The 72,089-nt window shown below is 35.9% G+C and overlaps 2 protein-coding genes across 3 annotated transcripts; both read left to right on the forward strand.

Moving 5' to 3' along the window:
* Positions 1-29,395: 29,395 nt before the first annotated feature.
* Positions 29,396-33,041, forward strand: LOC130629973 (acid-sensing ion channel 4-A-like). Of its 2 annotated transcripts, none has more exons than XM_057443365.1 (2): positions 29,396-31,093; positions 31,428-33,041. In XM_057443365.1, exon 2 carries the CDS (start codon positions 31,470-31,472, stop codon positions 32,922-32,924), a length of 1,455 nt encoding a protein of 484 aa, XP_057299348.1. In that variant the 5' UTR covers positions 29,396-31,093; positions 31,428-31,469; the 3' UTR covers positions 32,925-33,041. The 2 variants fall into 2 exon arrangements, with proteins under 2 accessions (XP_057299348.1, XP_057299349.1); XM_057443366.1 differs by lacking the exon at positions 29,396-31,093 and adding an exon at positions 31,100-31,244.
* Positions 33,042-39,013: 5,972 nt separating this feature from the next.
* Positions 39,014-49,433, forward strand: LOC130629974 (adhesion G protein-coupled receptor L2-like). Its single transcript, XM_057443367.1, has 15 exons — positions 39,014-39,592; positions 40,350-41,198; positions 41,837-41,875; positions 41,964-42,028; positions 42,634-42,690; positions 42,794-42,896; positions 43,254-43,376; positions 43,679-43,736; positions 44,045-44,147; positions 44,997-45,037; positions 45,250-45,367; positions 45,615-45,718; positions 46,014-46,119; positions 46,613-46,763; positions 47,197-49,433. Exons 1-15 carry the CDS (start codon positions 39,514-39,516, stop codon positions 47,952-47,954), a joined length of 2,754 nt encoding a protein of 917 aa, XP_057299350.1. The 5' UTR covers positions 39,014-39,513; the 3' UTR covers positions 47,955-49,433.
* Positions 49,434-72,089: the final 22,656 nt, after the last annotated feature.

The raw sequence follows: 72,089 nt of genomic DNA on the forward strand, positions 1-72,089 counted from the left end.
AACTGTTGAAAACCATTCAAGAAAATTCATCTGGGTGTGTGATGAAAAAAAATTAAATTTTCCAATAAAGATATTATATTCTTGTAACAGACTATTTATCTGTGAGAAAAGCTGAACTAAAGTTTGACAAAACAAGTCTTGAATATACCTTTAAATCCATTATTGATATTCTTAACGAATGCGCTCTCTATGAAAGAGTTCATTTGAAAGGAGTTGTTGCAAACATTTCCGAAATAGAAAGTGCTAAAACTGTTATGTATGATAATACTGGATCTATCCATGTTACGTTTTACGGAGATTTAACCAACGAAGTGGAGGAGGATATGTGCTATGAAATAAAAAATGCTATGGTTCATAAGTTCAAATAACGACGATTCTTAGAGACAACTGAACAGACAGAGATAACAGTTTGTGAAAACGAAGACATTGGATATCAGTACTAAGATTGTTGACAATGATGTGCAGATAGAAATATTAGGAAAAGTGTCCTCTATCGATATGAAGTTGTTTAGCACAAAATTATTATGCACTAATTGTAAGGGTGTAGTGTCTTCTACTGATACTGAAGACATAATTGAATGTACTAAGTGTGACCATGTCATGTCGTCAGAGGAATGTGTGTCTACTTGGAAGTTGTCATTTTCATTTAAAGACAACGCAACAAAAAAGAAATTCCCATGTAACACTAAATTTGAAACCATTGAAAAGCTTTACAATGTTCCATCCTCAAAAAAATTGAAACTTGTGAAAGCGATGTTAAGCACTCTTGTGAAAATAAAGTGATGTTGATGAAGAAAGAGTTGTTTCCATTCATCAACCCAATGAGAAGATCAAAACCTCCGTCTGATGTTGTTTTAAAGGGGCTACGGAATGGCTGTTGGTTTTCGACTTTAGTGACTTACACGAAAGTCGAGCTGATGGTGGTGAAAAACAAAAATGGCTAATTTTGCAGCATGTATGTAATTTACAGACTTGGACATATATATATATATCTAGAATTTTTATCTTCTCCAGTCTTGGTCATGCTTTCATCAAGAATGAGTCTTGCTGAAATATTTCTTTGTAATATACTTTTCGAAAAAAAATATTAAACCAGTGAGCAAAGTGCGCTGGTCCGTTTATTGCTCAAAACGCGTTTGCCGGATTTTTAATATGTGCGCGGGATATACGCAATGTGAGCATTTTAACTGGTTCGTAGCCCCTGTAAACAACAAAGAGAATATTGATGTTGAAATGGACAAAAATGATCAGTGACCTAGATCCAACCTAATAGTAATTCATATATTGATTCTGTTAACATTTTTAAAATTTTTTTATATAGATATACAGGTGTATATCTTTGCTGTTGTAATTTATACAACAACGCATGATACTTTATGACTATATTTTATTGTACTTGTACCACGCTGTGTCAGATCCTTTGATAGTATCAAGAGTTTTGTTTTTACTGTGTAGTGTTTTGATAATGACTACTTCTTTTGTTCACATTTTTTTGCTAAACGAAAACGGTGTATCCGTCTTTGCATGACTCGTGTGTTAAACATTTATGGATGCCATAATTTTGTAATGGCACCTTTCTATTTGAAATTTGAAGCTGAGATTTTATATTAGGTTTTTATAGTTATATTTGAAGTGAAACTATTTTCCACGTAAAAAAAACTGTTACTCACAGTGATAATATGTGTATTAAAATACTTCACCTGTCAATTTTTCGTGTTAGTAATTTTTTCCCAAGAAAAGGTTGCAAAGTAAATTATGGTAATTTCGCTATAATTTTACTAAGTTCGACTTTTTTGGCAGCCGCTCGCCGTTGGACCAATCAGATTGCTAGGAAATGTAAATAACGTAATCCCTTTCCCCCAATTAGATTCCCACGTGATATTTGTTGAATGATTGAACGCAGCCATATTTGTTTACATTCTGTTTTTCTTTTGTGCGCGCCAAAAGACTGGGGTAGAATTGACGATGTACGCGCGCACGTAAAAAGTTTCTGCGCTTGCGTACGCGCGTGAAAGTGGAGGTCGGCCTTTACTAGCATTTAAAGCGCTATTCCTTTAATCAATTTTTGCGGTAGTTTCCACAGTTCTTTAGCCGCCCGGCTTTCTTGTTATAAGTAATACATAGCAACAGGTAATGTCTTAAATCTAAACCGTAGAAAATAGGGCGCGAATGTTTTACTTTTATTTGTTTATAGTCATTTGTGACACCTTTTTCTGCTTTTAAGCAAACTATTTTTTGGCCTATGGGTCTTATATAAGACTAGTTGTGGAACCTGGCGTAGGTATGCTGGGTTAAGCGGAAATAAATGATCGAAACGATGAAGCCAAAATAAATAATTTAATTTATTTAAGCTTGACTGATGCTATCCTTTAAGCTATAGCTTATCCGTGTGCACCTGTTGCAAACTGCACTATAAGGGTTTTTCTCTCTGGCGCGCGTGTTACGACGAAATGCGTTATGGGATACTATGAAAATCTCGGCCAAGCCAGAGTGAAACGATTTTCAATTAAAATTAAATTCAAAATAAAATAAAAAGAACAGTCGCATTTATTTTAAAAGTAAAATAAATTAAAATACAAAAAGCCAATTGAAAGTGAAGTAAAATGAATCTAAACAAAAAAATTTGTAACTACTTGTGTTCTTAGTTAAACACAATCCTAGTATTCTGTAAATTCCAATGCACAGTTATTTTGTTGTATTTCAAGCGTATTAAACGATGGAATTTTTCCTCACCCAGTATTAAATTTTGTTTTACATTGTTCTTTACTTAAGTTAAAATTATGCCGCTCAGAAAAGCTTCCGTCACAAGCATTATTATTATTATTATTATAATTATTAATTTATTTATAGTTGACAAGTTTACAAGAAAATGTAGCTCTGAGGCTAATTAAAGTCAACTATAAAAACATTAAAAACAATAAATAACTAAATATAAAAATCTAAACCGTAAAACCGTATATACAATTTTTTTAAATATTTTAAATAATATGTCAAAGAATAAACTATGTAGTGGTGGTTCCAGGAACTCAGTCAAACCTCCCAGGCAGGGGGCGAGAGAAAATAATATGCAACCAGATAACAAGACTAGAATATCCTTATATGATAGCACCCCACTTAAACCGTCGAACCGCAAGACATGTTTAAGTGAGTTCCCGCTCCACAACTGACAAAGAAAGACAACGGGGAAACTAAAGAAAACCTAATTCAGGTATAAAAGTTTTGCATATTCTGCAAGGACAATGATTTGGAATCCAGTTTCTTATTTTGCTTCTAAACTCAATTAAAGTACCAGCGTTCCAATACTCATTTGGCAAAGAGTTCCAAAGCTTTAACCCAAGATTAGACAGTGTTTCGATCCCATATCTCACTGAAAATATTTTTTTACTCTTGAGTTTGTCCTTCCTCAAATTATACACTGGTTCAGGAAAGATAAAAAGTTCATCCAACATTTCTGGACCTGTTTTTGTTTTAGCTTTATACAGCTCAGTAACAAGGATGCGTAAGTTCGTTTGGTGAATGGTAACCCTCCCATTTTTTGATAAAAGCTCTTCAAATGAGGATTAATAGTCTTGATAGATACTTCTTAGTGCTCTTTCATGTATATGGTTTATCCTATTGTTTAATTTACGACTGTGAAACATCCATACTAATGGACAGTACGAAAAATGACTAGTGACGAAAGCATTAATAATCAGATTTAATCAGATTCGCTGATCTAATGTCATTAAGGAAGATAACCTTGCAAGCGCACTAACTTTCTGGCATGCCTTGTTACAGAGCTGATTAACATGTTCCTCGAAAGAAAGTTTGTGGTCTATGGTTATACCAAGCAGTTTCTCAGTTTGAGAATTGTTTAGAGCCTGTGTCACACCTATGAAGCAGATGCTGATGCTGATGCTGAAGCAGATGCAGAAGCAAGTTAATGTGAGCATGACTGAAGCAAGTGAAGCAAGCATGAAGCATGAAGCAAACGTTGAAGCAAGAATATCAAAAAAATTTGATATTCTTGCTTCATTGTCGCATCTGCTTCACGCTTGCTTCACGATTTTTGTAGTGTGAGCAGGTAATGCAAGGTGTGCAAGTGAAGCAAATAGTAAAAAACAAAAAACAAAAAAGCAGAACTTTCATAACAACAAATATGACAGATGAAAAACTTGTCGAAGTTGTCAGGAAATGTACAATTTTGTATGATAAATCTGATAAAGACCCCAAAGATAAAAACAAAAGATTTCGAGCTTGATAATGAATTGTTAAAGATAATTGTTCAGCAGGAGAAATAGCTTTTCTAAATCGAGTATCATTCTTTGCTATCGATGGACCAATAACATTTAAGAGGTACTGGAAAGACTCAGGCTTCAGTTATTACTCAGTTATTATATAAAAAAAATTCTTTCCACAAACTTAAACTAAAAAATTATATAAAATTCTAACTTGAAATAAGATTCTCTGTCCCCAAGCAGCACTTCTTGAACCAGCGTATGGTAAACACCACGTTGTTTACGATGCTTAAAAATTTTGCGAACCCATACTTTTCTTGAAATATTTAGAGTTTTTTCTCGTCGCTTGTGCCGTCGTTTTTTCAACAACAAATATCCCAAAATCATAACTAAATACTCCTCTTCATCCTTGTTTAACAAAAGAATGCAAGTGATCTTTTTGCGCTAGTGTGAGCTACTTGCTTCGCATCTTGCTTCACTTCTTGCTTCGCACTAACTGCGCATGCTTACTTCACTTGCTCCTGCATCTGCTTCATAAGTATGACACAGACTTAGAAGTTCATCACAAACTTTTAATCGTACATCAGTTTTGTTAGTAAAAAATGTGATTTTTCTGGGCTGGCTTTCATACCGTTATTTTCAAACCAAGTAAATATTATAATTGCTGCATATTCAATCTTTTCAATAACTTCGTTGATATTCTTTCCTATTGAAAATGGGGTTGTATCATCAGCATCAGCATAGTTAACAATGTCCATATATGGGACAAAAAGGAAAAATATATTAAAAAGCAAAGGACCCAAAATTGATCCTTGCGGTATGCCGTATTTTATTTTTGTCCATGCACTATAATTGTTATTTATACGTACTCGCTGTTTCCTGTTCATATCAAAGCCATATGCATGAAGTTTTGCTAGTAAGAGCTCGTGTGGTATGCAGTCAAATGGGTTAGACAAATCACTGTTTTCTTTGATGATGTTAGTAGGAATATCATCTTTCTGCTGCGCCTTTTTTGGATCAAGTTTTCGAATGTATTTTTCAACATTTTCAAATGCAATTTGTTTAAAAGAAAATTTTGTGCTGCTTTTTCCGCTTTTTCTTATCTTTTCTACACTAGGATGAGATTTATATTAACATATTATCGAATTCATTTGATCTTTGGGTCTGTTTTCATTACTTGACATATTTGATGACTTTATGCCTAAACTTTCAACAACACTGCCGAAATAATTGTTGAATATTTCAGTAATATCTTTATCATCAGATATTGCAGTCCCATTTTCAACTAAGGTAATATTTTCACTTGTAACTGTTTTGTTAGAGAAACATGGTTTTACTGTTTTCCAGAATAACCTATTGTTAGTTATATTTTTAACATTAAGGTTGTTGAAGAATTTGTATTTACTTTTTCTTATTAGTGAAACACAAATATTCCTTTGTTTATTGTATGCTAATTTACTCTCTGGAGTTTTATCCTTTCTATGCTTATTTAAATGTTTTGATCTGTTCATAATTGCCTTGTTTATTTCTTTACTCATAAAAAGTGCCTGGTTATAACGTACATACCTTTTCGTTCGAGGAGCATGATTATCTAAAATGCTTAAAACATTGTTTTTGAAATTTTCAAACATTTCAAAATCATTGAGATTGTTGTCATCATTTAGAGCATCCATTATATCATGGCGGAAATTTACATTTTTGAAATTTTGATATGCTCTATAATTTATAATTTTTGGTTTTCGTTTAGCAAAGTTGGCCTTTAAAACAGTCATTGTCAATTTATGAAAATCAGACAAGCCTGTTTCAATAGCCCTGGAGTGACAAAAAGATCTTGGGTGGTTTGTCAAGATGAGATCTATGTTTGTAGGGTTATCTATGTTTTTGAAGCATGTAGGCTCTTTTATTAAAGAGTTAAGTTTATGTTGTTAAAAATTCATTTACATGTAGGTTGCTAATTTCAGCGTTAAAATCAGTATTACATAGTTCTCATATTTGCATCAAACGGTAAGAATATTTCTAACAAAATGTTTAATGCTAGTGATGTTGTTTTAGGGTAAAATCTTACGTAGGCTGTCATTTTTGTTTTAGCAGAACCGACCTTAAGCCACCCAACACCAAACTGAACCTACCCAAACTGAGCAAAACGCGGGATGTACATATTTACTAGAAGCAATTTTACCATCAGTGTCAAATTCTACTATAAAATACTTTAAAGAAGTTCCTGTATTAAGATAAGCTCCGTAATCATCAAATAGGCAGCTGGTAATAGGCCACATACATAGTCTTTCCTAATTTCCGAGGTGATTTGTACTTTCAATTCTTCAGGAACGTGCAACAAAATATTAAGACGTGACGCACTTTTACAATCATTGACTTGAGCTATTTCCCTCCGGAAGTGTTTATATCCTCCCCATGATCCCCATCGCCGCTAATCCAAATGGCTACGCTACAAAAGAAAAAAAAATCATCGCGATTAAAATTTTGGTCAATGACTTATTTTCCTCAATTGATGAAGGTGATAAAAGTGCATGTTTTTATTTTCTGCAATTTGGCCGCCGCCATGTTTGAACTCGCTTAAAATGTAAATAAGTAATGTGAGTTTTGCAGATGGTTTTGATTGGATGGAGATGATTATAATATTGGCTTATATCAAAGTCCTTGGAGTTTTTAAGTCTATTTTTTTATTCTGATATCAAAAATATAAAAATAAAGAAAACAACAAGTCCCTGATTTCTCACAACTATTAAAACATATCTAATTTGCAAAAATCATGATAAAAAATCAATTTCAAAGAGTCCGCTTTCTGCACGGTTTTATAGGGGTTGAACCGGAATCGTGGAAGTTTCAATAATGGCAGCTGTCTACAACAATTTCATTCAGTTTTTGACGTTAAGTGCATGCTGATGGGAAGAATAACTTTTACAACTAATCATCGATGCTTTTTTCAAGTTTCTTTTTTAGTTTTTTTTTAAAAAAAAAGATAACGCCATGAGCACATTGTGAAACGAAAGAAACAACGATGATTGGGTCATATTAAAATAATAAAAAAGAGAGAGAAAAGGCCTACATATACAACATATAAAAATATGAAAGAAATAACTAATAACTTTTTTTCGGATTAACATACCCTTCAAAAATTCAAAGAAATGGTTTAAATATCAATATTTTAGCTTAACCAATATCCTTTTTAATTTTCCGACCCATCGTTTCGGGTCGTGCATCTTCGTATGTTAGTTATCAGCTGAAGCTAGTGGAGGAGGGAGGTGATGGAATTGCCCTTTCTTAAAATAATTTTTTTATAGATATTGGAACTGTGCGACGGGAGGAACTAGATGAAGATTTTTTGAGTTCGACTTGACACTACAAAACTTTATTATTGTTTTGATAACATGTCACGTTCAATTTTATTACAAAATGCATAATCACATTGAGTGCCTACATAAATACACGCACATAATACATGAACACCTTAAGTGCATACAAGAACGCACATAATACATGAACACCTAAGTGCATACAAGAACGCACAAATACATGAACACCTAAGTGCATACAAGAACCCACATAATACATGAACACCTAAGTGCATACAAGAACGCACAAATACATGAACACCTATGTGCATACAAGAACCCACACAATACATGAACACCTTGAGTGCATACAAGAACGCACAAATACATCAGCCTGACTGTATACAAAAAAATACAACATAGAAATGCAACAATAAAATGATTAAAATAAACGTAGCTTGAGCAATAAATAAACTAATGGCGTCACACACTAAAGGTAATACATAGAAACGCAATCAAATCTAATGCATGTAAGCACAAACATCATAAAGAGGAACGTCTTTCTGTAGGCTGCGATCATGTGCATATTCATTACAACATTTTGTTTTAGCATATGAAACTACACTATATACCCCACTAAGAAACAAATTTTTGAGATATTTACATTGGCCCAAATAATTTTTCGGCCTTAAATTTTTTGCTTAAATGTTCTACACTTTGTAGAAATGCCGCCACCTTTAATCTGGCCATATCTGCTAAGGATTCTGTTTCTGAATAATCCTTCGTCTTTCATTCTATGACTTCATTATTAATTCCTTTTAGCCGTGTTGGTATAACGAGAAGAACAGAGAGTATAATAACATATACTATGTTGCTTGTGTTGGTACTTGCCATCGGTGGTTTGTATAATCGAGTAAAGAAGTTAGAAAGTGCTACCATTGGCATGGCAACAGTGTGAAGATACGAATTACGCAGAAGTGGAAAAAAGTTCAATTGGACGGATAATGTTGTCAGAAAGGTTCGAAAGGAATTAAGTCCGGGTTTATACTACGATGTGAAAAATCTGTTATCGGCCAGATTCGAAGGTGGCAAGAGACAACACAGCCAAATGAAATTTGAGCTTAAAACAAACCTCAGTAGTGATCTTTTTCCTGACATTTATACACATTTAGAGAAAATGCTACAAAGAGAAAAAAGTGGTATACTCAAAGAAGTAGTCTCTGCTGGTTATATTGTTGAATAGAAATAGAGTAACCTTCGCAATACAGCTGCAAAGATGCCTCGTGGACAGAAAGTAATTTCATATTCCTTGTATGGCAGTTGCTTGTATTATACCAATGCTTTGAGAGAATTAATCCCTGAGTTTTTAGCTAGCGACTTATACCATAATTGGACCATGCGTCTACATTTTGATAAACATTTCGGGAGTTTGGAGCCGTATCGCAATATTAGAAATGTTTACTTCTGTGATATCAATGCGATAACAAAGTTTGGAAATCTTGCTGACATTTTAGGAAAGTTTTGGCGATTAATACCTTTAGCCGACACAACTGTTGATACATTTTGTTCACTGGATATAGATAAAGCGATTTTAAAAATGGAAGAAGACGCTGTCAGAGAATGGTTAATTTCAAGTAAACTCGTTCACGTCACTAGAGACTCGCCAAAGCAGACCACAGGTATAATCGCAGGACTGTGGTGTTTTAAAGTATCAATGGACAGACTTACAGCTGAGCAATATTTTTCTCCCCTATTTAAAGCAGCTATCCTGAATAAATCAGGGCGTGATTGGGAACTATTAAATAACGTGGTATGGCGTAACATGTCAAACACTAACCAACTTGTCATACAGCACGATTCATATGACTGTACCCGGCATCCTGGTTCCATACCTTTTCCCACGAGAAGAGAAGACAATACTGAGTATGTAGGGTACCCTGGAAGACCTTGTGCGTGGGAATACATAAAGAAATGCCCATTAGAATGCCGAACAAAGATACACGAGGATTGGGAGTATTGTTAGGGAAATGTATTTGCAAATAAACTGTTTTTACTTAAATGAATTAAAGAAAAATTATATGATAATCTTGAGATGAAACAAACGGCCAATGCCACACACCTCAATGCATAAGTGAAATCATACCATTTACTGTATCTGAATTGCTATCAGTTTGTAAACTACTTATTGCCAGTTTTAAAAATCAACAATTCAATCCACTAAAACACTTCCGTGCCCCATTGCCACAATGTTACAATGATTTTTGCAGAGCTAGGCCAGCGAGCGAAGCCCATTTACCATTTAAGCGAGAGAAAATATTTCTTACTAAGGAACGTTTTAAAAAAGTTAGTCAGGTGTGCACTTATGACCTTTAGTCCAGTTTCGCCTATGACCTCCAGATTAAAAACAAATCCAGATTTTACCTATTGGCGTATTTCAAAAAAAGATATTTTTTGATAAATTGAATCTATTTTGATTTGATGTACTGGGGCATGAATTGGCTTTTCGGCGTGAAGTAGGAGAATAAAATTATGAAATCGAACGACGTTCAAACATTCTTCGTAAGAAAAAGAATAGGAAAAAAGGGAAAAGAAAACCGCGGAGGAAAGTTTAAAGTTTTGTCATTTGAGCAGAGGGAAATAAAGGAATATTATTAAAGTTTGACATTTTTACGTGTTTTTGAAATGGTTCTTGAATTAAGTTTATTTTTTCAAGAGGAAAAAAAAGAAATGAACCCAGGTTTGTTACGATATTACTTTAACATTCTTAGATAAAGAACTAATCCTCTGTTAATATATCTTTTATATAGCTAGCTAACAAGAGTTTTCAACAAACTTCGAACCTCCTTTTTATTTATTTATTTTTACTAAAATAAAACCGTATTTTATTTTTTAGATTACGCAACCAGTACTTACAAAACGACGTCGCTTGTAACAGATAGTTTTAGTATAAAAATATTCTTTACCAACAATGTAAAGAACTTTAAACTTGCATACTGATTGGAAAGAACATGTTTAAAACTCCCTTTTCTTGTACCTTTCTTTGATTTGTAATTTAACGTATCTGTTATGTTGTAACGTTAAATGTTTAATTTATCAAATTTGAAGACGCTAAATTGCGGGTCAGGTAGGATGCTTCGTGTGTACTGTGCGCTGGTTTTGTTGTTGTTGTTGTTAATATGATAAAAAAAAGTTTTTCGATGCTTATCTGAAATAGCAATCAAATGCTTATTCTCCAAACTTTATAATAAGCACTAGGTGATCAAATAATCGTTCAGTCCAAATGAGCACCCAGAGTAATAGGTAAAAAATTGCTGAAAACAAATGCACTTAAGATTCACAATTTTTTATAACTAGTACGGAACAGAACCTCTACCCGTATTGTATAAATAAACCCTAGAGATCTGTAAATTGAAATAAAAAGTTTCTTCTTCTTGATTGCGTCGTCGAGTGTAATTTTCCGCTTGCAAACGGAGGGGAACTGTTTGCGCTCCGCAACCCTTGATGGTTTTGCCTATAACCATGTGCAAAATATTAGAAAGAACGCCTATAGTACCCACAAGCAATTATTTGGTTCTTTTAGTATTAGATACAAAAGTTCAAAGCTCACTTGTCTATCTTAGATCCAATATAACTATTATCTCAGACGTCAATTTAACAGTATTTTGCGCATGTCTAGGCCCTTTCGATCCTTTGTGTATTTATGTGGACATGATATGGAGTGTGGCAAGCGAATGCATCTGCAGAAGTAGAATTCTCTGTCTATTGTCTGTGGAACAATGTTAAGTTCGGATTTTTGAGCCAAAAACATTTATTTTACCAAGAATTAAAGAGATAGTAAAATGTATGTTCTAGCGCAGTCGACGACGACAAGGGAAATTCCCGAATCCACCCTCCCGATAAATCCGAAAAATCCGACAATTCCGGAAATACTGATAAAATCTCGAGCATGCGCACTGAGAGAATGGGGAATAATGCTGACATCAACAAAATTTCGAGCGTGCGCAATCGAGTAGGGGAAAGTCCCATAGAGTTGTAAACGTGCTTGTTGGATCCTTGATATAATATAAACATGAGCCGAAATCATGAGAATGCAGCTCGCGATCATATGAAGACACAGGAAATGTGGGTCATGGTGATTGAAAGGGACCATTTCAGGAATCGTGAAATTACATCATGATGGTTCGGTCGCATCCCCATCTGACTCGGAACATGCATACCATGGGAGTTTGGGAGCACTCCTGGCTGCTGCAGCATGTTCCAAACCATCACCAAGTACATCACGTATAATGTCGAAAGCTGTCCCTGTACTATACCATAGTTGAAGTCTAGTATCCACAAATAAAAGGATGTTCAAATTCGGTAACGAGATTGTTAAATCAAGGGAATTTTACGCCAAAGCGAAACCATTAAATATCGAAGAAGTAAACGTTGAAAATATCATGCTAATTGACCCTATTCCAGCAAACAAGTGTATAGACGAACGCTTCGTTATTGCCCATAAAAATAGTGACAAACTAGCTTTAATGATCAAGACACCCAAAAAGATCCATTCCAATACTGCCTCGCGTTACTTAGAGGGTTCCGCGCTAACCATGTCATTTGATCTCAACTACCATCCCTCGAGGGTCATTGCTTCACTACTACTCCCTTGAAAAAAGGCGATATCTCAATACCAATCTGAAGGAGTGGGAGGGTAAAATCAAGACCAATTTCCACAAGAAAAGTATACTGGAGGACACGTACAGGTGCAAGGCTATCATCAAGCCCGCCGGCATCTATAAGCAAGGTCAAAACTACTATCTCCAGACATACCTCGAAAAGTGCAAGTATAAGGATGTTGCGTTTTATGGTACCTCTTACCTTAGTGACTCTGACGATAACGACGACGAGGAAAGCTTCGTCGTACTAGACTAGATGTGAGAGGTTTTGGTGTGTTGATCTAACACATCAAAACAAACATGAACGTTCCCGCATTGAAGAAGGAAGCAAAATCACTGAAGATTTCGAACTACTCAACAATGAATAAGGCTGAACTCTTCGAGGCGATCCGCAAGGTCAAGCACAAGGACGTCTCGACACAAACAGACGGTCCCTATTGCGAACCGTGCGTCAGAATCGCTTGGCAGAAAAATCTTGATCAATACTCGAGAGAGCTCGCTGAGAGGCAGCGACGTGTCGTACATGATGGCGATCTTATCATCGATCGAGACACCGGAGAAGTGCTCGAGATCGTCTAATGTGTTGAACAACACAGTAGACCAGCTGTAGCCGCCGGCTACATTCTATGAATATGCGGGAGTCTCGTCTACATAGCAGTTGCATGCTGCACCGATTGTAGTTTTTTCAATAGGTCATCTTTGGCCTCCTGTCTGCCCTGTGCTACCAGCTGCATACGTCCTGTTCATTGATACTGTCCACGATCTTCTTGACACGCTGTCTAATCTGCTCTTTCAGCATCATATACTTCTGTTTCTCCTGCATAATCAAGCTAAATTTATAGTCACTGATGACTCCATTCTCCACAGCTCTGCCTATCAAGTCAATGATAGAGTTCAACTTGGTATCTGCTAGTAGTCTGATCCCTTTATGCTTCTTGCTCTTGGCATCCAGCCTCTTCCCCGCGTTCCGTAGACCCGCTTGTCCTAACCCTACGGCGATAGTGATACTGCCCATCGCTATGCAGAGTGGAGCCCCCTGGCCTGATGCTAATGCACCGATTCCAACACCTGAGGTGATGATGCTGATACTTAACAAACCGTGGTCGCAAAAGCGTACCCACGTACCATGCATCTTGAACTTTTTGGCGAGCTTGTCACGCTCTTTAATCTCGGCTCGCAAGTATTGTTCCACTTCTTCGCTTTTGCCGAGCGTGTAGAATGTTGGTCAAATTTATTCTATAAGCAAGTGCATAGTTATTCCCACAAAAGGGTTTTTTTCGTCTTGATACTCGTTGATGAGCATGAACTCTAATCTGTCTGTTGAACATTTAAGAGGAAGGGATACAGGTTTTTCAAAATTACAGGTTAACATGTCTCCCCAAGCATTTAGCTCTTTGATAGGAAGCAGGGCTAGTATATTGGATTTCTCACCATTTAAAAGAGAATAATTCGGATCCAGCTGGGAGCATAGGAGTCTCCGCCGCTGGTGAACGTAAGTCTTGTAGATGCTGTCGTAGTCACCCGCGGTAAATATTACAATATTATCAAAAGCCCGTCCCATAATGTCCTGCAGTGGTTGATCGATTATCACACTGTACCCCTTGTTAAGCCTAAGCCTACAGATTCCGTTCCTGAGTACGAAGAGGTTGATCCTACCCCCTGCTGGACTGTTGACTATGGCCACGAGATCCTCGATTCTATACAAACCCGGCGCAATCGAGAAGAGGACTTCCAAATCACCGACTTCCGTCGACTTAGACCCCGCCTTATGGATGTTGATCTCGCTCTTAGTGAAGAGGTGTACCCACCTAGGGCGGATACTGATCGACTTCAGAGCGATCCTCGTGTCCTGCCCTAGATGAGGTTTGAATGTTGTGGGTTTCTCTATATCAGTGATGTATAGTTGGCTCATGTTTCTTTAAGAAAAGATGGGCATTTACTCGTATAACGCGAAGGTAAAGTATGCCCCTACACATGGGTTCTATCTCGAAAGGCTCAAGGAGATGATCTCTCAACGCAAGACATCGTTACTGATGCGAAGGGGTCCTCGTTCATTTTGAAATTTCCAGACATCTTCGTCGACTACGAATTCCACTCTAGTGCGGTGTTGAATACCTGGCAAAGCCACCCTTTTAACCTCTCTGGGTCTACCCAGCTCAATTTTGCTACCTTTTGCGCAACGTCTGCATGTGGCATTTCCATGCAACATTTTAACTTGACATCCCCCCTTGTGCGTGCTGTCTATCGTTTTCATGTCTACTTTCAGATCTGCAAGATCCTAGCAGAGCTTGATAATCCTCTACCAGACTCCGATGGGTTGCGACGTTTCAACAACCCTTATAACAACCAAAAATTCCCTGCAAAAGCTCGTGACTTTCGAGTATCAAGTAGGCATAGAACCTCACGCTTTTCGATAGGCGTTCAATACCTATACGAGTAAGGTCTTGACTTTTCTTGATGATCCAACGACCCCAAGAGTCTTCATCAAAATAACTGGGGCCCGAACCTGGATAATCTTTGCGATGGCTCTGCCAAGAGCTAAAAAACTCTTGTCCTTCCACTCTTGTTCACTACCAGATACACCAGCCGCAGTCATGGCCATGGCTATGTACAAGTGCTTTGCCGCGAACTCGACAACTCTCGCTGCTACTCTGAAGAAGAACGAGACAACTGTGCCAATGGTCCCAGGTAGTGCAGCAGCTGCCTTCCCTGCTAGGTACTTCAGGAACTTTTCGACTCTTTCAAGCTGTTTTTGCACGAAACCCTAACCGCCAATACTACCTCCTGCTGCAGCACCCGCTCCTGCTGTAGCAACTCCCACAGCGAGTACAATGGTGGATATAAGCAGACCCATAGCCGAGACGATACTCACTATAGTAATCCCTTGCTCATTGAAGAGAATCTTCAACTTCTTGGTCAGAGATTTATCGCCTTCAGCCATCTTCATCAACGTCGTCTTGATGCGTGAGAGTTAGCACTGGGTGTCGGATGAAAGCAAACCGTGCGCTTCTCGTACTGCTTCCTTTTGATCCTGGAGCCGTTCCAGATCTTCCTTAGCCTTCACGATGTCTTCGTTCCAGATGGCTAACTCTTCCTCGGATACTCCAGGTGTAGCCATCTTGCTCTCAAGCCTTTTTACCTTGGCTTCTGATTTGTCGATCTCACTGTCGTAGAAGATCATCTTGCTTTTCAAATGCTTGAGGTTACCCCTTAGCGTTTGAAGCTCGCGGTTTAGCCCCCTTCTTTTACGCTCTGTGATAACCCGCCAAAGGAAGTATCTTCGATCAGGCTGTCCGTGTCATCGAGAACGTTCTCGAGTAGTGGCAACATTTCGATGTCATCAGCCTTTTCATTGACATTATCCAATTCCTTAAGGAACTTTTGATCAACTTTTGATCTTAGTAGCTCCTGCCTTGCCGTGGGCTGTTATTGTCGCGTCGTGGTATCTCCAGCTGAGCTGGATTGACCATGCTCTTCTGGCGTTAACCTGGTATCAGGCTGAATATCCTCAGACCTACTGAACTCCTCAGGCTCGTCTGGAATGCCTTCCTCTGGCGTAAAGTCATCTCCTTCGAACATTGGATTAATCGTCATTTATTCAACCCTCCGCAGCCCACTAATAAACACGGAAATAAACTTGATCTGCATAAGGACTTAAAAACGATGCTAGCAATGAAAGGGATCAAGCAACGTGTGAAGGTCTCCCATACCCTCAGTACGATTAACCAGAACGAAGATTAGTATGACGACGTTCCAAACATGGGACAAAATGATGTAATTTTTCCCGGCTCTCTCAAACTCCTCTTTGGCCTGGAGCTTACTGGCACCAATACGAAACTTACCATTGTCAGCAACATAGGCAAGGCTTTGGTTCAAAACTTTCGCATAAACCTGAACGGCCACGAAGTGCAAAACATCAGCGATTTCAATGTGCTCGCGGTGTATAGGGACTTGTGGCTACCAAAAATTGAGCGTGAGAACAATCTAATTTCTGAGGGTATAAACCCCAACGATGACACCATCCGGGCTCTGCAAGTCAAAGCTAGCGATCATGTAGGAAATGACGAGGAAAAGGCGATCGTGGCGATGTATGGCAACACTTTCGCCATCCCTATCGGCAAATTTTTCGAACTCACGAGGGATCTAGCATTCTACCGACATGGGCTATATGACAGGCTACAGTTCGTTATACATTTTGCGCCCTATGACCAAGTCGTCAAAGATGCTGGTACAGCAGCTTCATGGTCTACCGCAGCTAAACCAGTTGATAGCGCTTACAAGATCAACAATATTTGCTTGGAATTTAATAAAGTGACAAAAGAGGGGCTTGGCAGTGTTATGATGTCACGCTACAGCCGTCTTGCGCTACCATACGAGCGTGTACTCCGTAGCAAGGTTGTGACTATAAAGAAGCTAATACCTCATACAACTTGCAAATCGATACCCCTGCGAAGAGCATGAAGGTTATACTCCTTTTGTTCGAAGATCGGGGCAAAGTGAAGGCTTACTCTGGTGCCAACAAGGTCTTTTACAACCCCAAGATCGAAGAAATCGCGATCACGGTGGAACTCTACTCGCACACAATGTTGCCGAACGATCATCTCGAACAAGTCTTTGAACTTTTCGGTGATGTGAATAGCAGGGTAACCCTCGGCCAGTTTGCAACGGAGAGATACGCGCTGTTCATTGACTTCAGAGCAACCCCAGGGAATAGCTTGCATGGTAGTGGGAGACCCCTGCAAAGGCTTAGTGACGGCATCACCTTGCACATGAGCAAGAAAGCTGATGGAACCGGCGACATCAAGTGCTACGTGTACTTGTTGCAAGATGCGCAGCTGAACATTCTGGATGGCAGATGCCATAGTACGGAGTACTAAATAAACATGGCGCACTTGGCAGTAATGGCAGGAGGAGCGTTGATTAGCGCGTTGGCCTTTTCAGGCTGGAATTTCATGTTTTCAAAACTCTCAGGGCACGGGAAAGAGGAGCGTAGAAGCTCAATGGGTAAGAGATCGTCAAGCAAAGATCGACTGGCATAAAAAGCAACAAGAGCTCCAGCGTGCTGCAGGACTGAGTTTTAAAGAATTCGATGAAGGTATGAGAGAGTACTATATCGCGACGTTAGAGTAGGCCCCAACATTGTCGGACTTTTACACACCTTCAAAGCAACAACAAGACGGTGAATTGACATTCATTCTTGGAAAGGCTAGGCCTTTTGAGTTTTGCCGCCTACAAGTGAATGTAGACGCAGCGGAACATTTTTCGACATGTAATAAACATGTCGAAAGCACATATCGTTACGGCTGAAGAAGTTGAAAAGCTAAGCAAAATCTATTACTCTCCGGAGCATCTCTGGACTGAGCGAAAAGCTATTAAACTACTTGTCGAGGGGAGTAGTCTCTCTAAAAAGAAAGTCACACATTGGCTGACGAGACAGCTGCTCTGGCTCCGAAATATTCGAGGCCCCAAGCGCATCAATTGCCCTCATTTCACAATTACAAGACCAAATGAAATGCACCAGTTTGACTTGCTCTATATGCCCCACGATAAAGTCTATGGAAACACCTATAAATACATCCTCGCAGGCATTGACGTGTCTTCAAGATACAAGACAGCAAGATCTTTGCGTACAATAAAGGCTAGCAAGGTCGCCGACATGCTCAAGGACATTTATAAAGCCGGATCTTTACGCTATCCCAGTATATTCCAGTGCGACAACGGCTCCGAGTTCAAGTCAGATGTGACAAAGCTGCTAGAGGGCAAGGGTGTCAAGATCAAGCGTGCAACTACCAAATACCACCACACTTTCACAGCTTTCGCTGAGTCATACAACAAGGTGCTCGCGGAAAGGCTCTTCAAACCTCAAGATGCGCAAGAGTTGGTTTCTGACAAGCAAAGTAGTACATGGGTCAAACACTTGTACACTATCGTCAAGGGGTTGAACAACACCAAAACAGATCGGTATGAAGCCAAGCAAGGCCATCAAGCTCGAGGAAGTCCCGCAAGACATGCAGCAGCGACGCCCTGAGGAAAAGGCGAAGCACGAATCCCGTTACCCGACGATGGTCTGTACTTGTAACTACTGCAACCGGGAGAAGAGCATGGTGATGCTAAAAGACGTGCAACGGACGTTTGGTGGATCAAGATAACGTATAGGCTCGATCGTATTGTGAGTGGTAGCAGGTTGTTGTATTATCTTGACGGAGGCCCTGATCGAAGCTTCGTGTCAGAGGAGTTAATGCTAATACCAGAGGATGTTGAAGTACCTCTGGAGCATGTCAAACAATGGCCCATAGCACAATGACCCATGGCACTATTTCGGACCTGGTAACTTGTGCCGCCTTAGGTTTTCTAGAACGACGCACGATCTCCAAGGCACCATCTAATGTGACGAATGCATCGTGCAGATTTCTATCCTTGCCAGGAAGGTGGGTCCCATTCACCCCGAGATTGATAATAGCGTCACCTTTCCACATTTTCATACTTGTCGGCCAGCTCTTATAGCATCGTATATAATGCCAAGTAGAAGTAACGACCCACTGACGATTAAAGTAATGTTGTCGGAATGCAACTCGCGCCTCAGTTCAGACAATTCCCGGTAACTCTTCTCGAGGTCTTTCTCCAGCATGGCAACGGTTCCATCAGCTTGCCTCAAGTCAAATTCAATTTCTCTAATATACACCATACGTTTCTTTTCCAATTCTTCTGCATAAGACATTTTATTTAGAGGATAGAATTCACAAAAAAATCTTCCAACTCCTGGGATGCTCCAGTCTCACATACAAGCAAGCATCCTTAGATTTGCTCAGATCAGCCTTGATCGTTCCCCAGTCACATATCTGGCTCATCTCCTCATCTATGAGCTTTATATCGCTCCTTTCATGCGGGTACCACACGAACAACTGCTTTTTCTGCCTTCTAAGTTTCTTTGGTAGGGCTGTGTAGCTTTGCGTCAAGAGTTTCCTCAGCGATCATATCGTCGATAATTAACAGAGTGTCCTCGCCGGCTAGTAGCTCTGATAATTTGCTTATCCACTCGAAAAGCTGGTTCTTGGGGTCTATCAGGAATACGTAATCGTCCTTCCAGAGTGAGGCTCTATCAAGATAAGTCTTATTCCAGCGGATCGTTGGGCATAGAATGACGATATTGTGGAAGTGACCCCTGTAATCATTCTCGAGCAAGTCCAGTACTCGTTGAGTTTTCCCGCAAGAAGTAGATCCTGTGAAAATTGCTGTATGAGGTTCCAGCACCACATCGATAATCATGTTTGTTGTATGCAAATATGACCCTTTTACCCCGGCATTAAGACCACCTATTTAGGCTTTGGCACGATGCTCGCGGGAATCCAGCCCTTGCTCACAGCCATCTCACGACTTCCCCGTACGGCTGTGAAGTAGGCCACCAGCTTGGTGCTGGGGCTCGTTATACCAAGGAATCTCTTGGCCGCCATGGCATACGCAAATGTAAAGCCTAGGTCCACGACAGTTTCGTACAGCATGTCGATTATCTCCTTTTGTTGAGGTGTCACGTTAGAACTCATGTTTATTATTGAGGTTTATCGCATGTGAAAAAAGAAAGCATCTTGGGTTTCGGGTTTGGAAGGCTTTTGCTGCTGCTCCTGCGGAGCCGTTGGTGCACGTGAGATCTCTGCAGGCTGTTGTGCCGCTGCGGGCTGCTTACGTGTAATGTAGTGGACACCTGCTGTTACGCAAGCAAGTATGATAAGGCCTCCACCAAGGTATGCACTGTGAAGAACCTGGGAAGTACTTTTGTCAGGTTCCTGATCCTCTTGTGAAGTACTTTTACCCACGTTCTTCTGTAAGTCAGCCTTGTTCTTGCGATTCCATTCAGCAAGTCTCTTGCCAGCACCAACACGAATTTCGTTTTTCTTGGTAATTACTTGGTAAGTAGACTCTTCACTCATTTGTTATAATCTTAAGACTTGTAACAAATCACTTCGCTTTAGCTAGCCCCACCGCATCTCCCTTTCTTCATTATTGAATTCTTGTAAGGCCTACTTTCCAAAACACGGACATGTGTGGTGGGAAGCGCTCCGCTGGAGGTGTCAGGATTTTTGAGCCATGCCCACCACGGTCCCCGGTCATGTTACACCAGTCCGAATATCTCACAACCCCTGTGCCATATATATATATTGAGCCAAATCCCTTATGCGCTCGAATATTTCGTAATTTTCCATGCGTATCTTTGATAGACTGTTCCCCATTGTTTTCTTGATCTTCATCAACCTTCTCTTCAACTACCTTGGACATGGATAGTTGGCAGTGGTTAACGGTATGCGCAGCAACTAAAAGAGGTGTGAGAAACTTTCCAAACGCTGATTACACGAGGATCCCCAAGTCTGCCATGCTTTCTCTGATAATAGAATCCTCTTCCAGGTCTTGGCGAAGAGCCTAGGGACTATCGAGGGGCACCACATTCGCTACAACTTTGGTATACATGCTGATGGCATGACAGGATAGTGCCTTGGCAGTTTTTGAGCCCTTCTCTTGGAGCTCGCAGTGAACGTACTCAGCACGTATCTTCTCGGTCACCTCGTCTGATGATTTGTCAACGAAGCCTTCGGTGCACTTTTTCGGTAGGAGTGCTGTTTATCCTTGCATGCATCCTTCAGGCTTGTCGTCTGCCCTATTGAGTGCCAGCTTGTTCATTTCCTGCGTGTAGATTTGATGCCCCTTATAGTCTTCGAAGGTGATGGATTTCTTCGTGACACACTTCTTCACACCTTTCGCTTTGCGATCCCCACCCTCTTTCGTGAGACTCTTGTAAGCATAGAGTTTTGCTGTCAGGATGAAGAACTCTGTCATGATTTTATCATTTAGCTCGTCTTTCATGATGCCCACCACCTTTTTGTTTTTCTCAATGGGGAGAGGTCTGTTGTCATCTTTCCTATAGGTACTCGTGTCAAAACGTTCCTCCACATCCGTGGCAATGTCGCGATAAAAATCCTCTGTTCTGATGTGGTACACGAAGGAGTCCGTGTCCCTATAGCAGACCCGCAGCTTGCTGCCATACTTGGGCTACATGTAGTTGTAGTGAAACTCGTACATTACCATTTTCGAGTTGTCTAAAATAGCTTGGCCAATATACACCGGTTTGTTCATTTTCACCTCAATCTTGCCCATTTCCACGCCCATGAGGTGGCTGCTGAAGTAGTTCCCGCCCTTGAAATTGGGCTTCATGACAAGTTTTGTATTCTTCTCTTCCAGCTGGATGTTGTGGTGATTCCTCAGGTTCTCCATGGTCTTGCCGAACACCGAGAGGTTCATGAGCTTATAGAAGTCCTTCTCGAACTCATTTTTGGCGGCGGTTCTAAGCCTGGTTAAACTGGATGACTCTGCATACCTTCTTGAGTTCGAGCCCATGTTTCAGGGCCTCGTGAAGGGCTCTGATATGTACCATGTACCTCCGCTTGTGCTCGAGATTTGGTAATAGTTTCTCGACCTTGTGAACCACTTTGCGCTCCGGTGGGAAGGGTAGCTCGTTGTGCTTGTCGTGTAAGCCCTCTTGATAATCGATTTCAAGTTCCAAGATGTAGCCGTGCTTGTTGTCAGCGACAAGTTTTCTGATCCGCTTTTGGGTAAAGGTCTCCACATTCGACAGCCATTTGAACCCGTGCGTGGGCAGGTCTTGACGCATGGCCCATTTGTACCAATTTTTGGCATCGAGGTACTGCAAGTATGACGACTCAACCTCCGGATTGTATTGGTCCCTCATGTACTTGTTGTTCGCTTTGGCATATCTATGCACAGCTTGGGTTATGCCCCCTCGGATACCTCTTTTGAACATCAGAAGCATGTCGCGATCCGTAAGGAGCTCCAGCTTGATCTCGGCGTACTTCAACGCTGCCTTCCAGGCGAGACCAGGTGCACTGTAGAAATGGGCAGGGTCGAGCTTGTAGTTATCCAGGCACACTCCTCGAATGCTCTCGAAGATATCGGCTAGTAGCAAGAGGTCTGTAGTGAGGTACGTATCGTGATAGTCACCCATGGTAGTCTCGGAGCCTTTCGGAGTGATGAAATTCCAGACTTTTTTCGCGTGCTCGTAGTCGTTGTCGCTGATCCCTTTCATGTTCAACTTGCTGTGGAAGACCTCGTTGAGAGGTAGCTCTGTCTCCCTGAATCGTCGCCAGCCATCCATGTACTCCTATGGATAGACGCCTTTTCGAAGCATCCGTCTGAAGAAATCATCCCCATCGATGAACCTTGCCATGGCTGGCACGTTTGCCTTTATCTGCTCCATGTCTAGCTGCTTCGTGGTACTCAAGCAGCAAGCCTTGCACCGGAATCTCGCTATATACTCGACGTCGATGTTCTGAAATTCCAGACATGTATCCACGCACTGCTGACATTTCATACCTGCGGCGTTTGTACCGATGAGGTTGCTTGCCAATTCTCCAGTCTTGATGTTATAAAGCGACAGCTGTCTATCACACGAATCTCGATCTTCTTTTACGTTTCACCATCACCGTACCCCATGCCTCCATGGGGTACCTTGATTTTTACGTTAAAGGAGATATATTTTTCTGTATTTTCAGCGATGCAGCCAGTATCCTGGGTGTCATACTTCCCACCCAGTTTTCGGATAAACAAGTGGGCGTCGTACCCTGAGAGGTTGTGGAAGATCACGGGCACGTGGCCTGGTATCTTTTACTTGATATTGCATTGTGTATGCGTAGCGCCTCTGTATAGAGCCGTATAGTAGCAATGGTCCCTGACGGTTGTCATCATCAAAGGGTTTCATGCAGATGTGGCACCGCGTGGCTTCATCGTGTTCTCTCTTTTGTACCTTCGTTAGGGGCAACATGTTCTGCTGAGAGTAGGTGCTGTAAAGTCGCTTTACCTCATCCTCCAGATGTTGAACGAACCTCGTCACACAGTCCTTACCGCGGTATCTATACAAGAGATATGATATATCGCCATAGGCAAAGGTACTATACCTACACCAGCCGCATGGTACGTGTTCATCTTATTCGTCTTGGTCTCCCTCGCATTCTCTTTCATCGGGATCAACAGGCTCTCTCCCTGCAGTATGTATAGTGCTTGTCTCGCGATTCGATTGTTGGGAAGGCTTGTAAGCAGTTCAGGTAGAAGTGCATTTTTGCAGTATTCTTCGATGTCTCGCTACCCAGGCGCCGTGAGAGATTTTTGACGGCTATATAGTGGATCTTTTTGTCATCCGTAAGGAGTAGCAGATTAACCTGTTTCTCGCGTCCGTTGTGTGTCGATCAGCGCAGGATATTGAACGTCTTCCCCGTCACGTATAAGACGTTCGCCGCGATGTCGAGGTTGTTCTCCTCAAACTTGGAGATTTCCTTGATGCTTGTAGGAAACTCGATGCCCTGCCAGTTATAGGTCTCCGCATAGGGTTCCAGCTTACTGATTCTCTGTGGATCTCTGGATATCTCCTCATGATGCAGAGCAGCGATGATACTCCATTTGAAGCACTCCTCATCCCCGTTTTTCGCGTTAATAATAGCTTTTTTTGGTGGATATCCACTTGGGTGCTACAATGTACGAAGAACCCCTCGTCAGCTTGAGCTTGTTAAAGTCTACGTCGAGATGCATAATTCGACTGATCGTAAAGCCACTTTTGGGCAGCGCAGGATTCTCTACATGCGTCCTGACTTGGGCAAACATCGTATTTAGCACCTCATCCACGACGGTACCCTGAAAGACCGGTGTCATGTTGCTATGGAAGACCTTATCCACCTCGATGAACTCGCTGGTACCCTCCACCGGCTTTTTCCAGAGAATCCAGAGGGAAAACTGTACTTTCGCAGACCACATGTCTTTAATCTGCATCCCAACCATGGTTTTCGCGTGTGATCGCACCATCCCTAAGGATCCATCGACATCCGTACCGTCTATGCCAGGGATGCGGAAACTTTGGAAGGTTCCATGGTGAGCATACTTATGTTCCTGGGGCGTGAAGTCTTCTTGCACCTCTTGTTCAGCGGGTTCGGTGCTTTCTGGAGCCTCTTCTTCAACTTCACCCATCAGGGTTTTCCTTGCCCCATCATATAGAGCAAGGATGCGATTTTTTGCTGATGCGTATATACTTTGCACCGGCTTTCTAATGCTCTCTGGCACATGGTTCACATGCCAGTCAGACCACTCTCGTAGTTTACTCTTTACCACTGGACGAGTCTTCACCATCTCTTGGAGCTCGAAAATATCCAAGGTATCCGGTGTAAATGGTCTTGGAGCAGGTATTGGTCTTGGGGTTGCAACAAGTCTTGGTGGAGCTACGGGTCTCGGAGCAGGAACGGGTCGTGGGGGTGCCTCCAATAAAGCAACAAAGTCGGCTTTGCGTAGCTTGGAATAGTGTATAAGTCCACGTGTTCTCGCAATAGCGTGTAAAACTCTTTCACGCTGTGTTTATTCATCTTTATTATATGGATTTCCGGTTTCAATCAACAATATTTCTAGCGCAGTCGTAGATAGAGTATAGGACTTCCCCCTACTCAAATGCGCATGCGTATGATTTTGTTGATTTCAGCATTATTCCCCCTTTCTCGAGTGCGCATGCTCGAGAATTTTATCGATATTTCCGGAATCGTCGATTTATATCGGATTTATCGGAATTGCCGGATTTCGGGAATTTCCTTGTCGTCGTCGTCGACAGCGCTAGAACATACAACATAAAACATAAAAATGCAAAGAACATAAAAATTGCTAAGAAAGCTAGTTGCATAAATTTTTTTTAGAGTAGTAAGACATCCCTACAGCACTTTTAATATTTTGCAACATACTCACTCACTCACTCACTCAAACATAATAATTTCCCATATTATTTAAGATGGTGAGATATGGCCACGCTAATTTTTAATTTTACGGCCACAAGTAGCCAGGAGACCCAGCATAATTTTTCCTACCACTGGAAAATCGGAATGGTTAAGGTGGGAACAATTTCTCTGGGACGCTAACGTTTTTACGCTCATTGGTTGTTTTTAATTCCTGGTTTGCTCTGAGAATTTATTTTGTTTATTAGTGAATTAGAATTAGGAATTTTTTCTTAGTAAGGGAGACATTTTATTATCCCAAAGAAACTTAGTTAACTACACCACAAGTGATTACATTGGTTGTTTCTATATTGAGTCGCGCATTTTAAACTTTCCCTTTTGGTCATGTTTGCAAAATAATGAGCCTTAATAAACATAGTGTATTTTAAGCGCAGGTTAAGTTATGGCTTATGTTCATATATCCATATTTTTATCGATCGTCATTTATATTGAGAATCTAAATGAACACGCATCCGTGTTACTAAAACTTTGTCTCGGAGAAATAGGCTGGAGCAATGATATGAGAAAATTAATCCCTGAACGAAGCCGATGGAAATATTTTTGAAGTAATTAAAAAGATAGCCTTAAAAAATAGTGTTTGTCTTTATCCCCAACCTCAGGACGTCCTTAAATTATGCTTAAATATTAAGGAATCTCAGTTCAAATATGCTTGCTTGTGAACGTGTAAAAAATCTTAACTGTGGGTGGACGCTAAGCCTATATCTTTTTATAAACTTTTATAATACTTTATAATATACTTTTTAGAATTCTTTTAAAAATTTTGCGATAGATTAAAGTTTTTTATAAAGCCACCAAGTTATTGCATGCATAATTTATATAAGCCAGTTGTGTTTAAAGTAGTTGTTAAAAGGATTAGATATTAATTTTTAAAGGTGTTAGATAAAATGGAAACAGCGTAGTGCTCAATTTGCAAGTTCGCTTAAGTATAAAACAAGAATCCCTAGGGTTTGAAGATTTCCACCATTAGCAACTTACATAGACAAACTATGGTTTCAAATTACCTGGGAAATCCTGAAATTCGAATTATAGACTTTAAAAACCAAAGAATATGGGAGGAACATTAAATATCCCAAAATTTTTAAAATTTAACTTTAGATGATTATAATATGCAACATTTTCAAATTACTACATACCATGAAACTGATCTACTACAAAATAAATGATTTACATGTAACATTCTAAATAAAGACAACACTTGAACTGTATTGATGTAGAAATTCCATCATAAAATCGATAACAACATCTTAACAACTCTAATGAACCAAGAGCTCAAATCTCCTCAAATTTAAAAGGTCTCCTTAATTCTCCTCAAATGTCCTCAATTATTTTTGAAATTTCAGTTTTCTCCTTAAATCTCCTCAAAAAAATTTGACATTTCGTTATTTTTTATATATGCTAGTTTTTATATTATTTATTTTCAATCACCACAATTTGTGGTTGTTGTGGTCTGCAAACATTACTTTTTTTGTTGTGTTTGTATTTGAAGCAAAGTTTCTTAGTTATCTTTTGTAAGAAATTATTGAGACGTCAGTCAGTGTGTTCCTTCATTTTTTTAAGTGCAAGTTTTTTTTCTCCAATCTCCTCAATTTTGTTAACAAAAGCTCCCCAAAAAGCGCAAAAAGCTCCTCAAAATTCCTAAATTCTTCGCAAATATTGTTTTAAAAAAAGAGTGGGAACCCTGTTTAATACTTCATTAGTTCAGAAATTAAAGCATAAGCATGTGAGTTATTTGTTAGATGTATGGAACTTGCATTTCATTTTTGCCAGTGTATTTTAGTTCTTTCTCACAGCTTTTTATTGTTTGTTGCTATTATAGTCGTTTACTGGTTGTTTTTGCTCGTTTTTTGTTTTAGTAAGATGGAAAAACGTCCTTCCTTAAGATCGTTTGGGAATGCTGATGTAGCTGTTTTGATAATGGTTGACCTGAAAAAGAAAAATCATTTGTAAAGGTTAAACAAGAATACAATTTTAACACAAGTCGAATTAACACCAGATCGTTAATCTGGGACAGCAAAATAGTGTCATTTTGACAAAAAGTGTTATGTTAATCAATCCACTTTTATAATATATATGCACTGATAGAGTTTAAATGTACATCCCTTAACCGGTCTAAAATTACTGATGACAATTTATGCATCATAATTAAATCTGAATTTCTTTAAATGTGAATATCTTGAGCACAAAAAAAGCTTTTTAAAAAATTTGTTAACCGACTTTTTAGGCTTTATAACATAAGTCGAACATCTTTTTATCGGTTTCCCTTCAATTATTGTAAGTTGGTACTTATATAAAAGAGGCATATATACTTATTTAAAAAGACAAAAGCCATCACTTTGACCAAAAGAAAATTATATATCAGAGTTAAACACAACATAAAAACAACATACTTACCGATAACATTAAATAAAGAGAAAATCCGAAGTAACAAATATATCTAACAGTAGCAGCTTTTAGTCATGATTGTGCTTTCTCAGTCCAATTTGTGAGAATCTAAAGTGCAATAACTCTGGTAAAAAGAAAGGTAGTAATTTGAAATTCATAATGTGGTGTTTCAAGACTTGCCTAATAAAATTAACATCTATATAATAATACGCCAGTTTTGTCTGTGACTTTTGCAAAGTGGATAAAAGTTCTTTGATAAAGTCTATAAAACATCGCCTATAAATTTGTTCTGTAAATTAGCAAACTTTGACGTTAGAGCATTATTGACGTCAAAGGAAAGTATATTAAGATTAGTAAAGCCTTTACATTGCACTTTTAAATTTAAGGCTAAATAACTTGAAAACAAGTGGAAATAACTGACGTCATCTCCTGCGTGGGTAACTAGGGACTACCTGGGATCAATTTGGGTAAGTTTTCCAAACCTGGGTCACCAAATCCGTTTCGGAATGGACGGGTTAATGACGTCATCCAAAAACCTTAAAACCCTAATATCTCTGCAACCGTTTGTCAAAAGTACATGATCTTATACATTTTTGCTTACGTCAGCAAAATTTTTAAACTCTTATATCTAATTAACCGCTCATCAAAGTCGCATGATCATATACATTTTCCTGATCAGCATTTTAAGCTCTACCAATAGAGGCAAAGTGAAAAGGTTCTAAATTATTTTTTATGGCTGAGTTGGTGACGTCATCAAAATTTAAATGACGCTTCTTTTTCGTTTTTAATCTGCACAAGTGGATTTTTTCATGGGGTTTATTGACTAGTCTTATATATTAATTCCCTTGCTTGAGTAAAACTGTGAGTCCACGACACGGAAATCACGGGTGACTTTCTTATAACGTGGCGTTACGCTAAAATTTACCAAGTTATAAAAAACGGAAAACAGGGCGTTGCTTTTTAAATATAGAATAGAATAATTTAATTTTACCCCCGGTTTACAATGTGCGCGCCGTATCTAAAGGAAACAAGTTGTTTATCAACTGAAAAAGGAAACCGAAGCGAGGAAGGTTGTCTCTTTTTTAAAGTAATCCTGAAAAAAGTTATTTCAAACAATGTTTACTCATCATAAGCTTAGCTTAAACCTCATTTTTGTGTTCTGGGACAGTGGTTGCTTCCCTTTATAAAAAATCTATCGAATTTGAATATGAATGTAATTCGAATCTAAAATGTAAAAGAAGAAGCTGTTGTTGTCGAACAAAGTTGGTGCTGTTAGTTAGAAATACTTTTTTTAAAAAAATAAAAAATGTACGATGATATAACATTACAAAGAGAATTGATTGAAAATGTATCAAATAATTGTTATCCAATTTATGAAGCGAAGTTTAGTAGTCGAAGTAAAAAACTGACTGAACTTTCATCCAGAGAACGCGAGCAAGCTACCTACTGAGAAAGCGGAAGTAAAGCAGGTGTGTTGTTTAGATTATTTAGGAGAGAAATGAATTTGGGTGTACAACGATATTTTAGCCGTTTCTTTCAGAGCTAAATGTTTCCTTAAAAATTAAGTTTGTTGTTGTGTCTTGCGCCGGAAAAAATATTTTCTTTAAACCCTTATTTTGTAAGATATACTCTGAGAAGTTTAGAATATCCTTGGAATATGTATAAGCTTGATAGTTTGTTTTAAATATGAACATTTGTATGACGCGCAAAATTGATTAGAAGTTTACTTTTTCTATTGTATATCAAACGAACTGAGGTTTTTTGTGTCCAAGCAATAGGCCGTTACATGTAGTAGAAATTGCCATTAGCTAGCTAGCTATAATAACTTATAGCATGCTTTATTTTATTAAGGCATTATATATTTTCAGGCCATGCTAAGAACATATTGAGAATAATGAGGATAGCATTTGTCAAAAAAGAATATCAGGCTGAAACTAAAGCACACTATTCTTATAAAAAGCAGCGTGTATATCCTAGAGAAGAATTTACATAAACTGTAAAAAGTAATTTTTCCGTTGTTACTGTTTTAACACTACAGACTGTGTAATTCAGTGTTGATGTCGTCTTAAAAAACCTAAACCTAAAACCTAAACTTAAATCAATGTTTACATCTGTTACGTTGCCGTTTGCAATATATTCGATTCTTAAATTCGAAAACACTGCATTGTTATCTTCTTTGATTTTATGCGTGATTTTCTTGATTATAAGTTTGAGTCTGTTCTTTTAATATTTTGGATTTAAATATTTCGGTAGTTATACAATATACCAAATGATTCAAGTTTTTATATTTCTCTTTTATGTGTTTTTAACTATTAATTTCTTATATTTTGAGTATAACTTTGGACTGAATAGCTGATTTTGTATGACTTAACGAAAAATCTTGGATTTTTTTTTAATGTTTGGTATCCCTTTTTTCCCTGGTGTACTTCTGGAATGGTAAAGCAAGTATATAGTTTTAGCGTATTTCGCTTTTTACGTAACGGTTGTTAAACACCTTTGATATTTTTGGACATTTTCCATTTTTATTTTATACCTTTTTTTTGTTGTACCTACTTATATTTTCAACGTTTTGGTTTCAGCGGGTATAAATATAAAGTAATGCAGACTGTGAGCAACCTCGATCCCAGGGTTTTTTCTCTCTCTTTTCCGTCCCGTTAAAAAAAGAGACAAAGAGCCGAGGTTGGGTAGTATTCAAATTACCATATGCTGTATGTTTTCGCTTGGTATCCCTTACATCGGTTTAATGAGAGATTCCGTGGATTCCCCAACGGGTATTGAGCTAGTTAGAAATTATTTTGTATTAGCTATGCTTTCGGGATTCTGAATTATGGCATTTTGAAAGAGGACCATAAAATTTTTTAAAGAAAATTAAAAATTATGGCCAATCTTTTATGTAAATGCAAAGAAAATTAAACATGAAATAGACCAGGTATGCCACTTTTTATATATATATTTATATATTTTTAATTAATTTATGCCAGTGACGTTGCATTTAAATGCGAATTGCGAAAAAATACAACAATTACCAGATATGTCTTGGATCCAACAACTACACGATTCCAACACTTAGCTTCAAGTTTTGTGGATTGGACTTCTACATTCAACCGTGGAGTGCTTTGTAGTGAAAGTTTTGTCTTTAGCCCAGCCAGCTCGGGGACGTATTTGTTATATCTAAGGAATACTTTGTTTGCAGCAGATCGTGCCAAGATCATGCTTATACTCTATTTCTATTACTTAAAAATAGAGACAAAGCATTCCTATTTGATTCTCAAAAACACGCAATTTTAAAGGCCAGAACTCCACGCGTCTAGGCTCTGCGCTGTCTCTATCTATATATATCATCAGGCGATATTAAAGATTCTGCCTCACGTGGCGGAAATCAAATATGTTAATTATTTATTCCTTACAGAAAGATAATTAGGTGTAAATAATTTATTTTACATCGTATCTAGTCTTTAACGAAAAAACAAATATAAATATTAATTCATAAATAACGATAGAACGATACGCAACTGTGCTGGTTAATGAAAAGCCACATCAGTATTTGATGAGCATTATGCAGAATGAAGAAAGATTAAATTAAAACATGGAGAGAGAATTAATGAAATTCAAAAAGACATAATTTTTTTGTTACCATAGAGTTGTCAAAGAGAATGTGTTTGTTTGAAATTCTCTGAGAATAAATTTGTATATAATAATCAAATGAAGAACTAAAACAGGTTAGTTTTAAAGTTTTTTAAAAAAGTGGTACATATACATCTGGGCTTTGTAGGCTAAACAAATGGTTCAATGACAGATAGTGAGAACGACTATGTGAAGTATGTTCTTAACAACAAAAATTCATTTTCCACCAAAACGCGTTGAAAAAAGGTATTTTTTTGTTTTATGTCTGCTGGTATTAATTTAGTGTTGATATTTTCAAAGATTTGATTGTTTGGAAAAAGATCACACTTTGGTGTTACTGAAACAACACGGTCTTCTTCTAAAATAACTTCTTCTTCCTCTTCTTTCAAGATATTTGAATTCTTCAACGTAATAATTTTAATATTCTAGGACATTTTAACACGGAAAAGTTTGCGATATACAGCGGCCCACATGGAAATGACAAGAAGGCTTTTGTGTCTTCCAAACAAAACTTTACCCTCAAATGATCGTCCAAAAATAAAAGATATTGCTACCGAGTATTTAGAAAATTCTACGACACATGGTATTGGAAACATATATAAAACAACTCGGATTTTTCCACGAATATTTTGGATTATCGCGTTTGTTGTATTTTTGAGCATCTTTCTAAGTGGCATACCGAAACTGATTTCGAATTTAACTGCAAACGAGCATATCACTCGAATTCATGATGAAACGCAAGAAAATGGGATCGAATTTCCGGCTGTCACTTTATGTAATGCTAATGCTGTAAGGTTCCATAAGATGGACACTTTACTTAAACAGTTTTTTCCCGACATAAGTAATTGGACCCACGAAACATATAGAGAAAAGATTCAAGATTTATTGTTGATGTCTGTGGACTTTAATTCTACATTGTTAAGTTGGTTTGGGGAGCAACCAGAGGACTTCTTCGCAGCAGATACCTGTCTATTTAGTGGGGAAAAATGCAGATATCCGGAGGATTTTTTCATGGTTTCTAGCTCATTTCGTGGAAATTGTTTTACATTTAACTTTAATGGAAGTTTGTTACAAAGAAAAACTGGAGTGGAATATGGACTAACGTTAATTATGGATATTTCACAGGCTGATTACAACATTTATATTCAGGACTCTGCAGTATCATCAGTTGGCGCTTTCGTTACCATGCACAATTCCGGCTACACACCACCATCAAACGACGAAGCTCTGTTAGTAGCTCCAAATCAAATAAGTCGAATGGCAATTCGAAAGAAATCAATTCAAAGATTAAAATATCCGTACAGAGACAACTGTACAGATGGGAATGCAGATTTTAATATGAAAGGAAGAAACTACACAGTATCAACGTGTACCCACTTGTGCAATATCGAAGAGATGCATAAATATTGTAAAGTTGTGGACACACAGGCCTTACTCACCGCACTGTACTCTTCGGGAAGGCGGTATAAATCTGCTACAACTGAAGACGATTTCGAATGTCTCAAAAGATTTGAATCTCTTTTTAAGAACGGTAAGGTTAAATGCAGTTGTCCCAATCCTTGCTACGAAGAATTTTTTACAAACAGTATCTCGACTGCTTCATGGCCTTCCGAGCCTGAGTTAAAACAGAAAATAATCGAACTGCGAAGGCGTAATAGAAACGTCACAGAAAAGTCTTTCAAAGAAAATTTTTTAGCGATTCAAATATATTACGAAAACTTTAACATCGAGAGGACGGTGCATATACCAGCTTATAGCATCGATGATTTCTTCTCTGATCTAGGTGGCTCTTTAGGCTTGTGGATTGGCAGCTCATTTTTATCGTTACTAGAGATTGGAGCAATGTTGGTCGAAATGATCAGAGTTAAAATTAACTCTTACTTCAACTTTAAAACAAACGCAAATTCAGTGACATCTATGACTTAGACTTTTTTACGTTATCACTAAAAGTGCTTTACACTTGTAAATAAAAAATGTGTAGTTATTTTGTGACAGTGAATTGCACGAATAAGGAATAAACATTCTACGTTATTCTTCAGCAAATTTTATTATACATTTAGTTCTATTGACCACCCAACATGTGTAACTGTTAGAGTTAAATCGTGAAGGTGATAAATACTTTGGCACAATATTTAAATGTTAAATCGTGAAGGTGATAAATTCTTTGGCACAATATTTAAATATTCACGTTGTTGACACAATATGTTTAACATGTGGACACTATCAAAACAAATTTATTAAAAATTGGCGTAAAATGTAGGAAGCATTTTAATGAAACAATATCCACACACAACGGTGTCAAACCTGGGCCTATGTTTTAAATAGTGAAACAAGGTAGAAAGTTTGTCGGTCGGATCTAGAAAGTGGCTCTCTTAAAAAAAAACGCTATGCAGTCAAAGTGGTTTGGAGTAGACAGAAAACACGTGGGTACAGTAGAACAGTCTTCAGTTCAAGAGGTTTTTTATCAACCTTGACTTGATTACACACACAGTTTACACACACATACCGTTTTAAATTCCTTAGTTTTTAAAAGTATTGACGTAACACAAATACAAACGTGGCCTGTCCAGACAAACTAAATTTGCAAGCCCTCTCTATCGCCGGGATTGCACCTTTTCTTGGTAATCATTGTCCCAATTCTTGGAAAAACTTACATAATTAAACTTAACGGAGGCTTCGTTTTTTCGAATAATAGGTGGAACCATTGCCCTGTCCATGTTCATTGTCTTTCTGTGATCCAAAGATGGCAGCTTCGAGTAACGATGGGCGAATTCCGGAAGTTAACTGTAATAGTGAAAATACAACATAGTGTTAAATAATATGCGGGTTATATTGAACGTTTGAAACATAAACGACCAGTGATGGAGAACAACATTGGAGACCATATATAACTCAATTCAGTTATAAAAAACATAAATCTTTAATTAGGAAAAACACGCAAAAATGGAAACAAACTCTTTAACATTTTGTTTGTGGTGAACTGTCAGATATCACTCACAGCTTCTATGAAATACAATGTTCACTGTCTCTCTGTGATCCAAAGATGGCAGCTTCGAGTAACGATGGGCGAATTCCTGTAGATCTTTTCGTCTGGAGCATTCTTGTTGATTTTTTGACAGGCAAACGGCTAGTTTATTTTAAAAAGAGTTCAATACTTTCCAAAATAATTTTGGGAAAAAGCACTCTCCCCCGCCTCCAGTCACTGGAAGTATTTTTTGGAGTCATGTTCGGCTCAACACTAGCTTTAGTGGGTGGTGTCACACTCTGAAGAAAACTTTAAAAGCTCAATTTTCCAATAATTTAGGAAAAGGATTATAGAAGAGTGGCAAAAAATGATATAGCAAAAAAGGAATAATAATGGTGAAAAAAACTTTTATTTTGCGGAAGAATAGCTAAAGTATGAAACAACAGCAGTCAAACACACGAGGTACATAATCCCTAATTTTAAGAAAACTAAAATTGCGAAATAGCCTATTAGGCTATTTTGAAAAAAAAAATATTAATAGTAGCAAAGAAGTAAACTAACACAGGTGTTAAAAATGTCACACCTATCTTTACACATCGAAAGTGACTTTTTATTATTATTAAAATTAAAATTGTTTACCCAGGGTAGCTTCTTTAGTTCTTATTGGCAGCGAGGTTTCTGCTCAAGGGGTCCTAGTGCATTTAAAGTTCCCATTGCAGATAGGAAAGTGGCGCAAGCACAGCAATCGCTCAACTAGACAACCGCCTAAGATATCAATACTATTCGTATGTTAAACGCTAAGTAGAAAGGATAAATTCACACTATTATAGTCTTTGGCATGATCCCGCCGGGGTTTAAAACCAAGAACTCTCGCACTGAAAGCAAACAAAAGGCTACCATTCAGTAAAATTTATGTCGCGAAAATTAATGCCACCATTATTGTTTTCTAAGGTATATAGATTTTTTCATAACTATTTAGAAATTCACTTTCAAGTTATTAGACGTGATTTTTTATTCATTTCTCATTTTAAAGTAGAATTGCCTGGTAGGCATACAAAGCAAGAAAAGAATACGATGACGAGCTTTCTAATGAGCGGAAAATAGAAATATTAATCTGTTATTAATGGCAATAAAGAAAAAAATTATTAAACAACTAAGCTTTTCCAATTTCATCTTAAAGAACACTAAGATATTTCTAACAATGTCTGTACTCTACTGATTTGCATACTACTATTTTAAAAAGCGACGTTCATGAGACGAACAGTAAAATTAAGAAAAAGTAAAATTCTATGAAGCAACGAAAGCCGTGGCTGTTCTGTTTGCGTTAATCACGCTTCAGGTTGTAGATAGCTCGTTGAAAATTAAGTTTTGTAATAATTTCTTAAAAGCATGTGTAGTCATGCTTGTCTCGCTTATCTCGCTTAAGTTTTACTCCTGTGACAAAGACCTAAATTTAGGCTAAAGTGAGTTTCACCTGGGCCTAATTCGAACGTTTAAGATTTTTCTTTAGAAATAGAATTAAAACTCTCATTTTAAAACTGTTTAAGAATGGTTTATTCACATGTATTCCAGCCGAAAAGTTTTTAATTTTTTTGTTGTTGTTAAAAAGGAAAAATACAAATAAAACTTTGTGACGAATAAAATTCATCATATAAATATTCCATATACTTTCCTCTCCAAAAAAAAAGGTCCTGTGAACTTCCATTTTTATACTGAAAGCTCTTGATATACAAAAACGCGAAAAATATTGGAAAGAATCTTTAAAATCATTAATTCTTAGTTTTTGGTGTTATTCTTGAGCCGAACTTTTGAAGGAAAAGAAAAAAATCGATAATAATAAGGCGTCCGTATTATCAATAATATCCACGAAACTTTTTGTTATTAAATCCCAGTAAAATTTTCTCGGATGAACTATTGAAACAAATATATCCTTCCTATCTAAGACAAGTAGTATTTAATGATGCCACAAAAGTTTTAAATGGACAGTGAGATTTGTCAATTGTTTTCATCATGTCTAGTTGTTTATAGTTTTCAGAAAATGTTCTAAAGAAGCAAAAAAACTATTTAAAAGAGAACTAACGAAAAAAAAACTACATATATGTTTTTTGCAATAAAAGCATTCCTGCATATCTTTTTTTTATGTCCAAATTTTGTCCCCAGAAACGATGATTACATAAACGGTCGCCGCCATTATCGAACAAAAGCCAACTTGGTTCGTTCATATTTTGTTTATTTAAGGCGTCACACGACTTACAAAGTTTTAGCGCGCATGATCATTTAAAGCTTTGTTTCAAAGTCTAACAAATCAAGTGATGCATCCACCTGTTACATTTTTGCAGACTTTAGGCACACAAGTTAGTATTTTACCGAATAGAAAGCCCTAATGGACACTGTCATGGCAGCGACCGTAGGACTATTTTGATCTGAAGTATCTTGAAAACATAAGCTCACAAATACAAAAAATAACACAGTTTATATTCAAATTGTAATGAACATTTAAGCACAAGTTGTTATCAATGGTAGTTCTCCTTAATAGCCTGATTAGGAGTTGAAGTGTCACCTTTGACCTTATACAGAGTATTGCAGACGAATAAAACGATTTTTGCAGTCAATTAATTCAGGTTTTGAAAATTTACTTAGTACACTATACTTTCCGTCTGCATAATCACGCTGTCCTAAATGAACATATTTTCTTTCAAAAAAAGCAAGTACATTTTTTTGTATGCCTTTTATAAGAGGGAGTAACTACGCGGAGAAAAGTCCAACCAGATTTGTTTACCCCAGGTGAAGAAGTTTTCTAGTGCATTGAATCGTACATTGGTCTTTTCAAAACACACATACTGTCACCACTTCACATAGAAGTCGCAAGGTTCGAGTTACCGGAACACCGTTTTTGCTGCCCTCCTTTTAGAATGTGTGCCCTTTTTAATTAGAATTACAGGACTATTTTCATATTATGCATAATCACACAAAGATTTTTTCTCTTTTTTTTAATTCGTGCAAAAATGTTTTTTCGTTATTTTGAACGAGCAACCCACTCGTAAAAGCGCTATCTTAGATATTTATATCAGCGTGCCGAGATGATAATTGTATTTGTTTTACGACAGCATCAACCAAACACGTAAAATAATGAAATCCTCAAAAATGTTAGCATGGGCTATTTCGCACCAAAGCAGTTAAAGGCGATCAAAGGTAATGGAATTAAACCCAACTAAGGCCGGTTGGGGTGAGTCAAAAAAAGTCAGGATACTTAAAAGGTAGGATACTTAGAACTTTTTTATATATTGATTATATCATAAATATGTATCATATATATCCTGATTAACATTTCCAGAATCATTTTTAGCCTTTTTTGCGTTTTTATTTAATTTCACACATATCTCACAGCTTTATTTTATTTCAATGTTCTTTCAATTAGCGAACAAAGTTTTGTATCAATTAGATGTCTTCCCCATCACTTTTGAAGGGCTCTTCCGTGATTTTGCTCTCAAAAGCCCAGGCATAAGTAAGGGTTAATTGAATATTCTGGCTAGCAAAAACATGCTTTCATATTTCTCACGTGTGTCAGATACATGAGCTGACATGAAAATGATTATTATGTCAATTGCATTCTCTAATCCAATTTAAATGCCAATTACCGCACTAATAGGTTTATTTCACAATCAAGTCACATCGAAAGAAATTCTTCGGGACATTATTATTATTATTATTGAAATTATTTACCCAGGATTGCCTCTTCAGTTCCTATTTGTACTGATATCAGCCAGGGTCTTGCGAAGTTTGTCACAGTGCGTTTAAACCTCCCATTTAAGCTACAAAAGTCGTCCAAGTGCAGCAATTACTCGACAACCGTCTAATATATTAATGGTACTATCGTATTGAACGCTAAGCAAAAAGTGTAGATTCCCACTTTTATAGTCGGTTTAAATCCAAGACCTTCTTTCATATAAAGACTGTCTTTATATGAAAGAACAAAAAGTGTTTTCAATATAATTAAACAGCGTGGCTGCATATGGAAATAAAAAATATGCATGCGTCAGAATTTTGGCATCTCTGATGACGTAGTAGAGATAATTATTACATGACCATGTTATATCAAAAAGAAGTCAAGAAGTTAAAAGACCACTCAAAAATACAGCAGAGCTGTACAAATCTGCCAGAAAATCATCATGACAAAATCGAGATCAAAAAATATATTAAAAAATTTATGTAGATTATAGGACTAACATTTTAACGACTTAAGAAGCCACACAAAATCCATTTGATGCAAAACATATTATGATACATATTCATGATATAATCAATATATAAAAAAGTTCTACGCAACACTTTCTTTTCTGGCTTTAGTTTATAAGGTTTATCATATAAGGGATTAGAAAGTTGAAGTGTAACCAGCTAATCTTCTAATGGTAATCCTCAAAAGGAAACCAACGTTAACGTTGCGGTAAATTAGCCAACGACCAAGTCGTCTCATCTCTTATAGGAAACTCGAGGCTGAAGCTTTGGTATGTATGAACTGTAAAAGTAAACGGTTAGAAAACTGAAGGAGAACACAATAAAAAAAGCGTTAGCGGGTTAGATTATATAGAATTCAGAATATTTGATTTAGAATTAAAAACCATTTAGAATGAAAAAAAAAAACATGTGTTAATTATAAATTTGCATTGTTTGAACTTGTCTGCTTGCGATAATCAAATTTGTTCAACATCCCGTTGCACTAACAACTTTTTTTTTTTTTTTTGAAGTAGACCAGCACTCCACTCGCAACGCTGCGACAATAAGAAGTGGGTGAGATATCAATGAAACGACTACATAACTAGATTATGAAGGCTATTTAAATTAATGAAGTATTTCAAAAAAAACATTGATCGCTTTTATTAGATAAAATTATTGCTGGACCGGAATTCGACGAGGGTCAGATAAACGTGATATGACATTTAAGTTACCCGGCAACCATGTGGAGTAAGGTCTTCTTAATAAAAACAATTAAAGCTTGTAAATTGGTGATTTAGATCTGTGGTATTTCTTAACGATAGATAATGACGTCATTTATGTGCTCTTTAAAGCCGTCCTGAACAATGATCATGTTCATCATAACAAACCACACTGACGAAGTTAAGCCAATCAACGTGTATTATTTTGTGCAATAAACCAATCAGATGCTGTAGTTTATGCTACGATCACAATTTAAAAAAGAATAAGAATGTTTTTTTTATTTGTGTCCTGACTCATCTTAGAAATTGGCTCTTAATTTTTGAACAGGAGAGATTGTGTGTTTTATAAACAGACTGGAGAAAGTGAAGAAGAGAGAGAGAATGCAAAACAGGAACAAAAGGTAGAGAGAAGAAGAAAAGCTTGCAGGACATAAAAGAGTTAATAAAAATATGAAAATAACACTTTAATTAGTTAGAAAAACGTATTTATGAATATTCCTAAAATAGAATTAGTACAAGTTATAAATTATAGATAAAAAGAAAAAAAGGTAAAAAAAAAGAAGAAACAAGTAAAAGGACAAATAAAGAAGAAGAAAACTTCGACAATTTTGGAGAAATGATAGTTTTAGCTTTCTTCATAATCATTGTGCAATCATATTTTACTATGTCAGATGCAAGAAAGAGCAGAGCTCCAAGTGAGTTATTATTCATAATTATTTTAATACGCATAGCTAGATAAGGCATAAGGGTGAAATCACAAAGAGATTTCCTGACAATTGTATCCATAATAAAAAATTCCAATTACGTGTATTATGTTTATAGGTTTATACTGCGTTTGGCTTGTTAAGTTCTTATGTTTTGTTTTCATCGTTTTTCCTAACTTCCTTGTCATTACCACGATGTTTATGAAAAGCAACCGCGGAGAGAAGTAATTCAGAAAAAAAATCTCTACCTCACATAACATGTTTATACTATCCTAAACCTAAGAAGAGTAGTTTTTGACCAAAAGTATTGACTATTCCTAAAACGTTTTATTCTGAGACTTTACATTTAAGAGTAGTTATGTTAAGAGAGGACTGATTCTAATAACTGTTATTCTCCGTTTAAAAGTTTATCCAAATTTTTCTGGTTTTTATAAGCTCTTAGTGTTTTCTGCTAAATTTTGACCTTAAAACCTCCTAAATTCTCTTAAAATTATTTTTTTTGTAAAAATCTGTGGTCACCCTGCTATATTTTGTTTTGAAACAGGTTTTAGGAGTACGATGAGAAGTCTTTTTTTTTAATTTTCAATTTCCATGTTTTGAATAATTTTGTTTTGAATAACTTTAACCTTTAGCCGTCGTAATAAACTTTACCTAAGAAGATTTCTTTATGCTAATGCCTTTCTTTTCATAGGACGTATGTTTTCATCTAACCAATGTTATTTCTAATTTTTTTTAATTCTTTTTTTAGTGTGCAAACAACATACCGGAATCACTATAGTTTTAGATAACACGAGACACGTCTCTCGAAATATTCATGAACTTGAAAAAGAAATTGAGAGAAAAATCCTTTTAAATTTTCAAAGCCGCCAACTGCAACATAAACTAGGTGATTATACAAATAACGTTTTCTGTAGCGGAGATGGTATAAACATAAATGACGATGCATATGGAGACAGCAAAAGTTTATATAAGATGGAATGCGCGCGACAGTTATTGACTAGCCTGGAACACAAATTAACGTCAAACAACAAAGGCATTGATTCCTACTTGATGAATATCGCTTTATCGTTATCAGTTTCAAAATGGCTTCCACAATACATCACGCAAAGATATAGTGCAAACGAAAGCTATCTTGTTGTCTTTTTGAACTCCACAAAATTCTCACAGCAGTTATTTAGCGTTGGATTGGTCAGAGACGTAACTGGGAAATTTAGTCTTGATGGAAAGAAAATTAATAAGGCGGTGACTGAAATAATGCAGAAGATATGTCCAAACGACTTCCCATCTGGAAAAGAGTCCACAACAACAGCAATAACAAGGAAAGCGACAGCGAGAACTGCACCAACGACAACAATGGATGAGATAACTGACATAACGACAACAAATAATACGACAATAGCTGCATCGACGACAGTGAACGATATGAATTCTGCTACTCCAATAACAACACAGAAAATATCATCTTCGAGACCGTTTACAAACACCAACACTTTAACATCTAACTCTGACATCCCACTAAAGCCCTCCACAACGCACCATACAAACGCGACTTCGGTCATCAAACCTACCACTGCAGCAACTACATCCAAAGCTATAAGTAAGTTCAACATGTTACACATAGTAGAATTTTTAAAAGAAATAAAAATCGTTACTGTAATTAAAAATTACGTACAAAGTATTGTATACCATTCAAAAGAGACTTTACAGTACTCACTCTGAAACTCCTAAGGAGGCAAATAATTTTTTCTAGACAGAGTAAGTTAAAAGTAGCAAAAGGATACAAAGAGAAAAGCTGGCAAGAGACCAAAATTTTTATTTATAGATGTTTGACATAGATTAGTTATAATTTTTTTTAATCAACACAACATGTCTCGCTATATTTGCACCGACTATAAACTAGTTTCAAGGGGTAATAATATTCTGTGAATCCCTTAAAAGGCAAGTTTTAATTTCTCACCAGGCTCAATTTGGTCGACCATATCGAACTTAGTTATTTAAAAAGTTTCATTTTAAATACAACAGTTCCAAATGTTGTTTACTTCTTGAAGTAATTATAGAATCGCCAGCCGCGAATTAAATCAATCACCATTTGATGTATTTATTTTTACATAAATTCGCTTATACTTGTAATTTCAGTATACGATATAGATCGTGCGGTTTGATACAGCATTGTATATCTGATCGAACATTTTACCAACACTTGACTTTAATTCATGTTTATTCTTTCCTTTCTAGCCATATTTTCTACAGTTGATCCAAACGTTTTGAAGCAAGGTATACAACTGTTTTTTAAGAATTAAATCACATAATTACCCATAATTACCTGTTCTACTCTTGTCAATACTCTTTTTGGCTTGTTTAGATGTGGAACAATTCTTAACACAAAATATTACGGAAGCCCAACTATCAAATACATCTTGGGCACAAGTAATTTTTTTATATATACTCTTTTAAAAAATATTATTTGTAAAACCAAATTGTTGGGTGTATTACAATTCATTCATTTCCTAAGTGAAATATTCATTCATTCATGCATTCATTTATTCATGCATTCATTTATTCATGCATTCATTTATTCATGCATTCATGCATTCATGCATTCATTTATTCATAAAGTCATTCATTCATTCATTCACTCACTCACTCATTTATTCGTTCGTGTGTTCGTTCGTTCGTTCGTTCGTTCGTGTGTTCGTTCGTTCGTTCGTTCGTTCGTTCGTTCGTTCGTTCGTTCGTTCGTTCGTTCGTTCGTTCGTTCGTTCGTTCGTTCGTTCGTTCGTTCGTTCGTTCGTTCGTTCGTTCGTTCGTTCGTTCGTTCGTTCGTTCGTTCGTTCGTTCGTTCGTTCGTTCGTTCGTTCGTTCGTTCGTTCGTTCGTTCGTTCGTTCGTTCGTTCGTTCGTTCGTTCGTTCGTTCGTTCGTTCGTTCGTTCGTTCGTTCGTTCGTTCGTTCGTTCGTTCGTTCGTTCGTTTATTTATTTATTCATTCAAAAATTCAAGGTCCTGATATGCTAAGCTGTTTTTCCTTACTTTAGACGTTCTTGCAAGCCTCTTGTGAACTTTTGAAAAAGGTTTCCGATGCGGAAAAAGAGGTATCATATTGTTGTTGTTTCTAATGTTGCTTCTTTGTTTATTTGCTTATTTGTTCTTGTTTTGTTGGTTTGATGGTTTGCCAAGTAATTTTGTTTATAACAGGTAAAAGGCGAGAAATTGCTGCAATTTATGGAACGAACTTTGCTTAAAGTTGGTTCTAAACTTGTTGATGGAGTCTCTCTCACTCTTTCAACAGATGATTTAGGTGAGTACAAATACTACAAAAAATATATTGCGCAATTTCAACGCAACATATATGTATATTTTATCTGTCTATCACTGAGTACTATTTACTCAAATTAAGGCAACTATAGTTAACCCAAAACTTCACTTTATTGGCAAGTGAGGACGATCTTTCCATGTTAGTTACATGAAATAAGCAAGGAGAATTATAGTCTATTGATTTAAATTTTTCTTTTACCCGAGATTCTATTTTTCATTGTGCATTTTCGCTTGCCACAACAACGATCAAAATATATTACAGTCTTTTATTTGTGAATACATTGAGTAGATAAAACGAGCTCTATTCACCCTCCTCCTTATAACTGTATATTCCGTTTAGTCGCAGAAGTTCAATCTATTAACAGGAGTGAGTATCGGGGTTATGAATTTCCAACATTTAACATTACATCCTCGGAGACGACTTTGTACTTACCTGGAAACTTACTAAAAGAAACTTCTGCAGGTATCTTCAGTTAGCACTGATTTTCTTTTCAACACCATTGTCTCACACAAGCTGCAGGCGTGTACTTTTATTGTTCCGGCAATTATGTCGTAAATTTTGCCATCGCGCCAATAAAAGCGCCACCTTAGATGTTTATATTGGAGTTTTGGCCGCTTACATTATTAAAAACATACAGGTTGCGTATGATTAGGAGAACCAGTTATTTTTATTTGTTGTAACATTCGGGTAAATTTCGATGAGATTGTTGACATGTTGTTTTCCAAGTCTTAGACTGTTGAATGTTTTTATTCTTTAATTTATAGACAAAATCGCACTGCTAGCAATGAAATACAAACCTTTGAAAGCAATGAAGAGAGAGAAGTATGTGTCTTATATTAACTGTCTATTTGAAATGCATGTAACAGGATGCCAATTTAACTGATGTTGGTCAGCGTACATAAATACCTGCTACAATAAAGAGCCTGCTAATTTTTACCGTCTTACCCATTATGGTAAATTTTTGGTGTATGGTTACTTCCCACAGTTTTCCTTTTTCTCTTTTTTTGTTGCTGGAAACAACATTTCAAATAATTAATTTCTAATAATCTCATAATAACGAGACATGGTATTTTAATAACGTATTCTTTTAACTTTGTTAATTCTATTATTTCTCTATTTTATTTTCATAGAAAACATTTTTCACTTTCTAATGACGTCATATCCATAACATTGGATCCTCCAGTGAAGACTCCATTTAAGGAGCTACTAAACTATACGATGAGACGAAGAAAGGTAATTAACTGCGTAGTAGTCGTTAAAATACCACTTGGATATTACTCACACCGCAAACAAGTTTCATTCAAATGGATAAACACGAATCAATTTTTTTGTGTCTACGTCAACAACCGCTAAATTCGTTTTAATTAGCTATTATCTTGCACGAAATTGATGGCAGTTTTTTCAGAATTTTTTTTAATCAAGACGAATCCGTTGAATGGTCGATACTGCGCAGACAGCAGGCTGGAAAATCTCTGCTTTAACTACCTACATGTTTAGCTTATGTGGAGAGCGTGTAGATTTGCTAATCCTATTCTCTTGCAAGCCTACAATACGGAATAATTGGGACCTATTTTAGCACATTCTAACCAAATAACCTACCGCTCTTAACATCCGACAAGTCGAATCTAATATAGATAAGTGCGGAGAACTTCAAAATTTGCAGTTTTGTTTCTACCTATCTCGACGAAAATTGTAGCTTGAAAAACTGTATACATACTACCTGTTGTGGGCCTTTTCAATACTGGTCATGGTTTGCATGACAACTTAGACCTTTGCACAATCGTGTAATTGAAAAAAAATGAGGAAAAAGATTGTTATAGTTTTTTGTAAGTACTGTAGACTTCAAAAAACGCATCAAAGGTAGTTTGTTTCTCATTGCACCACAAGAAAGTTTTTCATTTTCACTAGGACGGTTGTGTTAAGGGGACTGGGTCGATTGATTTAAAAGCGGGAATAAGCTAATTTTATAGTGATTTGAGAAATTTTTACTTGCGATTTATTCGTGAATGAATATAATTATCCATTGATGCTCGTAGAGAAATGTTTAAGAAAAGCTTATAATTTAATACTGTATGTTTTTAGAACAATTTTACAGACCATCAATGTGTATTTTGGAATACGAGGTCAGTGAAATTATTATCAAGTAAATACATTATTTTTTATTGAAAACTAAGTCATTGAATTTTTATAGAAATATTACTTATAACAGTTTCAGTCTCACACCAAAAAGTATCTGCTGATTCGAATGCATAGGATTTGTGTCGACGTTGGATAGGTAAAAATTAAAAATTAAGAAAGAGGCGAATCTGTAAGCATTTATATATAAATATTTTAGAACACGAATCTGGGACACCACGGGTTGTTTTGTGTCAAAAATTACTGACGATCATGTCACATGCCAATGCAATCACATGACGTCATTTTCTATTTTGATGCAAGTCGAGGATTTTGAGGTAAATAAACTTATTTCTAATTTTTTATGGCTGTTTTTATATTTTATATCTTTGTTTATAATTTTTATATTTATTATTTATTTCTTAGGTATTTAAGTCTTGCAATAAGTCGTAAACAGCAAATATTTATTGGCTATTTAACTTTATATCATATGTTGAAATAAATCTATCGCTGATAGTTGTAAAAATTGATTTTTTTTCCAAAAGAAATCTATAAAAATTGTGTAAAAATAAAATTCTATTTCAGCTTTCAGACAAACATCACATTGCTTTGATGGTAATCACCTATGTCGGATGTGGAGTTTCAGCAGCATCATGTCTGTGTTTAATATTTATATATATCTTCCTTAGGTAAGTTTATACTTTTTAATTTAGTTTTTAAGGTCTACAAAAAACTACAGGATCACATAAAACAATGATTTATGCAATAATTCGGAGGTGTACAGAACTTTACGGTTTTCTTGTTATTTCTGATCAGCTAATATAAATATTTGTCAGTTATACTTTTCGTACATACTCTTAAGTCGTAATATGAAAAACATCCCTTCGTGCAGGTTGTCACGATTGACGGCAAACAGCCAATTTTATTGTTACGCAATATCTTTCGAGTAGAATTTATTTGACGTCATATATTCATGTGTTGCAGGCGGATGTTAAAAATTGATCGAAATGTCATCCATGTAAATCTGGCTGTCGCCATTGCGATATCAAATGCACTGTTTTTGTCTGCAGATTCATTGGTTGACAGAAAGGTACGTTTCTGTTCTGTTTAAAGTGAGTTTTAATAGAAGCTTTTTAGTTGACAGAATGATTATAAAATATAAATTCAATTATTATACATTCAATATGTCAAATAAAGAATGAGCAGCATGCAAGTAAATATTTATAACCTTTCTATAACAAAAACAGTAACTAAATAGAGTAGACATTTCCGTTAGCTTAAAAAATTGAATGTTTTCTGACCATTTTCCTTTTTGTCTCTCTTGGGATCATATACAGCTTGTGAATGTACATCAATGTCAGCTCCAATAAAATCGATACGCAAATCTTGAACACGGAAACAAAAGAGACTACTTTTAGAGAGAATACCTATTTAAAGAATATTCTGTAGCAATTCAATGAACAACTTTCTGTCACAGTGATTCAAAAAAGATTTCATGATAATATATACGTGCATATAGTAGAAGAGATTTTTTTGGTGTATTTATGTGACTTCTTTTTTAATATTTCAATTTTTCATTTCAGGATTTGTGTTTGGGAATTTCGATCAGCATGTTGTATTTTTACCTAGCAACCTTTTTCTGGATGTTGGTGGAAGGAGTACACGTCTATCTAATGATATTTAAGGTTTTCAAAAGCAAAAAACGAATGCCCATTTATTTGCTGATTGGGTGGGGTGAGTTATTTTGTTTATCTTTTAATTGATAATTACTTTTTATATTCTCTTTTTTGCTTTATTGCTTTTCCTTTTTTTTATGAATTTGTAAAGAGGTAATGGAATTATAAAGTAAGAGAAGATTCTTGCAAACAGGGAGTACCAAAAACCTACAGGAAACGATAAGAAAAGTGAGATGACACTGTGAATATCATTGAGATAGATAGTATCTACAAGAAATGTCAAAAAATGTCAAAAAATGCGAGTCAAAAGTTGTTAGCTAGGATTGTAATTTCGTTGTTTCAATACATATACTCAGTTGTTGTATAGCTACGTATACAGCGGCGAAAATTATATCTACTGACGAAAACAGGAAAATATTTTCAGACCGCTGAAATTTTTTAAAATTAATATAAAAATGTGTCTTGAGTGAATTTTTTGAATAATTTTTTAGTACCACCTGGAATAATTACCGCTGGAACAGCCCTGAAGTTTACAGATCTCATGACTACTGGTGATTTTTGCTGGGTGTCCACAAAACAAGGTATTATATGGACGTTTGTCGGGCCCGCATTGTTTGTGATGAGCGTGAATACTGTCATTTTATGCATGACGCTTAAAACTTCTCAAAGAATCAAGATTGGTACCAACGAAGTGCGAGAAATACGACGAATTGCGCGCTTAACCATTGTCCTTATGCCAATATTTGGAATTTCTTGGATTTTTGGAATTTTTGCTGTAAATAAAGAAACAATCGCATTCCAGTATGTTTTCACAATTTTGAATGTCTTCCAAGGATTGTTTATTTTTATCGGGTATGGAATTATGAACAACGAAGTTCGTCGCGAAGTGTCAAGAAAAAAGCATATGTCAGAATCCGCCGACATTCGTCGTTCTACATCAACGGCAAGATCTAAAAAATATAACGCCGTGTTTTGTAACGCAGCGTTTTCCACAAACGAAAACAATTCGATTAAGAATAAAGATGTCATACAGACGCCGACAAGTCGAGATTATGACGATGTCTTTACCGACACATCCTCGCCGTATTCAATAAACGACGAATTCTATCGTTCGTCAATGCAAAGCTCTTACGGCTCATGGATGTATGGAGATTTTGGAAGCTCCCCTGGTCAAAGTTCCATGTACTCTCTAGGTGATGAAAGTTACCGATCGACAAAATTTTTAACATTAGAAGCATTTAAAGTTTAGATGTATGCGACAACGGATCTTCTGCCTTTTCATTGGATGAAAGACGGAGAAAACGCTTATGATTATGTTCAACACCCTATTATTCTTTCGAACAATAGCATATTTCCCAAGAGGCATTTTTTATATTAAACTCAAAGCGATAAATACCAAACGCTATTTGATCTCGAACCTAATGCACGTTTTTTTATAAGAAAATATATTTAACCAGGCTGGTCATTATTCTTACATATCTATTGTTCTAGACAATAGACCTATTTTAACCTGATATCCCAGCTGGATATCCTTCTAAAGCATGTCCCTAAAAAAGAAAAAGCGTATTGAAAATAAATAAATTTCAAACCACGTGCGTTTTTATATAAGAAACGGAATAATTGTTTGTCACAGTAAAGAGTGAAGAATTTTGTGTTATGATTAATCTAATCTTTCTGTTGCTAGTCTTTTAACGTGCTGCAAAGTAGATAGCTAACCGACACATCCTAACGCGATGTTCTAAACACAGATTGCTAAACCCAATCTTTTTTTTTTAAATATACGCAACTTTATAAGAGATGAAAATAAAACCCTTAATCGAAATTTATAATGTATATAATTAGAAATATTTTATTTTATTTAAAAATGTTAAAAAATATTATTTTATGAAATATTACTATATTAAATTTTGCTTTTTCGTTTGTATTGTTTTCTACCAAATCACAGAGACCATCTTAAAGCATATTTTCTAGCTCTGTATGTAGCATAACTGCAATCCCCACGAGGCTTATCCTTAGCATGTTATAATCGTGATCTCTCGTCAAAATGTCTAGTAAACGTAAAGGACTGTGAAATACTGGATACACTTTCTTAACGTTGCTCCGCAAGTTTAGTGAGCATTATCTAGTAATGCCTTAAAAGATACTTCCTATCATGAGTTGTTTTTTCTTTGAACAGAAGCATGAAAAGATCGGTTTGATGAAGCCTCAAATATTTAACAAATGAACCAAAATATTTACTTTCCAGTTTTTCGTGTTAATTTCTTCCGCCTAGATTTATTAGGAGCTACTAATAGCTACTGTGAGGATATATAACATCTCGCAAATGGTAGTGAAACAAACATTGCAGACAAAAAAAAATACGTTGAATTTTAATGGCTTATTAACCGTTTAGCCGGTCTATACGGGAAAATATAGACCGAGGTCATGACGTCATCGACCGAACGCAGTGAAGTCCATGCGAGTGACAGTGTTTATTATGTTTATTACCCTACTGATAATTTCATAACCATCAATGAAAAAAAGGTTTTAGAGTGCAGGGGTGTTTACCAAAAACAAGGTTTAGTTGGAAACCATGAACTTTCTTTATATTTCGAACTTACACAGACATTCGATCCACAACAATACAATACATCTTTTAAAAATAGAATATTTCAAAACAGTTTTAAAATTCAATTCTTTGTCGTTTCGCCGGTGTCATGGGGAATTAGGAAGCAGGGAATTAAGACTCCAGAGTTTTCCTAGTGTTTTAAGACTTACGCAGAAGTACAAAAATATAAAAATGTGCTTTAAAAATAATATTAACAATTGTTAACCATTAATGGGAACGATAATATTTTAACAAATTCCAAAGACAGTTCCATTGTAAGTTATTTCGCTCAAGGTACATTATTTCGTTGTACTTTTGGAAACGGCCGCAACTCTTTCTCCACTAAACACGAAATGAGATGGCTCTCATATGCTGCACATCAAATCGAGGTTCAATGGGCGATTTCCCATCCAGAATTTCGGCTGCGTAAGCAATGACAAATACGCCACAGTTAAAACCGCCTTCTTGCTTTTGAACAGGAAGAAATGACATTGTAAATTTTCAGTTGAGGTTTCTTTGAATTTTCGATAGAGGCGCTTAAACTCCTAAATGTATACCGACCAGCTCTTTTGTTGGTTTTTCAAGTTGTCGCAAATTTGAACAAGTCCAACGCAAATGTTTATTCGCTTGAAATTTCCAATTGTTCAAATACGAAGTTATTCCAGATACAGAAAAATTTAACGAAGTATTTTTGCTAGAAAAATTTGTTTTCGCAGGTCCATGCGATTACATCCATCCATAAATAAAAGTCAACTCAAGGGAGACCATCGTTTTATATAAAGAAAATTACGAAAAGAATATACAAAAAAATATATAGAAATAAGTTTGTAAATACATACCTCTCCTGAAGTTAGACTTTTCTTCTTTCTCGATATTTTTAGGATAGCTTTTATCTCTAATAAAATCTTCAATTGATAAAAAATCATAATGTTTTTGTGGAGATGGCATAATTTTGTTTTGCTTTAAAACCACGTGAATTAAGTTTCAAAAAATAAATTCAAGTAACTTGAGTTCGGAGATCGAATGATCTATTTCAAAACAAAAGTCCTAATTCACTAGTGAAATATGACTTCATTATTACAACGAGTCGTATTTCTAGTAGAGTCTTAATTCCCCAATGGACTCATAATTCACTAGGGTATTAAGATTCCCAAGTCAAAAATCCCTAGGGATTTAGGATTCGCGGGTCTTAATTCCCTGAAGTCCTAATTCCCCGTTACACCGGTGTTCGCATTAAAATTAAATGTACAATTGTTAAAATTTACTCCGGAAAGAAATGAAGGGAGGGTTGAAGACTGCGTGGAACTGGAAGTATTAAGAGCTGTGGATTGGTTATGTACGTCAAGTTGGATATTATTTGAGCTCAAGAAGTTTGACATTTTGTAACGGTGAGTTGTACTAGCTGATTTATAATTTCTTAACGAATCAATATTTTCGTGACCACTGTGTTGAGCTACATAAACTTCGGGAACATTGCTGCAAAGGTATTACAATATTTTGTAGCTTTTGACTGTTGGCCTGCTATGAATTCGTCTATTTCATTTAAACCGTCAAATAAACTATCGTCCACCAGAAGAAAACAAGGAGTAATTGACAATTTTCTACCACTTTAAATTAACTTTCTTGTTTAGTTTTTGTTTTGATGTCGGTTAATACGGCGTCTTGTTAACCGTGTGGATTTTTCAAGCGGGCAATACGGGTTTTTAGGCATTCTGATTGGCTTAGCGCTCTTGACGACGGACCGATATTGTGCGGTATTGCCCGTCGTCAAGAAAAATGGTAGCTTAAAATGTAAACAAGCACGAAAAATAAGTTCTAAAAAGCATTGGAGATGATTATATATCTAACTCCTACAATACATTTATCAATAAAAACATTTTCATAGGATAAAACAACAAAAATGTCAAGTTTAACAGTGAAAATAACCAGATTCAGCAACTTTCCGTGTGGATGCTTCTTCAACATAGTTAGTTAACTAGTTACATTGTCCATAAAAAACGATGCTGATATCCAGTTTTATTAAAAGTACTAAATACAGGGCGACGAAATTATGACAAATACGTCTCCTCTCATTTTCAGATTCTTTCGTTCAGCTTTGTGATTACCGAGTCAATAAAAAACTCGTTGAAGCCCATGTTATTCTTGGCTAACTAGCTAGTTAAAAAAGTTACTTCAATATTCGTTGTATATAACTATATTTTAGCTGCGCATTCAACTTTATACATTATTCTGTACGTGTCGAACATTGTAATGTTTTGTTTACAAAGTAAACCAAAATTCTTATTTTTTATTTTTATCTAACTTAGACGGTTAACAAATACAGTCATTGCACCGACCTCGCAAGCTCTGTCGGCACTTAGACCTCGGGTGATATTTTGCGGTACAGCCCAGGGTAATCGGTTATTATTGTATTAATATAGACTGGTCACGTGAAAAAAAAACAATCAAATTTTCCGAGAACGAATAAACGTAAACATTCAAAAATACTCAACATTGGGGTAATAATAAAGAATACTACAGCGTGCATCTTAGACATATTGAAAATGAGCAGGACTTGAACCAAAAAACTGCACCAATATAGAATGACTACTTGGATAATAAACATGAAATCTGCAAAACAAATATAAGAAAACTTAGGAAAGATCTTGTTTAAGCAATCATTATAATCATTATTCCGAGTATTTATACAGGATATAGCCACTTCAGTGTTGGAAACACTGTTATCAATGTGGGTCTTGTGTTCGGAATGTATACATAAAGTATACACTGGTAATACTTACTCAATTTCCCTCACATGGCATGGGTTGACCCTTAGCTGTGGTAAAGACACTTGTTAAACATGGTCGCGCTGGGGACCGTACCACGGACCTTGTGATTGCAAAGCGAACTCGATAACCACAAGGCCACGCGCCACAACGCGTCACAACGCGCCACAAACAGCGCGGTGAATATATAATAACAAGTGCATGCACACACAGACTTTTGAAGAAGTCTTTTTAACGTTAAATCAGAATTAAGACGAGATATCCTGCATCTTTCTTTTTCCGCAAAAAACTGAAACTGAAACAGTCGAAACTATGTCTTCTCGTGTGTTAATGATAGTGATGTGACTTATCTGCCTTTTACGCTGATGACGATCATTAGCTTTGCGTTTGTTTAAGTGTTTAACATTAACATTAAAAATCTCAAGATTACACTTTTATTTCTACTTGAATATCTAGCTGAAATAATCGACATCAAACATGCAATTATTTGATGAAATGTGTCGTGATGAGTAAAGGGCGCGGAACGTTGACACTTTTGACATGTGTATTATCTGTCAAATATTGACACTGGGAGTGGCCGAAAATTATAAAATATTAAATCTACGAGTTACGAATTTGCGTTCTTATACTTCTTCTGGGGTCGTTTTTTTATTTATATTTTAACATGAAATAAAAAAATGTTAAATAGAAAAGTAAATAGTTTAAGTAACAGTTACAACATCGATAAGAATTGAAATAGATAGAGATAAATAAAATGTGTCACACAAGCTATGACACATCACTTTCAAAATCAATTGCAATTCTATTTGTTAAAAACCGACCAATCGTATATAGACAAAGCGTAACATAAGATCGCTTTTCAGGGTAAAGTGATTTTAATGTAGAATTACCATAGAAAGAATAGCAAACATCTGAGGAGACGAGAAGAAGATATATTAAGACACCATAATGGCAACCTCAACTGTGTACGCTATGGTTTTCTTCTCACTGGCATATACCATATTGATTCTTTCGTGTTGTTGTTGACATATAAAGTTTATGGTATTGAAAATTAATTGATCGAATGAGAATGTGTTTTAAACTGATGTTACTTTGACGTTCCCACTGAATTAATGTTGGTGTGATTTTTTGCTCGTTTTCTGCTTGGTTTGGTTTTTATTATGACTTTCACAGACTTCAGTGCATTGTTTATGTGGATATTGTCCTTTTTGTACAAAGTTTTTTTGGTGCGGCCGTTACATATTGCTTACCAAGAAGACAGAACATCTAAATGATAGATCAAAACTACGGAGGAATATAAACGCGATAGGGATATACGTGGTAAGGACAAGAACAGATCTTTTGTTCTCAAATTAAAATTCTATTCTCTGACAGACAAAGTCGTACAGAAAGGATTGACAAGACAAATTTGAAAAAAATATTGTAATTTTACACGATAACCTTATCAATAAAAATTTTCAGTTGTTTCTTTTTTACATCCGCAGGTTAAACATATTCAATAGCAAGTTTGTACAGATATTCTAGAATTAAAGAATATAACCTTGTGCCGCTTGAGCGAATTATATAAAAAAAACTTGACATTTATTGATCTCAAGAATTAGCATTCAGACCGCACACGTACACATTTTCATCAAAAAAGGATACGCACAAACAAGATATATGATCACACAGACCTCAGAAAATATGTGAATTTTTATCCCGTTGAAAGTATATAAACACTAACACACTGTGTTTACGCTAAAGCAAACTTACTAGTCCACGACTGGCGTTAAAAAACAGCGTCTAGAGAGATAATTAGAAAGAAGGAGTCAGTTACATTCGCTTCCGAATGGCAAGGTGAAATATTTTCGCGAGTTAAATGTGGACTACTCATTTTTACCCCATTTAACAGGACGCTGCTACTGTGCTTTAGTTACCTTTTTAAAAAACGATAACTTTTAACTCGTTTACCAAACACTATAATTGATACAATTAACACTTATGTGTCAAGATAAGCCGCTGAGTTTTACCTAGGTGAAATTTTTACTTCACAAATTTCTACCAAAACATAGTGTCACAATGTTTTTATAGCGGTTGTTTTAATTCTACACTCCCATAAAATACTAAACTTATAAACATTTAAAGCAAAACTCTCACAATTTATTTAAAGGGTTCTGACATGGGTTATTAAGAAGTTTTAACAACACATGGCGAATTTGTAACAGAATTTCGCATAGCTGAAGTGGATATCGAATGCTTGGCAGACGCTTTGTTGATCCCTCAAAAGATTGCATGCTCACACAGGACGATTTTTGACAAAATAGAAGGAATTTGTACAGTTCTGAAAAGATTATCATATCCATTTAGATTTACAGTCATAGTCTCATTATTTTGTCAAAATTCTAAAGAACTGTGTCTAATTTTTTAACACCTCCACAAATATTATTACGTTTTTGTAATTTGAACCTTTTACAGCCAGCCAAACTTGTTTATTATGCCAGTGCTGCTTTTCAAAAAGGAGAACGACTGGAAAATTGCTTCGTTTTTATACATGGTACAGTACTCCAAATTTGCAAAGATCAAATAATTATTTATAATGGCAATAAACGGTTGCATGGTATGAAGGAAGACGACATGATAGAATTATGCTTGATGATTCTGGACTTCTACCATAATTGCAAAGAGAGGCATGGTTCAATAATCAACCATTTTGCATTCATTTATGATGGATTCATATATGATGACTTACCACATGTCAATTTTGTCAAATTCTATGCAACAGTATACTGAACTAAATGTTTTTGAAAATGCTTAAATGTAAATGGAGCAATTTTTTTTTTACTTTTTTGCAACTGGTATTTGATTTTCATGAAATGTGAGAAGCTTGTAATTTATTTTTAGTATAAAGAATATAAAAAATATATAAAGTAGTATTTGTAAACAAAACATTTCGATTTTAAGTTTCAACGAAATACAAACAATAAATGTCTTCAACGTTAGCACTCACTTTAGGCCATCATTTGTTGTTGTTGTTGCAACATCATTTGCAATGTTTGTTGATTCTGAACCATCATCTCTCTATGCTGCTTTTCTCAAGATTCTCATTCTTTCTTTACATTTTCTAAATCAATACGTTTTTTCTATAGACCTCTATTTTTTCTCGGAGAAATGCTAACAAATCTGGACTTGATTTTCTGTTTTTCTTTTTTTTCATTAAAACTTTCCAATTCTTTCCGTTTCTTAGTGCATTCATAAGTTTCCATGGCCTTGTTTCGAATTTCTAAGGCCTTTTGTTTATCATTTTCGTTGGTTGTTTTTTTTCTTTCTGCTGCTTCCACTGACACACGTTCACTTTCTTCATATCGTTCAATGAGATCCTCTAATAATATTTCATGCTCAGAGAGTTCATCACCAGCCAACCCAGAAACCTGAAGTACCTTTCTATTTTTGACTTTCTATTTTGTCATGATCGATATAAATTTATCGCGTGCGTTACGTAAAATTGTTAAAGCTGTGAGCTGCCATGACTTTCCACGTTCTCTACTACTATAATTATAAGAAAAAAATTCCACAAGCAACCATTTCTCTCATCAACGTGATGTCTTTCTCTTGGTTCCATTGCATGGTCATTCTATAAAATAATAAAGCATTGTCTTATTTTTGGTTGTGTAATAAATTTGGCATGCTTGTGTTAATTTGGAGAGCAATACATACTTTTTTCATCACGATGCCTTGCCAGCATCCATTTTGTTCGAGTTTTGTTTACGTTCTGCACACAACGTGAAAACTGTTGATTTAAATTTGTAAACGCGACGTGTTAAAAGAAGATATAAAATTTGACTTGTACCTAGGCCTTTTTGGGTGTTAACCCCGTAAATATATAAGGTGGATTCGTCTTGCTAAGAATCCCTATTCCGCAAAGCAGACGTGTTACAAAGTGCGACGTGCACAATCCGCAGGTTTATGCGTTTGTCTCAACATTATGATGAGGGGATGTACAATCCACTGGAACATTGTTATCTTACTATTATCTCCCTCCTGCTGTTCTAATCTTCTTTTTTATGAAAAGATTTAATCAATAATTAATGGTGTAAACAGAAGTTTTTGAGAGAGAATAAGAAAAAAAAGGCGAGTACATTAAAACAGAATCAATACTTTTTTTCTTCAAATTAATATTTTTAACTTGTAACATGTTGTCTTAATTTAAATGAACGTGTGAACGAATTTTTTTTTCTTGGTCATTTCTAGATGTTTCCGCTATAAAGAGGCTTTTGCTACAAAGAAGTTTGTTGTGAAAGTTTGTACCATTCCTGAGTTAAGTAGGTCCGTTATAGAAAGAATGTCCACTGTAAATAGATCTAACTGTATTGGGCAACTGCACAGACTAACAGACTTTGGACTTTTCACACACATTGCATATGATTTATCTTCAACGAGGAACAAGTATTTATGCTATTTCATGTCCTTCCAACTGCTATTTATGTAATATGGAAAAAGAAAATTTATATATTGACAGGAAAAACATTTGAAGGTTATTAAACAGGAGTGATACCCTAATAATCTACAGAAAATCTCATCAAATATGTTTCTTAGTGTAGGTATTAAATACTGTGGCTGTATAGAGTTTTTACGTTAATTCACATAAGACTAAACAGGTATAAAAGGTTATCTTGTCGAAAGGTTGGACACCCTTCATATTACTTCATTATCAAAATGATCTGTTTTGTGATTTTGACGATGAACCCAATTTGTAAATAGATTTTTTTACATACTATTAGAAAGAGAATTACATAGTTAAAAAACACTTTTCTATCATAAGAAATATAGGCAACCTTTTTATAAGAACATAAAAAATCACGAATCGCCAAAGTTTATCTCGCCAAAACTTTCCAATTTCAGATTTCGCGAAAGTTTATCTGGCGAAAATTTTTTAATTTGTAGATTCGCAAAAATTTATTCAAAAAATTTCGCGAGTTTTTGGGCTCGCGAAAGTTTCTCTCGCGAATAAAGTAATTAGCGCTACTTACCACCGTATTCTAAGATAAATTTGTCGTCTAGAATAAGTAAAAGACAATTCTTGAAATTTAGATATTTTTTCTAGAGGAACCACCTTAATGACTTTTCATCATCTTTGATAAGCCTAATGTTAGGCAAGAATTTTTTATAAGACGTCAGCTGACCAGGAAAAAATCGGAATTTATCTATCCTTTTTTAAAATTAATTCTAAGTTTATGTTTCACTGTTTAGACTTTCAATTGGGACATATATATGAACTTGATGACGTTATTCAATTATTTATCCCAATTGTCCTCCATTATGGTTTTGGAGATAAGACTTCTAAAGAGGTGTTGGGAGATTGTGGAAAAGCCGTAGAAACTTTATTCCTCAAAGTCTTTAAAATTTCAAGGAAAGAATAGAGATTATATAATGTTTGGTGTGTTGGTAGGGATGATAGATGCATTAGCTGAGTTCATCCAATTTCAGAAAAAACAAACTCTTCCTGAAATTGGACTAACTCATTGATTTTGGTGCAGAATTGTTCTGAAATTTCTGAAGAATCTTAAATCTTAAGAATGACTCACATATCCAGGAAAGAAGAGATTATATGCAGAAATATTTATTAAACGATAACCTTAAGAAAAAATAAATACAAAAACAAATTTATCATTTTTTTTCAAAATAAACAAAATATTCACTACTGTACACAGACAATTCGTCTTTGCACCAGACTACCTTAACGTTGATGAACTTGAGCACAGGCGGATGTGAAGTAAAGGGATCACGAGTTTTGACTAATAGAAAACATGTCGGTATTTTGACCTTGCTGTGGGGCCAACTTGCGTGCTTTGTAGTCAATGGTTTAGCTTAGCAGTGTTACTGAATGGCGCATTTCTGATTTTCAACAAATTGTTAATTTCTCTCTTTTTATTATTTTTTTCCTACATTGGGCTGATAAAGACAAAAGATACCACAATTTAAAAATCATTTAAACTAAACCAATTCCTTTCCCAAAGTTTTCGAATTTTACGATTATTGAATTTGCACAGTCATAAGTATGACATTAAAAACAATACTGATTGAACAATTTTCATTTACAGTCGACATAGAAATGCAATTCAAAAATTCATAAGTCAAAAAACAACAACATCTTCTACAACTCATAAAGATGCAATTTTACAGATAGAAAAAAACACACAGAGAACTTTATCGATCGAAGTAAACAACACACTTATTCCAGTCATAACTCATAAAGAGATGCAGTTCTTTAACTCGAAGAAAATCTTTTCTACGAAATTTAACTTTTTTGTTCACGACGAAAAAGATCATCTTCAAATTAAAGATAAATATTTAATTACTTATTGTGCGTAATTTTAAAAACAAATAGCAACGTAAAGGCTACTTAAAATTATTTTAACTGTTCAGATTAAACATTCACAATTTTGGAGTCCGTTTTTCACTTCTACAAAAATCAAATGGAGCATGTGTATTAGTTTATAAAAAAATGACAGGTACAAGGCTGACAAACGCGTATCTGGTTTTGTTAAGCAAATTCTCAATTTCTCATTGGAATTGCCCTTTCAACAATAATCTCTTTGCACACTGTTTCTAATTTAAACAAGATACCACCAAGTGCACAAAAAACGGCTTGAAATTGTGTCTCTTTTAAACATACCAAGCTCCCTAACTACTGCAAGTGCATCTTCAGTAACATCACTGTTGTGTGTGAACGATTCGAGACGCAGTGAAGAGCCATCCACTAAAATATTGACCGTTGATTGCATTTCTCTCTCAATTACTGCACATTGGTCGTCTCTTCCTTTACTGCAAATCTAAAGGTTGGACTTTTTACATCATGCACAGTTAAAATGCTGACGCTAAGCAAACGCTGCCACAAAAAATTGGATGTTCCTTCTGTTAAAAATGGCAAATATAGGGCCATTGCTTCCTGCTTTATTTTTGGAAGAGCGTTTATTAATTAAGACAGAAGTCGAGGAAAGTCTAGAAAGCAGGGATAAAAGTTCGATATGAGAAAAACCTCATTATCTTCAATATCTTTCAAATGCCTGCAACATTCCTCTCTAATAAGGTTAATTGTCGTTCTCTCGTTAAAGGTTCGAGGATGACTCAATTGCTGGTTTTGTACATCTTGATCAATTTTACTTCTCACGAAAAAAATTTCTTTCCACGACTTTTTATTTTTTGAGCAAGCCAGTAATCGTTTTGCGTAAATCTTGTAGCAGAAATAATTACGAAGAAATCGTACCTATCGAATAAAAAATGCAATCAAAGTAGATACAACAAGAACTAATTTGATCTCACATAGGTAGTTACTTAATCTCACCGCACGGTTAAGTTTTTCATACAAACTTACAAACTGCAAGGTTAACTATCACAATGCTTGAAAAAATGTATGATTATTGACAGTTGGAATAGAGAGATTGTTACAGTTACATAATCTTAGCTTAGCTATAGCTAAGACCCTGAAAAAATACTTGTGAAAATGTGATGAGAGAAACCAAACGTTGCATTATTCTTGATATTTGAATCTCTTCACTGTACTGTCACCTTTCTCTTTCTCCCAAAGCCAATGTTACTTATCTCTAGGTAAGATTTCTGGTGTACTTCTGTTAGTAACAGCCATGTTATATATTCAACATTAATTTTTTGGAAATGGAGAGCTCAAAATGAAATTCCCAATGTACTTTTTCAGGGTTTTAGCTTAGCTGGCTACTTGTTGTTGTGCCTGATAGTTATGCTGGCTGGCTACCAATCATTTTTTTTTTTTTTTTTTAAACTGGTTAAAGTATTACACGAAGTTGTAGCTTTACATTTAATATAAAACAGAAAAAAAATGTACCACATTATATTAGCTAGATTTAATTTTCTTTGTCACACTACCACTTGTTAACTTCGATTTTGTGAAACTGACCGTTTACAACTTCATGCTAAAAATTTGCTCATAATTTCTTGTTTTCATCGTTTTCATTTTATTCTTAATTTTATTCATGATTATTTCGCGGAACAATAATGGTTATAGAAATAGGTGTATTCTTAGGATGACTACTGCAATTTGGAATCAAATCTAACCAAAAGAAAAAACAGAATTAGAAATACAAAACGTATTTGTTGCGTGATTAAGAACAGTCCTTTTACTTTAGTTGTGGCCGCAGAAAGAACGAAGAAAAATTCCCCGCTCTTTTAACCTTTAACCTTCAATATTAAAAAGTGTTTTTTTTTTTTGGTCCGCAAAAGTTTTATTTTCACAACGGAAGTCGAGTAACCAACATCGTTTATATGCTAGATCTTCTCTTATGTAGTATCACTTTCGGGTAGGAAATAGTTTTCACCACTTTTAGATGTGCTTTCTTGATCAAGTCCACTATTTTAAATGTCTAACAAGGAGCGTATACATTGTCTGTATCAACTATATTTACCTGTCAAAATCAATTTTGTCGAAATAAACATCTTTAGAAAATTGCGGTGAACCTACACCTGGTACATCCCAATACTGCAGTAACGCATTTCGCGGGTCTGGGTACGGAGTAAATTCTCTTTATAATCCCATATTCATACAACTGGTTAGTTTAGAAAGCATTAATTTTTAGCACTGCAGTAAAAAAGTTGATATGACCACCTGTCAAACAGGACAAAGTGGCATTGACAGGACAATTTTTGGAAATATTTTTATTTTTATTTTTCGAAAGTCCAATAAAAGTCAGGAAAAGTCACAAAATTCTAAGTAATTTCATCCAGTATTTAAAAACTACTAAAAAATGGAATTTTAACTAGCCCTAGAAATCGAAAGTCGTAACTGTTTTGTTAGCTTTAGCTAAACATGATGACTGGGTTAGTATAGAATTTCAAAACGTGACAGTTGATCTGGGTAATATCGTCGCTTTTTTCCCAGGACGGTTTATGAGTTTTAAAATTTGCCACAAGGCATATATCGTACTTTAATGAATTACATGAAATTACCAAGCTTTAAAATAATGTAAATTTTTAATAGAATATCAACATTCGGTCCTTCAAATTTTTGTAAAAGCAGTCTGTCCAAATTTTTTAAAAATTTCTGGGATTTAGGACAGTCAAAACACTTTTTGAATGACGTCACGTCTGCTGTCATGGTGCCACGGTGGTAGCCAGAGTAGATGATAGGAGTTTCTCAAACCATACTTTTAGGGTTCTGGCGTAAATATATTTTTGTTGCCATAGCAACCGTATGACATCATATGGTAATACATCTGCGCATGCGCAAAACCTTTACCAGAGTGTGAGAGAATGTGACGTCATTATGCGCAAAAAGAATCAGGGAAATCCCCTAATTCCAACCGTGATCGCTTGTTCCAGGATCCTAATCCAGAATTTTAACAAAAACGATAAACATGAGTAGTTGGTTCAGAAATATCCTTGCACAATTGATGACACATCCCCTTCGACTGGAGTATATTTCGGATTAATTTAAGACCCAGGAAATATTATGGTTTAGAGGAACCATAAAATAAACGATGAAAGAACAGTGCGGTGATTGTGCTTGATGAATATTATAGATGCAAATGTGGGAGAAAACTTATGGTGCAAGATAAAATATTATGTCGGCACTGTTATCATGAATATACGTTGTATAACGGTGGTTTTTGTAAATGTTTAACTAAAAAATAAAGAAAATGTATTGATCAAATAAATATAAAATATAATAAATGAGCATGTTTAAATTTGGAGATCCAATGATTAAATCTAAAGAATTTTACAGTAATGTCATACCGTACAATATTGAAGATGTGAACCTTGAACACCTAGTGGTGAGTGAGTCTATTCTCGCAAACAAAGGTAAAGATGAACGATTTATGATTGGTTATCATGACTAAGACGGCAACTTATCCCCGTTACTAATAAAAACGCCAAAACACATCTTTTCTCAGGGTACCTCTCAATACAGCGAGAATTCAGCGTTCACCATGTCGTTCGATCTGGGTGACTATCCTGAATGGTTAGAAAAATACGAGAAAATTTTGAAAAAGGTAGAATGGCAAAGCGGGGCTTATTTCACCAATCCAGGTGTGAAGAAAGAACGATATATTAATCCGAAATTGAAAGAATAGAAAGGTAAAATTCGAACCAATTTCCATAAGCAAAGGAAACCACCTCAAGGAGGACCATACGAATGTACGGCCATCATTAAAATAGGAAGTATTTATAGGCAAGGGTGCAACTATTACATCAAAACGTATTTGGGAGAATGCAAATATAAAGAGGTTGAACGGTACGGCGCTAATTATTTGAGTGAATTTGAGGAATCTGAGGAAGATGATGATGATGATGATGATGATGATGATGATGATGATGATGATGATGATGATGATGATGATGATGATGATGATGATGATGATGATGATGATGATGATGATGATGATGATGATGATGATGATGATGATGATGATGATGATGATGATGATGATGATGATGATGATGATGATGATGATGATGATGATGATGATGATGATGATGATGATGATGATGATGATGATGATGATGATGATGATGATGATGATGATGATGATGATGATGATGATGATGATGATGATGATGATGATGATGATGATGATGATGATGATGATGATGATGATGATGATGATGATGATGATGATGATGATGAAAGTTTTAGTGTGTTGTAATTTATTTGCATTACCTTTATATAGTTGATCAAGAACTACATGAAAATAAATGAACGTAATTCGAAAAGAAGCTAAAAAACTGGATGTTCCTCGTTATTCTACACTGAATAAGCCTGATCTACTTGAGGCAATCCGCAAAGCTAAGTTTAAAGATGTTTCAACTCAAACAGACAGTCCTTATTATAAACCTTGTGTTGAAATTGTATATGAAAAAAATCTTGAAAAATATTTGCAATATCTCGCTAAAAGATCGCGACGTATAGTACATTATGGGAATATACTGATCGATGAAAACTTATACCAGACTATATCGAATAGGCAGGCAGATTCGTCCTTACCTTCCTGTCTACCTTTGCAAGTAACTGGGCACGCTCTTGCCCATTGAAATTATTGACGATACGACTAACTCGTTGGCGCATTTGCTATTTTAGGACTATATATCGCTGTTTTTCTTGCATGATTAGACTGAATTCATAATTCCAACCCCTGTAGTGATGACATTGACACTCAATAATCGATGGTCACAGTAGCAAACCCAAGTGCCATGCATCTTGAACTTTTTCGCGAGTCCATCTCGCTCTTTTATTTCTTTTTGAAAGTAGTGTTCGATTTTTTCAATCCTTTTTAACCTCTGGTGCTGACTTTCATTGTACTCCGTGAAGACGCAGACGCAGTGAAGAGCCATCCACTAAAATATTGACCGTTGATTGCATTTCTCTCTCAATTACTGCACATTGGTCGTCTCTTCCTTGATCGGAAAAATAGGAAGCAAACTTTTCTTTGTAAAACTCAATTTCCTTTACTGCAAATCTAAAGGTTGGACTTTTTACATCATGCACAGTTAAAATGCTGACGCTAAGCAAACGCTGCCACAAAAAATTGGATGTTCCTTCTGTTAAAAATGGCAAATATAGGGCCATTGCTTCCTGCTTTATTTTTGGAAGAGCGTTTATTAATTAAGACAGAAGTCGAGGAAAGTCTAGAAAGCAGGGATAAAAGTTCGATATGAGAAAAACCTCATTATCTTCAATATCTTTCAAATGCCTGCAACATTCCTCTCTAATAAGGTTAATTGTCGTTCTCTCGTTAAAGGTTCGAGGATGACTCAATTGCTGGTTTTGTACATCTTGATCAATTTTACTTCTCACGAAAAAAATTTCTTTCCACGACTTTTTATTTTTTGAGCAAGCCAGTAATCGTTTTGCGTAAATCTTGTAGCAGAAATAATTACGAAGAAATCGTACCTATCGAATAAAAAATGCAATCAAAGTAGATACAACAAGAACTAATTTGATCTCACATAGGTAGTTACTTAATCTCACCGCACGGTTAAGTTTTTCATACAAACTTACAAACTGCAAGGTTAACTATCACAATGCTTGAAAAAATGTATGATTATTGACAGTTGGAATAGAGAGATTGTTACAGTTACATAATCTTAGCTTAGCTATAGCTAAGACCCTGAAAAAATACTTGTGAAAATGTGATGAGAGAAACCAAACGTTGCATTATTCTTGATATTTGAATCTCTTCACTGTACTGTCACCTTTCTCTTTCTCCCAAAGCCAATGTTACTTATCTCTAGGTAAGATTTCTGGTGTACTTCTGTTAGTAACAGCCATGTTATATATTCAACATTAATTTTTTGGAAATGGAGAGCTCAAAATGAAATTCCCAATGTACTTTTTCAGGGTTTTAGCTTAGCTGGCTACTTGTTGTTGTGCCTGATAGTTATGCTGGCTGACTACCAATCATTTTTTTTTTTTTTTTTTAAACTGGTTAAAGTATTACACGAAGTTGTAGCTTTACATTTAATATAAAACAGAAAAAAAATGTACCACATTATATTAGCTAGATTTAATTTTCTTTGTCACACTACCACTTGTTAACTTCGATTTTGTGAAACTGACCGTTTACAACTTCATGCTAAAAATTTGCTCATAATTTCTTGTTTTCATCGTTTTCATTTTATTCTTAATTTTATTCATGATTATTTCGCGGAACAATAATGGTTATAGAAATAGGTGTATTCTTAGGATGACTACTGCAATTTGGAATCAAATCTAACCAAAAGAAAAAACAGAATTAGAAATACAAAACGTATTTGTTGCGTGATTAAGAACAGTCCTTTTACTTTAGTTGTGGCCGCAGAAAGAACGAAGAAAAATTCCCCGCTCTTTTAACCTTTAACCTTCAATATTAAAAAGTGTTTTTTTTTTTTGGTCCGCAAAAGTTTTATTTTCACAACGGAAGTCGAGTAACCAACATCGTTTATATGCTAGATCTTCTCTTATGTAGTATCACTTTCGGGTAGGAAATAGTTTTCACCACTTTTAGATGTGCTTTCTTGATCAAGTCCACTATTTTAAATGTCTAACAAGGAGCGTATACATTGTCTGTATCAACTATATTTACCTGTCAAAATCAATTTTGTCGAAATAAACATCTTTAGAAAATTGCGGTGAACCTACACCTGGTACATCCCAATACTGCAGTAACGCATTTCGCGGGTCTGGGTACGGAGTAAATTCTCTTGTACCGTCAGTCACAGCAACATGGCATGCCCCTTCATCGACAGCACTTAGATCTCTTATGGCATTGATGAAACTCGACTTTCCTGCTCCAGTTTCACCTAGTACTGCACAATGTATTAGTTCTTTAGTCCACTGATCAAGCTGTTCTTGTAAAGCATTTCGAAGATTATTACCAAGATTGCAATACATCTTAGATATGTGTTGAAGAAATTCAGTGTTTCTTCGTATGCGCTGCCAGATTGGTCCAGAATCCGTTTGGTCCATTTCTTAATACAACTAAAAAAATTCAAATTCATTGGAATATGAAAAATAGCTGCTCATTGTCATAATTCTTGTGGATGACAGAACAAAAATGGGCGCTTAAATCCAGGGACCTTAGAGGGTTGGACCCTGGAGCCAGAACGAAGGGAAAGGTTGTTTAAGGTGGCAGTAACCCTTTTTAGCTGTCCAAATAGCTGAATTTTTTTTACTATTTCTTAAAAATATAGGCCTTAATACATAATGACATGATTTTACTTTAACATCAAATTTACTGAGCCAGCAGAAATTTCTATTTAAAAATGTATCATAAACAAGAAAAACTCGGCTTTTACGAGCTACAGCTGTTTACAATCTCGCTGGTTTTCATCAGCTTCTGTTTTTAAATGAAACTTGGGTTAACCCTGTTAAAACGGTGTCGGAGTTTTTTGTTCCTTCATATTTTTTAAACAATAGCCTTTTGTTTTGTTCAAAAGATTCTTTGCAAACATCCTCTGCTGCATCGAACGATGTTAAAAGAAAAATATTCCGAATAAAAAGATTTCTGCACACCGTATCATGACTGCATGGTTCACAAAGCCTGTCTGAAAATTTTAACCCTATCTGGTATGGGCTTTTTTGGCCTTTGTAAGTATGGGGGGGGCATAAAGTGCCCGCGGGCTATAACTTTTGTCCACTTTGGTTTTAAGTGACGAAACTTGGCACAAAGAAGCATCAATATGTTGTGACTTAATTAGTGACAAAATATTAAGGTTGACATGTCATCACAGGAAGTGATGACGTCATAATAAGACAATGGTTGAAGAAAATATGTCTTTCTTGGAAATTCTCTTTTTTTATCTTTTTTAAAATTATTTACTGTACTATTCAATAAAAAAGTACTATGAGAATGTAAGATTTTATAAGAAACATGAACAGGTTGGGTAAAGACAAAGGATTTCTCTAAGGAGAAAATGGAAATCGATCAGAATTCAAATCTTCAAGTATTTTCTTTAAAAAATCTATATTTCAGAACCTTAGTGTAAGTAGCTGTCATGGAATAAAACTTGGTAATATCTATTGGCACTTATGTCAGTAGCTACTTAATAAAGAGAATTTGGATTGACATGGGAGAAAATAACTTATGACGTCATCATATGACAATAATAATAGAGAAATAGGAAATTACAAATATTCCGTTCTGTAAATTACCATTATTCTGGTCTGAAAATTACACAGTATGCCTGTCAACATTGTATGATGACTTTGTGTCACTGTCACGTACATAATCCCATATTCATACAACTGGTTAGTTTAGAAAGCATTAATTTTTAGCACTGCAGTAAAAAAGTTGATATGACCACCTGTCAAACAGGACAAAGTGGCATTGACAGGACAATTTTTGGAAATATTTTTATTTTTATTTTTCGAAAGTCCAATAAAAGTCAGGAAAAGTCACAAAATTCTAAGTAATTTCATCCAGTATTTAAAAACTACTAAAAAATGGAATTTTAACTAGCCCTAGAAATCGAAAGTCGTAACTGTTTTGTTAGCTTTAGCTAAACATGATGACTGGGTTAGTATAGAATTTCAAAACGTGACAGTTGATCTGGGTAATATCGTCGCTTTTTTCCCAGGACGGTTTATGAGTTTTAAAATTTGCCACAAGGCATATATCGTACTTTAATGAATTACATGAAATTACCAAGCTTTAAAATAATGTAAATTTTTAATAGAATATCAACATTCGGTCCTTCAAATTTTTGTAAAAGCAGTCTGTCCAAATTTTTTAAAAATTTCTGGGATTTAGGACAGTCAAAACACTTTTTGAATGACGTCACGTCTGCTGTCATGGTGCCACGGTGGTAGCCAGAGTAGATGATAGGAGTTTCTCAAACCATACTTTTAGGGTTCTGGCGTAAATATATTTTTGTTGCCATAGCAACCGTATGACATCATATGGTAATACATCTGCGCATGCGCAAAACCTTTACCAGAGTGTGAGAGAATGTGACGTCATTATGCGCAAAAAGAATCAGGGAAATCCCCTAATTCCAACCGTGATCGCTTGTTCCAGGATCCTAATCCAGAATTTTAACAAAAACGATAAACATGAGTAGTTGGTTCAGAAATATCCTTGCACAATTGATGACACATCCCCTTCGACTGGAGTATATTTCGGATTAATTTAAGACCCAGGAAATATTATGGTTTAGAGGAACCATAAAATAAACGATGAAAGAACAGTGCGGTGATTGTGCTTGATGAATATTATAGATGCAAATGTGGGAGAAAACTTATGGTGCAAGATAAAATATTATGTCGGCACTGTTATCATGAATATACGTTGTATAATAACGGTGGTTTTTGTAAATGTTTAACTAAAAAATAAAGAAAATGTATTGATCAAATAAATATAAAATATAATAAATGAGCATGTTTAAATTTGGAGATCCAATGATTAAATCTAAAGAATTTTACAGTAATGTCATACCGTACAATATTGAAGATGTGAACCTTGAACACCTAGTGGTGAGTGAGTCTATTCTCGCAAACAAAGGTAAAGATGAACGATTTATGATTGGTTATCATGACTAAGACGGCAACTTATCCCCGTTACTAATAAAAACGCCAAAACACATCTTTTCTCAGGGTACCTCTCAATACAGCGAGAATTCAGCGTTCACCATGTCGTTCGATCTGGGTGACTATCCTGAATGGTTAGAAAAATACGAGAAAATTTTGAAAAAGGTAGAATGGCAAAGCGGGGCTTATTTCACCAATCCAGGTGTGAAGAAAGAACGATATATTAATCCGAAATTGAAAGAATAGAAAGGTAAAATTCGAACCAATTTCCATAAGCAAAGGAAACCACCTCAAGGAGGACCATACGAATGTACGGCCATCATTAAAATAGGAAGTATTTATAGGCAAGGGTGCAACTATTACATCAAAACGTATTTGGGAGAATGCAAATATAAAGAGGTTGAACGGTACGGCGCTAATTATTTGAGTGAATTTGAGGAATCTGAGGAAGATGATGATGATGATGATGATGATGATGATGATGATGATGATGATGATGATGATGATGATGATGATGATGATGATGATGATGATGATGATGATGATGATGATGATGATGATGATGATGATGATGATGATGATGATGATGATGATGATGATGATGATGATGATGATGATGATGATGATGATGATGATGATGATGATGATGATGATGATGATGATGATGATGATGATGATGATGATGATGATGATGATGATGATGATGATGATGATGATGATGATGATGATGATGATGATGATGATGATGATGATGATGAAAGTTTTAGTGTGTTGTAATTTATTTGCATTACCTTTATATAGTTGATCAAGAACTACATGAAAATAAATGAACGTAATTCGAAAAGAAGCTAAAAAACTGGATGTTCCTCGTTATTCTACACTGAATAAGCCTGATCTACTTGAGGCAATCCGCAAAGCTAAGTTTAAAGATGTTTCAACTCAAACAGACAGTCCTTATTATAAACCTTGTGTTGAAATTGTATATGAAAAAAATCTTGAAAAATATTTGCAATATCTCGCTAAAAGATCGCGACGTATAGTACATTATGGGAATATACTGATCGATGAAAACTTATACCAGACTATATCGAATAGGCAGGCAGATTCGTCCTTACCTTCCTGTCTACCTTTGCAAGTAACTGGGCACGCTCTTGCCCATTGAAATTATTGACGATACGACTAACTCGTTGGCGCATTTGCTATTTTAGGACTATATATCGCTGTTTTTCTTGCATGATTAGACTGAATTCATAATTCCAACCCCTGTAGTGATGACATTGACACTCAATAATCGATGGTCACAGTAGCAAACCCAAGTGCCATGCATCTTGAACTTTTTCGCGAGTCCATCTCGCTCTTTTATTTCTTTTTGAAAGTAGTGTTCGATTTTTTCAATCCTTTTTAACCTCTGGTGCTGACTTTCATTGTACTCCGGTGCGACTGGTGCTAATGTAGGATATAATTTCATTCTATCATCTATACCCTTTTATTTATTCTATAAGAAGTTGCATCGTTAGTCCTGCAAAAGCAACATTTTTTCAGGATGATATTGATCAGTCAGCAGGAACTCGAGCCCATCCCTCGATCCTTTCAATGGAAGATAGGTCGCAGTGTCAAGCTTCCGTGTAAGTATATTTCCCCAAGAGTTTAACTCTTTAGTGGGAAGCAAAGCAAGAATTTTTGATTTTTTCTCATTAAGCAAGCAAACATCCTCATCTAACTGAGGGCATATAAGACTTAATCTCTGATAAACATCGGTCATGTAGTATATATCATAATCCCCATCCATGTAGTACTTTCCATCAGGGGGATCAAATAAGCCAATAAGCTCTTGTAGTGTTCTGTTAATAACAACTTTATACCCATCATTTACACAAAGTCGGCAGTATCCATTATTCAATACAAGTATCTCTACCTTTCCATTAGCCTGTTTGTTGATTATATTTGCAATGTCCTCGATTTTGTACAAACCTTTCACGATCAAGATCCGAGCAACGATATCATTGGACACTGCTTTCCTTATAGTGAAGCCAGACGCCTCGAATACTGATGGATTTTAAAGCGATCCTCGTGTCTTGACCTAGATAATCATCAAAATTTGTAGGGTTTCTGATATCAGTGATGTACAATTGTTTCATCTTTTCTTTATACGAAAAAACGATGAATATTCACTGGTACAACCCCAAAGCAAAGTGCAAATCAAACAGGAGGGAATGGCGTCTGGGCATCACGAATTTGGAACATCAGGATCTATATGTTTCGACAGAATCGCATAATCCTGTAGTATTCCCCGAGTTTAGTAAATATCCCATAAAAATTCCAACAACCTATCTTAATAATCCCGTTCGAGTTGGGTGGGATGGGCAAGCATTGGATTACTGAAACATTCAGGTTAATTTTGCAGCTCATTGTGCAACCACAGCATTAGGCATATCCGCTAAACATAAAACAGGATCTGTGCCCCTTGTCAACTCGATCTTTAAATTCCATGTCTACTATCAAATGCGTCGTATACTAGGGAGAATGAAAGTGCCCATGCCTTTTAACGATGGGTTTAATCAGTACAAGAATCCTTATTCAACATCTGGATTCGCACAAATATGTCGTGAATACGGTGCAGATCCACATGGTCTGTATAAATTTAAATCAGTAGGTTCTTCATTAACCAACGGTTCATGGTGGCCACAGGTTGATGGATATTATGCCAAAGTTATTATGCCAACAAGCCAAGGCCTTACAGCGGGAGGTCTGACAAAATTGAGTGAAAGTATTCAGGCATATGTGGTCTTGTTGCTTGGGTCACAGTCGGAAGCAAAAGCATCCTTGCTCGGGGCTGGTGCAGAAAAATATGCAGCGAGGCAAATCCTGGTACAAAAATATGAAAGTATGGTGCTACAAGTAGAGAATATAGGACAAGATTTAAAACATTTTCAAGAAGTGCTCCAATATTCTCGAACCCCAGTTAATTTTGCTGTCATGCCCAGCGTGTATATGTTACCCTCAGATATGAATCTACGTATCGGTAAAATTGAGGGTTGTAATAACAACGTTCTGATTGCGCCCGCAAATGTAAACGTTGGGGTTCAAATTGATCTGAATAAGATCAGGAAGCCTGTTGTAAAGGCAAAGCCAAGGCGCACTCCGATAGAAGAACCAGCTAAGCATCTAGCGGCTAAGCAGGAGAACAAGGTAGAGATGCAAACTTTGATAGCAACACCAACTAAGCACGAAAAGATAGAGGCAGAGAAACACGATGACGCCAAGGATGCGTTGATTACAACCGGAGTAGGTGTTATTTTGCTTTACATCTGGCTTAGGTAAGTAAGAATGTAGTCTAGTGTGTTTGATCAACAAATTAGACTAATATTTTACGATTTTTTCCCTTTCCTACTACTACCCATGTAGCCCACAACAAGAGCAACGGCAGCCGCGATCGTCATGTATAGGTGCTTGGCTACAACTTTGACAACTTTTGCGGCAACCCTGAAAAAGAAGGATACTACTGTACCAATGATACCAGAAAGAGCCGCAACAGCTTTCCCTGCTAAATACTTTAAACATTTTCCAAGTCTTTCCAGCTGTTTTTGTATAAAGCACTTCCCTCCAGCGCTTCCTGCCGCCGCAGCACCCGCTTCTCCTGTCACTGCCAGCACAATGGTAGATGTAAATAAACCAACAGCCGAGACTATACTCGCTAAAGTATTCCCCTGTTCCTTAAATAAAATCTTAAGAGTTCCAATCAGATATGTATCATCTCCCGCGATTTTCATCAGCGTGTCTTTAATTGCCTTCAGTTGGCTTTGAATCGTGAAAGATAGTTCACCATGAGCTTTTAATGTTGCTGCTTTTTGATCCTACAGCTTTTTAATCTCCTGCTTAACTTTTGCAATGTCGTTGTTCCAAATCTCTATCTGATCCTCAAACATCCCAGTCAATGCTTTCTTCCCCTCTAATTCCCTCACACCGGCCTCTGGTTTCTCTATTTCACGATCATATGAAATAATTTTTTGTCTTAATGATTTT

Source organism: Hydractinia symbiolongicarpus, chromosome 2, assembly GCF_029227915.1.
Source record: "Hydractinia symbiolongicarpus strain clone_291-10 chromosome 2, HSymV2.1, whole genome shotgun sequence".
NCBI lineage: Eukaryota > Metazoa > Cnidaria > Hydrozoa > Anthoathecata > Hydractiniidae > Hydractinia > Hydractinia symbiolongicarpus.

Bases quoted from the DNA above. Each gene is read 5' to 3' on its own strand.
- LOC130629974 (XM_057443367.1), top strand. From the start codon at position 39,514: ATGATAGTTTTAGCTTTCTTCATAATCATTGTGCAATCATATTTTACT. The intron at 43,737-44,044 runs GTATGTGTCTTA...TTATTTTCATAG, and splicing joins AAAGCAATGAAGAGAGAGAA to AAAACATTTTTCACTTTCTA. The intron at 45,719-46,013 runs GTAAGTTTATAC...CATGTGTTGCAG, and splicing joins TTTATATATATCTTCCTTAG to GCGGATGTTAAAAATTGATC.
- LOC130629973 (XM_057443365.1), top strand. From the start codon at position 31,470: ATGGAAATGACAAGAAGGCTTTTGTGTCTTCCAAACAAAACTTTACCC.